Consider the following 70,420-nt stretch of genomic DNA (forward strand, 5'->3'; position numbering starts at 1 on the left):
AGGAACTGGCCCAGGATTGCCCGGCAAGGAGAGTAGCAGAGTCAAGATTTGGGCCTGTGTCTCTCGATTTCTCAAATCTGTGTTCATAGCTATGATCATTTAAAAACAGGGTAACCCCCTCCCTGACTCTTCCCATCAAAAACTGGAATCTATGCCCCTTCCCCAAAAGCCTGGGCAGGTTTATGGCAGCTTTAACCACTTAAATTTGACACAAGTGGCCCTATGTGACTTCTGAGGCTGAATCATAAAAGGTGATACAGCTCCTGCCCTGGTCACTGAAATCCAGTTGTTTGGAGCCCTAAGTTGTCACATTACAAGTTCAAATGCCCTGTGGCTGCCATGCTATGAGGAAGCCCAGGCCGCATGGAGAGGCGATGGCAGGTGCTTCTACACAGGTGTACTACCTCAGTCCTCTCAGCCCAAGGGCCAGACGCGTGAGTGAAGACGTCTTCATGTGATTCCAGCCCCAACCATCACACCACCCCCAGGCTTTGATTCCCAGCTGACCCAGCACACGTCCCGGGCAGCACCGCACCCTCCCTGCTGTGCCCATCCTGAATCCAGAACTAGGGAATCTGTGCGCCTAATAGTTGTTTTAAGATACCAAGCTGTGGGGTACTTTGGCCCGCTGTTACTAACTGTAACTGTAGCTCACGACAATGCCCCCCGAAATATTATCTTCACACATGAATATACCAAAGCCCTGAAAGTGGTGTTTCATAAGTTCAGAGCTAGCCATCCTGATTGATATTTGGAGAAAGTGAAATATAGAGTGTCCCAAGAGGCCTCACTTATTTCTGAACTGTAGGCGTTGATGCCTGTCTCGTCAGGTTGTGGGTGGAAGGGATACGACAACACCATCTATTATTTATTGGCACCTACGCGCTAACCACGTTACCTACTTGATCTCATTTAATCCTCACCACAATCCTACGAGATAGAACCTATTATTAAGCCTATTTTACAGATGAGCAAACTGAAGTCCAGCAAGGTCAAAAGGCTTTGCCCAAGATCTTACAGCCTAGAACCGGCAAAGCTAAATCCCAAACTCATTTCTGTCTGCACCCCACATCCATGCTCTTTCCCGCCTTCCTCTCCCATGAGCCCACGTGGAGGACCCTTCCATGATGTCTGGCAGGTGAAGATCCTAAACCAGGACCTGCCGAGGAGCGGGAAGCTGAGCCCCAGGAGGGTGAGGACGAGGGTGGGAGCTGCTGGAAAGGCAGGGCAGGCAGCCCGAAGGATCTCTACTCAGACCTCCTGGTCCCGTCCACAGAGGGTTAAAGCAGCCCAGCCTCCTTCCAGTGAGCGGAAATCAGATTTTGAGAGCTGAGTGGGGCTCCAGAGGGATGTTTTTCTTCTCCATTTGTCTGCCTGTGACTGGCCCATAAAATCCCCCGGAACTCCATGCTGGACAGAAAAATTCCTGCTGAACAGGGACATGGAGGACGCGGGGCGGGGTGGGGGAGTGATGATGAAGGTGGGGGAGTGATGATGAAGGTGGGGGGGCATGGCGTGGCTCCTTAGAGCAGAGACCATCCCATCTGCAAGGCCCCATCTCTGGGGGGGGGGGCATCCCTCCGGATGCCTCGCAGATCCCTTGGGTAGAGGCGGGGTCAGAGCAAACACAAGGAAGAGGTGGACCCCCCCCCCACCTTTTCCAGCATGAACTTGGGGAGAGAGGAGTGAGCAGAGATATGGAGGGGCCAGGCCACGGCAGGTGATGGGGGTGGGATTCACGTCCTCCCTTCTCTGCTGTGTGACACTGGGCAAGTCCCCGCCTATTTCCTCATCTGTGCAAGAAGGTGGTCTGACAGATGAGTAAAACATATGGATTAAAAATAAATAAATAATAAGGGGAACAAATGTTAAAATTAAAATATATATGTATATTGGATAGATGGAAATACTAGTGGTCAATGAGAGGGAGGGATAAGGGGTATGACATGTATGAGTTTTTTCTTTTTTCTTTCTATTTCTTTTTCTGGAGTATTGCAAATGTTCTAAAAAATGATCATGGTGATGAATCTACAACTATGCGATGGTATTGTGAGCCATTGATTGTATAGCATGTATGGCATGTTTGTATGTTAAGAATGCATGTGCTTGTATGTTGCTGTATCAAAAATTAACAACAACAACAAAAAAAGAATGTAGTCTGAGTGAGTGACCATCTCAAAGAGACTGAAGCTGTTTGTAGCTAGCAGGCATCTTGCAAGCATTTCTTACCTTTAAGGCAGTGCAATTATTATCATCTCTATTTTACAGATGAATAAACTGAGGCTCAGAGAGGAGGTGGCTGCCCAAGGCCACCCTGATGACCCAGGGCTGCTCCCTGGAAGCCCAGGCCACATGGAGAGCCAGGTGTGCACTCCTGCTGGTAGTCCCGCTCTTGAATCATCCCGTCCACGTGCCTCCAGATGCCTCCAGCCCCCAGTTACTGCGTCACCTCCAGTCTTCAAGTCTTCCCAGCTGACATCCAAGGCATTATGGAACAGAGACAAGCCATTCCCCTGAGTCTGGTCCAAATTCATGAGCATACTAAAATGATTGTTGATTTAAGCCACTGTTTTGGGGGTGGTTTGTTATGCTGCAATAGTATCTGGGACAGTGCTAAACTGAACATTTCTTGCCAGGATTATTGCAACAGTCTTCTCTCAGGGCTCCCTTGTTCCTCCCTTTCCCCAAGACACGGCAGCCAGAGAAGTCCTACTTAGGCAGAAATCAGACCATGTCCCTCCTCTGCTCAAAACCCTCCCGTGGCTCTTAGCTCACTCAGAGCAAAAGCCAGATCCTTACAATGGCCCACAGGCCCCGTGGGGTCTGCCTGTCCCCCGCCACTTACCTCTCCATCCTGTCTACTCCCCTCTCCTCTCCAGGCACACCTGCCTCCTCGCTGCTCCTCAAACATCAGACACACTCCACTGTGGAGCCCTAGCACTTGCTGTTCCCTTGCCTGGAAAGCTCTTCCTGCAGGTATGGTTTGGTTCACAACCTCTTCTTGTTCAAGCCTTTGCTCAAATGTTACCTTCTCAGTGAGGTCTTCTCTGTCTATTTAACAGCAACCACGCCTGAACCACTTGCCCTGCTCTGTTTTTTATTTTGCCATTGCCCTTATAACCATCTCACATGCTATACTATTATGTTTAGTAATTATTGTTTCTTCCCCCCTAAAGTGTCAGCACCACTGGGCAGGGATCTTCGTTTATTCTCTAATGTCTCCCAGTGCCTAAAACTGTGCTTGGCACTCAAGAGTCTCTTACTGAATAAAGGAATGAATGAACAAATGAACAAATAAGCTGTGGGAGCCCAAATGAGGTTAGCTGTCTTGCAGGGGGCTGTGCGAGTGGAGAAGCAGATGGGGGTCTGAAAAGTGCAGGAATGGAGAGGCTGATTTGAGCCAGTGTGGCCAGGGCTACAGAGCATTCCACGGAAGTGACAACTCGCTGCCCCTCTGGGGAGCCCCGAGGATGGGAAGGAGGGAGGGTAAGGCTTTGAAGATGCAGGAACAAGGGGCACCCCCTTGGGCCTCCCTCCTTCCTGGTCTTGCGAGCCTCCGGCCCTGCCAGTAAACAGGATTTCTGGGCAACTGCCTGAGAACCTTGCCAGCAGCCCAGAGGCCTTGACTTGCTCCTTCCTGCACTATAACTCAAGTCCCTTCCAGCTGTGACATCCTGAACACGCTTCTGGGGGTGGGGGAACAGATTAGTTGGAAAGAGCTGTGTGTGGCCTCGAGCAGATCACTGGACCTCAATTTCCTTGTCAGCAAAATGGGAATGAAAGGAGTATTGAATTCAAGGTGCGGCTGTGGAAGAATGAAAGAGCGTCCTTTCTAAGTGAAGAGCGGGGAGAGAGGCACAAGGAACAAATCCTGACTCTGCCACTGAGCTCTACCTCCTGGTCTGTAAAATGGGGCTATTGTGAGTTCTGGCCTTCCTATTGTTGTTGGAAAATTCAAAACGCAGAGAAACTCTTAGCACCCAGTAAATGTGCAACAGATACATGCTGGTTTGAAACTGTTATGTTCCCCAGAAAAGCCATGTTCTCTTAATCCTAATCCAATATTGTGGGGCAGGCGTGTTCTTTTAATACTGATCCAATTTTGAAGGGTGGAAACCTCTCGATTAGGTTGTTTCCATTGGGTGGGACCATTTGATTAGATGGAGATGTGACTCTTCCCATTCAAGGTGGGTCTTGAGTAGTTTACTGGAGTCCTTTAAAAGGGAAAACATTTTGGCGAAAGCTTAGATGCAGACATTTGAAAGTGCTAAGCAAGCCAGAACCCACAGTTTTGCCCCAGAGAAGCTAAGTAACTAAGTGACGCTTACAGAGGAAGCCTCTAGAATCAGAAGTGCAAAACAATGAAATGGGAGGAAAGACTTCAGACACCAGCCACGTGCCTTCCCACCTAACAGAGAAATCCTGGATGCCATTTGGCCTTTCTTTGGAATCAAGTTATCTTTCTCTGGATGCCTTAGTTTGGACATTTTTTAAGGCCTTAGAATTGTAAACTTGTAACTTAATAAATCCCCTTCATAAAAAAAGCATTCCATTTCTGGAATTCATATTGCATTCCAGCAGCATTAGCAAACTAAAACAAAATGTTAGCTATATTATTGGTAACCATTATAGTGGTGGGTGGAGAATCGGATGCTATTGAGAAGCCATTTGGGAGACTCAGCACACACCAGTGGGGGCTGGGGGCTCCGCACATCACAACCCTGGCCCCATGCCTTTTGAGTATATTTCATTTTGGTCTTAGAGACAATCTCCCACACATGAGGCCATCTGCTCCCCCATCCACAGCAAGGTCATATTGTGTGTGCATCACTTCCCTAACATGTGCCACAGGGGTATCTGGCCTTGAAGCCAACTGGGAAGGAGAGGGGAAAAGTTCAAATGCTGGCCCCACCACTATCCAGCTGTGGGAACTTAGACACATTACTTAGTTGCTCTGTGCCTCCGTTTTCTCACCTGCAAAAGGAGGTTGATAATAGTACCCATTTGTAACAACCGCCATTAGGACTGGGTGCCCAGAGACTGGCACTGTGTTGGGTGCTTAGCAAGCAGCAAGCATTTCAAGCAGGGTAGGGTGATTATCTTCATCTCACCAATGGGTAAACTGAGGCTCAGCCTGGAAAAAAGGTTTGGTTCAGGCTATCATTTGTGGAGATTTTTGGCCTTAAGTTAGTGGTAGTTTGGCCTTAAGTTAATGGTAGTTTCACTACCCATTAGATGTCCCAACTGGAGAACTCATAGTTTGTGAGATATCCAGTTTTACCTAGTAGTGAATTTTTAGTCAAATGGGAGCCTATAAGCCAATTACCTAAAAAAGATGGGTAGGGAAAAATTTTAACACTGAGGAAATGTCATCGAAGAACTTCTTCCCAGATAGTTGGGGAAGCACTGGGTCCTGGGGTTAAAAGCCTTTGGGTTCCAGTCTGAGATGCACCAAGGAAGTGATAGGCAGTCCTTGAAGGTTCCTGAGCAGGGAAAGCATGTAATTAAAGACTACAAATGGTCCGAATCTGGCAGTGTGTTTGGGTCAGTTCAAATTACTGAGACTCATACATTGCCAATGGAGTTACAAGTTGGCGCCGTCTCTATGGAGGGTGATTGAATCTCACAAACATTTTGGATATGTTTATAGCACCTCTATGAAGAGCCAGGTGCTGAGGATTTGCAGCAAACAAATTCGATCAAGTCTTCAATGAATGCACAATTGGATATTACCCTACTTGGTGGGGCAGAAGTGTCAGGAAGAAACCAGAGCAGGGTAAGGGTAGAGCATGAGCAGGAAGAGGAGGTCCAGGACGGCCGCGCCAAGAGAGTGATGTTTGATTGGAGGCATGAGTGAAGTCAGGAGTGAGCCCTGGAAGCGTGCAGGGAGAGAGTTGTCCACGTAGGAGTGTTAAGCGTGAAGGCCCTGAGATGGGGGCGTATCTGCCATGTGCAAACCTCTTCCGGGAGTCCTGGGTCGGGGCTGAGTCAGTGAAGGGGAGGGCAGAAGGAACAAGGTGCAAGACGTCCCGGGCCAGGCCTCCTAGGGCTTCACAGCCATCGTAGGAGCGTTGGCTTTTACTCTGGGAGATCCTCAGAGGCTTCTGAACAGAGAAGGGACAGGACCTTGGATTTTTTTTTAATCTTTATTAATAAAACCAATCAACATACAATATGGGCATTCTTTTTTTCTTTCATCACATAATTGTATATTCATTTCTTAGAACATTTGCATCAATTCAGGAAAAGAAATAAAAAGAAAATAGAAAAAAATTCATACATACCATACCCCTTACCCCTCCCTTTCATTGATCCCTAGCATTTCGATCTACTAAATTTATTTTAACATTTGTTCCCCCTATTATTATTATTATTTTCTTTTTTTCACATGGGCAGGCACCGGGAAGCGAACCCGGGTCTCTGACATGGCAGACAAGAATTCTGCCATTGAGCCACCGTCACACTGCCCTTATTTATTTATTTTTAATACCTATGTTTTACTCATCTGTCGATAAGGAGATAAAAGAAGCATCAGACACAAGGTTTTCACAACCACACAGTCACGTTGCGAAAGATATATCGTTATACAATCATCTTCAAGAAACATGGCTATTGGAACACAGCTCTACATTTTTAGGCAGTTTCCTCCAGCCTCTCTGTTACACCTTAACTAAAAAGGTGATATCTCTTTAACGCGTAAAAATAACCTCCAGGATAACCTCTCGACTCTGTTTGGAATCTCAGCTATTGACACTTTATTTTGTCTCATTTCTCTCTTCCCCCTTTTGGTTGAGAAGGTTTTCTCAATCCCTTGGTGCTGAGTCTCAGCTCATTCTAGAATTTCTGTCCCAGGTTGACAGGAAGGTCCACACCCCTGGGAGTCATGTCCCATGTGGAGAGGGGGAGGGCAGTGAGTTTTCTTGTCATGTTGGCTGAGAGAGACAGGCCACATCTGAGCAACAAAAGAGGTTCTCTTGGGGGTGATTCTTAGGCCTAATTTTAAGTAGGCTTAGTCTATCCTTTGTGGGGGTGAGTTTCATATGAACAAACCCCAAGATTGGGGGGTTCAGCCTATTGCTTTGGTTGTCCACACTGCTTGTGAGAATACCAAGAATTCTCCACTTGGGGAAGTTGAATTTTCCCCCATTCTCACCATTCCCCCAAGGGGACTTGGATCTTGGGTTTTTAAGGGGATCCATCTAGATGCTTGTGGAGAACAGACTGTAGGGGGCTGAAGCCAAGCACCCACCCAGGGAAGAGGGTGGCTTGGACCAGGGCAGTATAGGTCCAACTGTATACAGGGGAGAGGGGATGAGATTCTTGATTTATTGCAAAGAGATAGAACCAGGATTCATGGAAGAGCTGGAAACCTCAGTCAAAATTGCAAAGAAATTGCCCTAGAAATTCTGCTTCTGAGAATTTGTCCTGAATTTTTACTGGTGCATGTGTGAAATGACACATATACAAGAACGTTTACTGAGCAGGCTGGAGAGTCAAGTGTGGGTGGACGGGAGCTCCATCTGGAGAGCAATCTGGTCAAGTTAAATATGTATATTGGAGCGTATAAAAGATGGCCACTACCGCAGTGTTCTCGATTCGTAATGGATGGAGGTGGCCTAAGGGTAGAACGACTTAGGAATGAAGGGGGAGCTGTGGTGTATACATTTCAACAGACTACTGAGTAGCTGCAAGAAGGAATGAAGCTGTGAGGCATGCAAATAGATGAATGAACCTTGAGGACACTATGTTGAGTGAAATGTCAGGAAAAAAAAGACAAATATCATGCCTCATTCATATGGACTAACTATAATATACAAACTCAGAGAATTGAAGTTGAGAGCATGGGTTATCAGGATGGGGCCTATTGTAAAGGATCCTAGATTGTAAGCTCTTACAGCAGTCACAGATATTCAGGAGTTTTAACTGTTATTTCTAAAAGCTGAGATACTGAGTTATTTGTGAATACCCTGGTCTTTCCCTGAAATGTCAACTATTAATGTGACACCTGACACTCAGAGTTAGAGCTCTGAAGCTATGAAAGTCAGCGTTACCCCATTCAGCAACTGTTTAAAAAGTTGAAAAAGTGATCAGACTTCAACGAGAGATATGAATGAAGCTGACCTGGATAGGATAAGGTAGATCTGAATACAGGATAAAGGATGATATGTCCCATATTTTAAAACTTCAACTTCTGTATTGGAGACCAAAGGAAGAGATGTTTATTTGGTGCAAAATTTACATTTTGGGTAGTGCATTATCTAATTTAACCTGTATGGTCAGTTTATTCGAACACTATAATTACGTGCAATCTTGAATAGGGCAGATCTTATTGGTTTGTACATGTGATGCCCTGATGTATCCCACAGTAATTTAGGCAGAGAATAAAAAAGTATTTGGGCAGACGTCTTTGCAGAGAGTTGCCGTGGTTTCCTGCTTCAGTAGTGCTTGCGCGGCACCCGGAGCTCGCCCCCGTCGGTTGCCACCCAGAGCAGCCCTCGGCCCCTGCTCCGGCACCCTGCAGGCGCTGCCTCCTGCCCTCAGCCACCCACCACGATGACCACATCCCCCTCACAGGTGCGCCAGAACCAAAACCAGGACTCAGAGGCCGCCATTCACTGCCAGACCAACCTGGAGCTCCACGTCTCACGTGTCCACCTGTCAACATCTTACTGCTTTGATCGTGGTGATGCAGCTTTGAAGAACTTTCCCTATATTTTCTTCACCAATCTCATGAGGAGAAGAAATGTGCTGAGAAACTTATGAAGCTGCACAGCCAACGAGGTGGCCGAATCTTCCTTCAGGATATCAGGAAACCAGAACGAGAGGACTGGGGGAGTGGGCTGAGTGCGATGGAGTGTGCATTACACTTGGAACAAAAAGGAGGAATCAGTCACTGCTGGGACTGCAGAATCTGGCCACGGACAAAAACGACCTCCATTTGTGAGACTTCATTGAGATACGTTACCTGAACGAGCAGGTAAAATCCTTCAGAGTTGGGTGACAATGTAACCGGCTTACCCAAGATGGGGGTCCCGGATTGTGGCTTGGCAGAGTATCTCTTTGACATGCATACTCTGGGAAACAGTGATGATGACGAGAGCGAAGCCTTATGCCGTCATCCCCAGAGTCACAGGGTGACTTCTGCGGTCACCACAGCAGTGCATGCATGTTGGGTTTAACTTGACCTTTTCTATAAGTTGTATCAGCACCCACCGAGTCCTTTCATGTGTACTATTCCTTCAAGTAAAGTAATGTGGTGCCCACCCTCCCACCTACCCCCCAAAAAAAGTATTTGCAAAGTTCCCTTGGGGGACTGGTGATAAAGAAATAAATATCCAGATAGTGCTAATTGCCAAGGTTTTCTAAACCTCAACCAACATCATTCCTGTTAACTGTTAGAACACCTAGAATTCGGCCTTCAACCTTGGAGTTTGCCCCTAAGAAGCTTATTCCTGAAAAGGATAGGCTAAGCCTACTGATAATTATGCCTAAGAGTCACCCCCAGAGAGCTTCTTTTGTTAGCAAATGTGGCCTCTCCCTCTAAGCCAACTTGTCAGATGAATTCACTGCCCTCCCCACTATGTGGGACATGATTCCCAGGGGTGTAAATCTCCCTGGCAATGTGGAACCTGACTCCTAAGGATGAGCTGGGACTCAGCATCATGGAAATGAGAAAGCATTCTTGACCAAAAGGAGGAAAAGAGAAATGAGACAAAATTAAGTCTCGGTGACTGAGAGATTTAAACCAGAGTTAGGAGGTCGTCTTAGAGTTATTCTTATTTTATATAGATATCCCTTTTTTAGTTTATGCTGTATTGAAGTGGCTAGAGGGAAGTACCTGAAACCATTGAACTTTGTTCCAGCAGCCTTGATTCTTGAAGAAGGCTGTCTAACTATATAGCTTTTACAATGTGACTCTGTGACTGTGAAAGCCTTGTGTCTGATGCTCCTTTTTTCTAGGGTATGAACAGATGAGTTAAATAAGGATCAAAACATAAATAAATAATAGGGGGGATAAAGCATAAAAATTGGGTAGACTGAAATACTGTGGGTTGGTGGGAGGGAGGGGTAAGGAGTATGGAATGTAGGAGGGATATTTTTTTTCTTTTTATTTCTTTTTCTGGAGTGATGCAAATGTTCCGAAAATGATTATGGTGAAGAACACAAAACTATGTGATTACAGTGTGAGCCATTGATTGTGTAATATGGTTGGGCTGTATGTATATGGATATTTCTCAATAAAAATATTTTGAAAAAAAGAAGAACACCTCGGGCTTGAACTGAGACTCTGTATTTTATGCAGTAAGTTTGCTTTCCTGGACCCTATAATTTCCAGAGGGTTCCAAGGCCGGATATATCCTGAAAACCAGAGGTACCAGTCTTTCCAAGATTACCAACTAATTACATCAGCCTGTCCTTTAGTGCTGACACTCCTTCTCAACATGCAAAAGTCAGAATGGGTATTGCCTAACGATCCCTATGTATTGGGAAAAGTATCAAAGGAGAAGGAGGAGTTATAACAGAGAAAAATAGGATCTAACAGATGAGTATGACTGCTGAATCACTATACTGATATTTTTTTGGGTCTCCAGTGTTCTGGAGGAGCTAGAAGAAAAAATCTTAAATAGTGGAACGGTAACCCACAGCAAACTCTGAAATCTGTTCTTTAACTACTTATTGAAATGTGCTTTGAAAATTAATGTTTTTTCTTTTATTTCACAATTAAAAAATTTTTTTTAATCCAAAAAAAAAAAAAGAAAGAAAGAAATATCCAACTCCTCCATCTGGAGTATTTCTGATATTCTCGCAAGCAATGGTGACAATCTTGGGGTTTGCTCCTATGAAACTTATTCCTGCAAAGGAGAAGCTAAGCTATATAATTATGCCTAAGTGTCACCCACAGAGACTCTCGTTTGTTGCTCAGATGTGGCCTCTCTCTCTCTAAGCCGACTTGGCAGGTAAATCCACCCTACATGGTACATGACTCTTGGGGGTGTAAGTCTCCCTGGCAACATGGGACGGACTCCTGGGAATGAGCCGGGACCTGGCGTCATGGGATTGAGAAAGCCTTCTCGATCAAAAGGGGGAAGAGAGAAATGAGTCAAAATAAAGTTTCATTTGGCTGAGAGATTTCAAACAGAGTCAAGAGGTTATCCTGGAGGTTATTCTTGTGCAATATATAGATGTCCCTTTTTAGTTTAGGGTGTATTGGAATGGCTGGAGGGAAGTACTTGAAACTGTAGAGCTGTGTTCCAGTAGCCTTGATTCTTGAAGACGGCTGTATCACTATTTAGCTTTTATAATGTGATCATGTGATTGTGAAAACCTTGGATCTGATGATCCCTCTATCCAGGGATTTTTATATCCTCCTTATTTGAAGGATGTGTAGGAGTTCCTGAGATGTGAATGAGGGAAAGAACATTCTTGGTGGAGGAAACAGCAAAAGCAAAGGCTCCAAGGTAGAAATTAGTGAGTTCTGGGGATACGGTGTGGCCTGGGCTGTTAGAGGATGATGGGAAGGGCTAAGAAATGAAATTGGAGAAACAGCTAGGCACAGCAAGTTTCAGAACTTAGATGTTGGGGGGGTCTTCATGGTTGTTCCCAGAGAGTCCAACTAAAGATTTCTTCTTCTTCCCCTCTCGTCCTCCTCCTCCTTCACCTCTTCCTCCTCCTCCTCCTCCTCCTCCTCCTCCTCCCTCTGGATATTTCATATAAATGGAATCTTATAATATGTGACCTTTGTGACTGGATTCTTCCCCATTCTTTTTAATGGCTTCATAGTACTCCACTGTGTGGATATGCTATAATTTATTTAACCAATCCCCTTTTTATAACTTCAGATGTAAAGACTGAGTGAAAAACAATTCTCAGTTCATGATAAATTGCACCACTGACCCCTGTACAACCCTCCTTTGTCCCCTTTACTTCTCTTATTTGTACTATTTTATCCCCATTTTGTCTCCCCATTCTCTGCGGCACCAGAGGCCCATTCTGGTGGGTCAACATGTGTTCTTTGATGGGAGTGTCTTCTTGAGACCCTACTGCCCTTGTATGCGTATCACTGCTCCCTGCGTGTGCATTTTTTTTGTTTGTTTATTTACACAGCTTTCCTCCAAGCTCATTCTCTGTTTAACATAAATCCATGTGGCTCAACCTGGGGCTTCTAATTGCTGACTTGGACTTCTTGACTTACATCTGCCACATTTTCCTCTCTACCACCCCAGCACCAGGCACCCGCTGGCCTCCGACTCCCAGCCACTACAATACCACTGCCATGTCCCATTAGGGGCTGGTATGAGAATTCTGTCAGGAGTGGCATTGACTGGCCATAGGGTATATGTGTTCTGGCGATCTTTTGCATCACAATAAACCCTCAGATTTAGAGGCTTAAAACAACCACTCTGTTTTGTCCGTGTTTCTGTTTCTTTTTTTGGGGTGGTGGGGTGGGGCATGGGCTGGGAATTGAACCTGGTCTCCTGCATGGCAGACAAGCATTCTACCATTGAACCACCCATACACCTCCTTTTCCATGCCTTTGTGAGTCAGGAATTCAGGAAGGGTTCAGCTGGGTGGTTCATCTCTGCACCATGTGGTGTCAGCTAAGCCAGTGGGCTTGAGGGCTCCACTTCCAAGATGACTTCTTCTCTGCTGCTGGCCTCTCTCTCCCTACGGCGTGTTATCCCCTAGCTAGCTGGACTTCCTCAGAACATGGCAGACTCAGGGTGGTTGCATTTCTTCCATGGCAGCTGACTTCCCTCAGTGATTGTTCCAAGAAAGAAGTGGAAGCTGCCAATCTTTTAAGCCCGAGCCTGGATGCTGACACACCACAACTTCTGCCATAGTCATTGCCCGAAGCAGTCACAGGCCAGCCCAGATTCAGGGAAAGGTACGCAGACCTCCTCTCTCAAAGTTAGCAATGTCAAAGAACTCATGGCCCTCTTTTTATTTTTTCATCACATAATTGTGTATTCATAACCATGATAACTTTTAGAACATGTGCAACACTCCTGAAAAATAAATAAAAAGAAAAAAGAAAAAATTAATGCATCCCATACCCCAACCCCTCCCTCTCATTGACCACTAGTATTTCAATCTACCCAATTTTTTGAGCTCTTATCCACACCCCCATTACTCTCTTCTCTGTGAAACATTTTCCAGCCTTCTCCTTTGGGCTCCGATGCGCTTTGCTGTTGGATGGCTGATGAGCTCCTAGAGGGTAGGGACTAGGTCAGACTCATCTCTTCAGTCCCCATGCTGAACCCAGAGCTTACCTTTATAGCTCTAGTGACTGACAGTGAGTGGGTGCTCAATACATGTGGTTGGAAAGATGAATAATGAATGAATGTTTGATGAAAGGGTGAACAGTGACATCAAGGCTACTTTTCCAGTAGCAGCACGATTACAGTGCTGAGAAAATATCCCACAGCCTCCATCCATATCATAGAATTCCTAGACCCTTCATTTCTTGGCTATAGAATGTTGAAGAAGAATCCCTGGGCATTGCCTTTTCTAGCTGTGTGACCTTGGGCAAGTTACTTAACCACTCTGTGTCTCACTATCCTCATCTGCAAAAAAGGGGGAAATAGTTGCACTTTCCTCGTGGGCATGAAATTCGATCATGTGTGCTAAGCATTTAGCATAGCACCTGGATCCAGGTGTGCCTACTAAATGTTGGTTATGTCGGTGATCTATATGGATACTTTACTTTTTATTCTGAAGTCTTTTCAGATTTATAGAAAAGTTGCAAAAATAGTACAAAATATTCCTGTAAACCTTCCCCCAGATTCCTCAAATATTAGCATTTTATAATCCTTGCTTTATCATTCTCTCTCTCTGCACACATTTTTGTCTGAACTTTTGGGAGTAAGTGGCAATCTTGATGTCCCAAACCCCTCAATTCTTTCGTGTATATTTCTAAAAACAAGGACATTCTCTTACAAAACCATAGCACAGATATAAAAATCAGACATTCATACCAAGACAACATTATTGTCTAACTATGGACCCATTCAAATTTTGCCAATTGTTCTATGAATGTCCTTCAGAACAAACAAACAAAGCAAACTCCAAAATTTGTTTGTTTGTATTTCCTGGTCAAGTATCCAATTCAGGATACATATAGCCATTTTTATGTTTCTGTAATATCCTTTTTTTTTTTTCTGGAAGAGTGCCTCAGTTTTTCTTTGATTTTGATGGCCTTGGCATTTTTTGAAGAGTTAATGCCAGTTGCCTTGGAGACCGTCCCTCTATTTGGATTTTCTGATACCCTCTTATGAGTCGATCCAGGTCGGGCACTTTCGGCGAGGGCTCCACGGAAGTGATGCGGTACCTTTTGGCCTGCATCCCGTCAGGAGGCACATGATGCCGATTTGCCTGATTCCTGGCAATGTTCACTTTCATCACTTGGGTAAGTTTTCTAAGTTATTCTTTTTCTATTTATATTCATGAATATCTCGTGGTGAGATGTGTTGAGCATCTGTAAGCATCCTGTTTCTCTTCATACTTCCTCCCCACTAGTTTTAGCAGGATGATGTGCTACTTTTTTGGGGGGGTGGTGGTGGTGCATGCCAGGAATCAAACCCAGGTCTCCCGCATGGAAGGCGAGCATTCTACCACTGAACCACCCATGCACCCGAGGATGATGTACTTTTAAATCAGACGAAATTGTTGTCTGACTAAGGAGCACACAAACACGGAACAACATTCCAGCAGGACAGGCGGAATGTCATCCCAGCCACCCAGTTCTCTCCCCCAAACCATCCCCATTCGCACTGTCTTGTGTCCTCTGCACAGGCAAGCCAGTACACTCACATCTCCTTGTTTAGAGTCATATGCACAGAGAAGGTAGCAAGATATACATATTGTTCTGCATCTTGCTTTTTTTCACTTTAATATTTTTAGAGACCATTTTATACCTACACAGAGGAGAGAGCTCTTGCTAGAGAACCTAATGTCCACCCAAGATAGAATTCCAGGGTGCTGAGATCCCTTCATGTTCACAAATAAGGAAATTGAGGCCCAGAGTGGGGACCTCAAGGTAGCACAGACCCCAACACAGTGTAGCCTGTTGGAAGACAAAGCAGGGCTGGGACCAGGCTGGGACCTCACCCAGGTCAGGCCTCGGAACAGCTCCTACCTCTCAGGAGCCAGAACTCCCAGGCGGCTGCCCCAACGAATGCTGGACCCGGGCCCAAGGCCTGTTCCCAGCTTGGCTTCTCCCCATGGCTCCCCACGCCCTCAGGGCCCCTCTTTGCTCTTGTTAGGGACCCCCCCCTCCAGCTCCCTGCTGGGCTGGGCCTTGGGAGCCCCATTGATCCTCTGACAGCCCAAGACAGATCGGCAGGGAGTGTGTATTCAGGTGCAGCCGGGAGCACATGGAGACCAGATGAGAACGGAGTGGGGGGTAGCAGGGGCCCACGGGCAGGGGGTGGATAGCGGACTGAGGAGAGTGAGGACAGAGGACCCCACAGACACCTGCCTCCTCTCTCCCTCCCCCAGCAACTCCACCCCTCCCTGGGGCTTCTGCTCTCCCTGCCTCCGCTCACTAGGCCCTGGGCTGTCCAGAGTGATGGTGGGGCTGGGCTCACCCCAAAACCCTTCCTTCCTCTCTTCCACAGCCTGGAGGCCTCCGGGTGTAATAGTGAGGACTTGGGCTATGGATTGAACCTTGCTTGGTTTGAATTCCAGCTCAGACAGATGACAGCCCTTCTCCAAACTCAGTTTCCTCAGGGCAAGGAAGAGGCAACCCGGGTCACATAGTGTCCAGCAGGCATTGAAACATGGCCAGAAACTGCTTTCCCATATTTATTTCTTTTCCTTTCCCCCATCCCTTCATTGGCCTCTTAAAACACTGCTCGGTTCCTGTCTGATTGTGGAACCACCCTGCCATCTTCCCCAACTCAGCCCTTCCCTACCCCCATTTCTCTAAGAAAGAGGGACCGTGGCAGCTGGGGTCAGGGCTGTTGACCCAACAGGGCTCCTGGAAATAAGGTGCCTAGGGATATTGAGTCTTGGGGCTGGGAGGGAGCCCGGGTGCCCAGCATTATGGGTGCTCGCTCCCTCTTTAGGTGGCTCCTCAGCTCTGCCTGGAAATCCCTCTTCCCCTTAGCTGTAATCTGCCCCTCCACCCCCAGCCTGTGGCTTCCCCAGGGTGGTGTGGACCCCAGAATGGACGGGTCCGCATGGATGCCTGAGACAGCCACCCTGGAAAGGCTCTCAGATGGCACAGGCATCTCAAGTAGGCACCCGAGCACCCGGAGGCCCGGAAGGGGATTGGGGCAGGTGGGATGGGCTCAGTGAGGAAGAGGGGCTCCAAGGAGGAGATGTGAGCACAGAGGGAACCACGGATTTGGTGAAAGAGACGGGGACTTGATGAGGTGACAGAAGCTCAGAGAGAGGGCTGGGGTGGGGAGACGGAGCCGGTGGAGGGAGGATGGGGGCTCAGAGAGGGAAGTGGGACTCAGGGAGGATGGAAACTTAGATAAGGGGATGAAGGGGAAATGGGGGGACAGAATGCAAGTAGAGGAACAGAGGGGGTTCAAAATGGGGAGAGGTAGGCGCACACAGTCCTCTACAGCTTGGAGTGGGGAGAGCTGTGCCTGGGGTGGGGGAGCACCAGAACTAAGCCCTGGGGAGCAGCCTGGACCCACAGCTCCTTCCCAGCTGATAGACACTGAGCTAATTACCATTAAGGACCAGCTGGGCCCAATTTCCTGGCATTTGCATTCGCTGTGATAATCAGCACCGCTGGGGATGGCAGCATTGTCAGCCTTCCAGGAGTTGGCAATTCAGGAAACTGAGGAAAGATGGCAGGAGGGGCTTCCTTGGCCTATGGCGGGACAGGGGAAGGTGTAGTTTTGCCTTTCCCATAGATTAAGGAAACTCTTCTAAGGAGTTTGTTTGAGGACAACCTTGGCTGGAGGCAGGGGGCTGCTGTAATTTATTCATCCTAGGCAGGGCCAAAGGTGAGGGTCCTGGAAGGCGACAGGGACTGTGTTCCAGAGAAATCCTAGGATATTAAGCTTGGAGAGCCCTTAGATTGTGTGGCAATTCACCTGTTGAGGAGTTGGGGGGATAGGCTGGAGAACAGCGGGTTCCCAAAGAATGCACAGCACTCACTGAGCACGTTTGTGCCAGGAACTGTTCAAAGCACTTTACTGAATCTTCAGTACGGACCCCAGGAGGTGGGTACCATTATTAGTCCCATTTTACAGATGATGAAATTGAGGCACAGAGAGGTTAAGTGACTGGTCCAAGGTCAGCAGTGTGGGATTTGAACCCAGTCCACTCTGACTGGTCCCTGCTGGGGCAGTAGGGCTGAGGCACTCTCAGGCCTGGATTTCCCCTGCTGATGGGGGCTGACAATTCCTCTCTCCCCCTCATTCCCCTCTCTGCAGGGATGCCGGTATGTTTGGTGCCCCCGGCAGGGTTGGGAGGTGAGACTTAAGTATAAATAAATAAACAGGGAGCAGATGGTGTGTGGGGTATGGGACAGGGAGGGGCAGATCCGGGGCCTCCCACTTCTCCCTGGGAAAACATTACTAGGCCGGAGCAAATGGATTCCAGACTCAAGGCCTGAGCGCATCCTTCCTAGGTCTGTGTTCCTGCCTGCTTGTCTGGGACTGGGCCCAACCCTTATGGGAAATGGCAGGCTGGGGCTCTGAGTCTTGGGCCCTGCTTCCCTTCCCTCACCCTTTCCTCTTCCTGTGTGGCTTTGAGAAAGTCACTTTACCTTTCTGTGCCTCCCTTTTCCCAGCTGTCAAATGACTAGAAGGAGAACGAACGCTGAAATGTCTACTCAAGGGCTGCCTCCTCTGAGAAGCCTTCCATGATTGCTCCAGGCAGACTGTGATAGAGCAACAACCTAGAGTATCGTGGAGGATATGGGCATGTGTGTCCTTCATTCCATAATAACCTATTCAATAGATATTTGCTCAGGCTCTATTATGTGCTGGGCAGTATGCCAGCCTCTAGGCTGATATGGTGCCTGGCACATAGTTTTCCTCTGTATACTAGGTAGTTGGCCTAGAGTTGGTGTCATATGAATGAATAAATGAGTTAATGAATGAATGAGTGGATAAAAGAGAAGATGAGGAACTGCCATGGTTTGCAAATGTGGAACCCACATCACTGGGGTGGGGATGGGGAGTGGACAAGAGATGATGTGGGATAAACAGCAACATGGTATTAAATAACAGTAAATCCAGTGAAAAAGTCATTCTTTTGGCAGTATCTTCCAGTTCTTCTCATAGGCCAAGGGGAAAGTCTCTAAGGATGTCAGTAATACTTTCTAAAACCAGCAGATCTCTTTTTTTTTAACCTGAAGAGAATTGGTCTCAAGCTCAAGAGCTTCAGCAGGCAACAATATCCAGCTAGAATCTGAGAATATTATTTTGTTTCCATTTTATTCATTTTGGTCAGTTACCTCTTATTTGTGGTAAGGGATTCGGATATTTCATTTGTTTGGCTATTGCTGGTGGGAATACAAACTGTAAGTGTTTGGCCCTTTCTGATAAAGTGCTGGCTTGGGACCACGGTGGCAATAGGGGCTTGACCGCAAAGGGACATGTGGACACATTTGGGGGAGATGGAATTGTTTCATATCTTGATTATGATGGTTGTATGCAGGTGTACATATTTGTCAAAATGCATTGCATTATGTACTTAAAATGGGTGCATTTTACTGTACGTAAATTATACCTCAATAAAGTTGATTTAAAAATGCATACAGTATTCTAAGAAATGATGAATATGCAACTATGTGGCGATACTGTGAATTATTGATTATATATGTAGAATGGAATGATCGTATGTTTATGTTTTAGTTCGTGTGTTGTGAAATTTTTTTTTAATTAATAAATAAAAAAAAAATGCATGCATTTGGGCGGGCCACGGTGGCTCAGCAGGCAGAGTTCTCGCCGGCCATGCCAGAGACCCGGGTTCCATTCCCGGTGCCTGCCCATGCCAAAAAAATACATATATACACATGCATTTATGGTAAAAGAATGAAATGTGACCCCCGCCATAAAATACATGAACTTTAATTTAAATTTGTTAGCCTTTCATTGAGAATATTAAGTAAATAATAGTGCAGATGCCAGGTGGGTGCGGCCAAAGTCACGAAGGTTGTCCACCACCCAGTGAAGTTTGGGAAACATGGAGCCAATAAATAAATGAATAGATGGGAGGGAGAATGAATGAACAGGTAAACGAACAAGTGAATGAATACCTGTGCCATCTATGGCATGAATTCATTCTGTTCAGCCCCAATATATCCCGCAGTCCTGATCACTGATTGTCCTGTCTCAACTTGCATAGCTCCTGTGGTGGAGGGCTCATTACCTAGTGAGGAAGCCCTTTCCATTATCTGAACACTAGGGCTGTATGAAAGGACCTTTCCTCATAATAAGTTGGTCTTCCTGAAGATCCCCTGACCCACAGACAATTCTGCTCCCCTACCTGGGTTCAGTCCAAATGGCCTCCCCAGTCTGTTCTTCTCCAGGCCTTTCAAGCCAGATGCTTAGCTGTTCTGCCCTCCAAGCCTTGCTTACACAGAGCTTTCATCCTGGTAAGGCAGTGGGATAAAGAACACATGCTTGGACAAGTAAACAAAATCAATGAGGGAGAGAACAACTTGAGAATATTGGAGAGACCATTTGGGGAGATGGGGAATCGGGGCAAACTTCTCTGAGGAGGTGACATTTGAGCTGGAAACTGAAAGATGAGAAGGGGCTGGAAGAATCAGGGAAATGGCATTCCAGACAAGGAAACAGCAAGTGCAAAGGTTCTGTGGTCAGAAAGTGATAGCCAAGTGTGAGGTGGCTGCATTGGGATGGGCTGAGGGACAGCAGGTCATTTAGGGTATTAATGTGAGCAGCTGGGAATTGTTTCCTAAATTCAATCCTCAAACACTTTTAAGCAAGGAGTGACATGATATGACTTACACTTTAGTAGGCACTCAATAAACACGTACTGAATTAAAATTAATGGAAGGCTCTTCTAGTTCTGATAGCTTGGCAGTCGAGTGAGTGGCCTCTTGAGAGGACCTGCCTGGGTTTGAGTCCTGACTCTGCCTCATCCTTGCTGTGTGACTGTAGACAAAGGGACTTCACCTGTCCAGGCCTCAGTTTCCTCATCTGCAAAGTGGAAATGATGATAGCATTCATGGGGTTGTTACAACAATTAAGTGACCTTATATTTGGGAAGCACTTAAAGCAGGACCTGGTACATCATAAGTGCTTTCCATTTGTTAAATAAAATGAAAAAGAATGAGGACCCAAAGCAAGACAATTATTCCTTTTCCAATTTCTTCCAGTCCTGATTCCTGCAAGGAGAGAGTCCCCAGATTGATGGGATCCGTCTCTCTAACACTTGTTAGCAGAGAGAGAGAACAGCCTCAGCCAGACCTGGAGTAATTTAGTAACCCTGTTGTGTTTACATGATTTATATGTTTACAGCTACATTTAGTTTACATAGCATGATACCCATTTTCCATTTAGCTTGGCTATCTCGTTTCTTTTAAAATTCTTTTATTTCAGTAAAACAAAAGCAAATAGATTTAAAGATTCAAAAGAATTGGTCCCTGAAGGTGCTGCCAAGCCCTCCTGTCCCAAGTGACCCAAATCATGAAAGTGGCACTTGATGGAAATTTAAGAAACACTTTTCTAACCTCACCTCCTCATTGTGCTCTCGGGGAACTGGAGGCCCTACTGTGTGTCCTACACTCAGCTGAGTCCCCCCGGGTGCAGTGGGATTCATCTTGGGGACACGAGGACTCTGTTCACATGCTGGCCAGCAGCAAAGGTTCCGGAAAGGGCTGATGGAAAAGGCTGGGGGTCATCGAGGTCTTCTCGCTCACTCACATTCCCCAATCCAGTCCCATCCACCAGCAAATCCTGGGGATCCATCTTCAGATCACATCTGGATTCTGGTTACTTCTATCCTGGTTCAATCCTCTATCATTTGGGGCCTCAAGGGCAGCGGCAGCTCCTTCTTGTCCCTGCTCCACTCAGCAGCCAGAGCCAGACCATGCCCCTCCTCTGTGCAAAGCCTTGCAGGGCTCCCAGCTCACTCAGAGGAAAAGGCAGTCTTCACCTCCTATGAGGCCCCTCTCTCCCACGCAGGCCCTGCTCACCTCTTCACGTCTCCAGTCCCTGTCCCATCTGGGCTGGCCCAACTACACTGGCCTCCTTACTGTTCCTTGAACTCTCCAAGAAGGCTCTCACCTCTGGGTTTTGCATTGCCTGTTCCCTCTGCCTGGAACACTCTTCCCTGTGACATCTACTGGGCTTCCTCCCTCTCTGCACCCAGGCCTATGCTCCCTCCTTAAAGAAGCCTGACTACTTTAGCCAAACTAGTATTTTCCTGTTTCATTCTTTCTTCTTCCTCTACTTTTTTCTCATAGCATTTATCACTACCAGATTTGCACCTTATATTTGATACACGTTTTATAGTGTCTTCACTGCTTGTTTCTTGGAGTGAACTTCAAGAAGACAGGGGACTCTATCTGTTTGTACTCTGCACTCTGACAGCCCTGGGGCCTGGTATACAGTAGGTGCTCAGTCCACACGAGCCACCCAGGGAGGTGTGTGAGGGGCAGGAGTCACTCTCAGCTCCGCCCAGCCCCCTCATGGGCCCTAGATCCCTCTCTGGGCATGGCTTCACTCCAGTGCTGGCTCCTCCAACCCTGTCCTGGCGCAGGACAGACCCTTCTCCTGCTCCTCCCTCTCCTTCTGCAGAGGGAAGCTGTGGCCAAATAAGTTGCACCACCTATGGGGAGTCCTCAAAAGGCAGCGCTTCCTGGGGGCAGCCGTGCTGGAGGCTGGGTGTCCCTGGGCAAGCCAGGGACCTGCTCCTAGCCTCAGTTTCCTCATCTGGAAAGAGGCAAGAATGGAGTGAATGGCTCTTGGGGAGTTAGTCTGCTTGTCCCCATTTTAGAGACAAAAAAACTGAGGCTCAGAGAAGTGAACACGCTGTCCAGGCCACATGGCTGAGACCTCAGGGTCCTTCTCTGCCCAATAAGGCATAACACTTCCCCACTGCCAGGCTGTTGTGAGATTAAGTAAAGGAGCCAAAGTCTGCAAACACTTAGCAGTGCCTGGTACATAGTGAGTGCTCAGGAAATATTAGCTAGTATTTACTGTTGCTCTGATAGGTGAACGTACTTACCAAGGTCTCACCCTGCAAAGCCAAGATGCAAACCCAGATCTGTCTGAATCTAAAATGACTCCCCCTCACGGCCATAAAATAATAATTGTAACAGCAATAACAACAATAATAGTGACAACATAATACTAGTATTCTCCACGGCCAATGGTGGCCTGACGTGCTATCAGGTGCCAGCACCTGCCGGGCACCGCAGCCTGGGCCAGCAGCGCGATTTCTCCTATCCTTTCGCTCCCTCCGCTGGACAGGCTGGCGGCCAGCAGAGCCTTCCGCTGGGGGGCTCCCCAATCCTGCCGCAGCCTGGGGGACCAAGCGGGGGCCCTGGGAGGCCTGGGGAGCCCCGCAGAGGGAAGCGAGTGTGGCTCTGTAAGGAGCCACGCGGCCTGGAAGACATTACACGGCTGTCGGACGGGGGGCGTCGCTCCGAGTTCCGGAGGGGATCCTGGCGGCGGACGCGCCGGGCGAGGGGACGGCCCCCGCCACAAAGCGCGCTTTGTTCTGTGCTGCCCCCGGGAGCTGGAACCAATGGATTGGCGGCAGCTGAGGTCATCTGTCAGGCAGAGCCCGGGGTCAGGCGGGGGGAAGGGGCCGCCGGGGAGGGCAGGAGGATGGGCCGGCCGGGTAGTGCGCGTGGGCGGATTAATCCGCCTTCGCTCACTGCGGGCTCTGCGGACAGTCTCTGCACCGCTTCCAGCCTCAGTTTACCCGTCGGTCCAAAGGCCAAGATAACGTCAGCCCTGTCTGCTCCTCCGTGCTACTGTGAGTACGAAGTGTGGAAGTGATGATAGCTTTTCCATAACAGCACTCTCTTTCGCCCCAGTCTGAGGAAGTGCTGGAGCAGGGAATTCGAACCCTGGAAGGCTGGATCTGAACGTGGAAGCAAATGCGGTTTGTAACATCCGGTGCCTGAGCCCAGGAGTCAAGAGATACAGGCCCCCAACCGCAGCTCCACGTCTCCCTATACCGAGTTTTGCCTTCAACTGCAGTTCCTTTCCCAGAGGAGACTGGGTCCAGCCAATTTCTCCAACTTCTGCTTCCTTCTCTGGGACCGTGCCCAAATCACTGCTCTTTGAACCTCAACTTTCTCGTCTGGAAAATAGGGAGAGTAACTGTCAACAGTTCATAGTGTGGTTGTGGGGATTAAATGATAGGATTTACATCAATTGGGGCCACAGTGCCTGGGTCATAGTAGGTGCTCAGTACACTTTGAGACTCTTCTGGCCTGATCTGCAAAGGCCTCCCCAGGGGATACCAAGTGTCCCACAATGTCCATTACTCTCTTGTACCTGCAAAGGACACCCTTGTTCCTTCAAGCAGGCAGTGGACTGATTGTCACTGGGAAGGTATTTCATAGATGGATTTGCATCTACAGTCAGTTGATTGCATCTATGGCTGATTACATCTACAATCAACAAAGGAGATTGTCCTCAATGATGAGGAGAGTCTCTTCATCCATTCAGTTGGCAGTCTTAAAAGCCAGAACTGAGCATTTCAGAAGTCAGAAAGAAGAATTTCTGCCCTATCGCAGGCAGTCAAGTGTCTCCTGGGGAATTCAGGAGAAATTCATTTTCATTGGAGTTTCCAACTTGCAGCCCACCCTACAGAATTCGGACATGCCAGTCCCTTAGCGGAGACCCACATGATTCCTGAGATCACAGAGCTTCCAGCTGGAGCTGGGGAAGACCAAAGGCGAATGAGAAATGAAAATTGAGCAGCACACGTGTGCCACATGGCAGGCGGCTAAAAGAACAAGAAACTTATCTGGAGATGGGAAACTGAAAATTAGTGAGGTGAAGGGCAAGGCATGCTGAATAAAGGCTGATAGCTGTGTCTTATCCTAGAACCTATGAATGCTACTTTATAGGACAAAAAGGGACTTAGGCAGGCCTGATTAAGTTACGAATTTTGAGATGGGGAGATTATCCTGGGTTATTTGCGTGGGCCCCAAATGCATTCACATGTATCATAAGCAGGAGGCCGAGGGGAGATCTGACCCAGGAGAGGACTAGGTGATGTGGTCAGAGGCAGAGCTTGGAGTGACATGGTTCAGCTCAAGATATGCCAGCAGCCACCAGAAACTGGAAAAGGTAAAGTACTGACTCTCCTTTAGAGTCTCCAGAGGAAGCATGGCCCTACCGACACCTTGAGTTTGGACTTTGAGCCAAATAAATTTGTTGTTTGATGCCACCAAATGTGGTAACTTGTTATAGTAGCCCTAAGAAACCAATAGCAGGGGCTTGGCCACAGTGGGCAAGTGGCCAAGCTCAGGCGTGAGTTCTCTGTCACTGGATTTGTGCAAGCACAGAAAGCTCGGGATTTTAGATAAACCCAAAGGAGAACTTGGTGGGGCTTTAAGGTCTTCTCCATCCCCATGGCCCCTGCTGCAGCTGCATCACCTCCCACCTGGGGGCTCCTACCTCTCCCCCAACCTCCCGGTGAGGACTCCAGGTCAGCACTAAACTCCCTCCTAGTGTCTGGCACACAGCAAGTGTTCAGTGAGTGTGTGTGTCCCCGGAAGGGATGCTCTAGAGGTGGGAGGCTCTGACCAGACTACCAACTGCTGGGAGCTGACAGCAGCTGTTTTCTTGGTACCTGGTCGTGTGTCTGTGTATGGGGGAAAGGATGGATAACTTGCAGCCCCAATGTAAGAAAGTAAATGCATCCCCTTTGTTCCTGGCATCAGCCCTTAATGCCAGACTTGGCCTGCCTTTTGCCAGGGTGGGCATGTGGAGCTGCCCAGACCTGGGTTCAGGGGCCATCCAGAGCTCACTCCTGGTGCCCCTGGTCCAAGGCAGGGTAGGGCTGGATGGGCCCTGGCAGGTATTTTTCTGGCTGCGGGCAGACCTTTGTGATAAAGTCTGAACACTCTCCTCTACCCCCACAAAACTAGTGGCCACCCATCCATTCACTCACACTCCCCCAGCCTTCCCTACAAACAATGGGACAATCAGACTTCGAAACAGGGGATACAGGGTCCCCTGGGGGATGAGGCCAGCAAATCCAGGGAGCCCCAGAAATCACCCCAAACAGTTGTGTTTTTCTAGGGAAAGGGCTCACGGATTTCTTCAAATTCTCAACCATGTTTATGAACAAAAAAAGGTTAAGAACAAATGGTTGGGGTGCGGGGAAGGAAAATGTGTCCCCAAACTCTGGTGGAGGGGACAGCACTTGTACAGCCACTTAGTAGAGCAATTTTCCATTATCTTAAAGATTGAAATGAACACAGGCAGTGCCGGGTAGCTCCACTCCTAAGTGTGCAGCTGAGAGAACCCAGACGAGGGCTTAGGGCACACCCAGCAGCAAACAGTCACAAAGCCCCGAATGTTCATTAACAGGACTTAAAAGTCACCACATTCGTAATCATAGAACACCATGTGGCAATGAAAATGAATAAGCTAGACTGGCTTGGAATTCATTCATTCAACAAATATTGTTGAGCCACCTCTATGTACCAGGCACTGCTCCTGGCACCGGGCCTACAGACCAATTTCCTGCCTCAGGAACTTACATTCTAGTGGCAAGATGCTCACACACACACTGACGATGATTTCAGAGAACCTAGGAGACACAATGGAGAAACCAGAACTAGGGAAGGGGATAGTCTGTTGGCAGGGGGCCGTTTTAAACAATGTGTCATGGAAGGTGACATTTGAGCAGATACAAGAACTGGAGAGAAGAGTGTAGATGCTTAATGGGAGTAGAAGGCTAGGGTGCATTGCCAAAGGAGGAAAGCAATCTGCAAAATCATGTAAAAAAGATTAACAGTCTTACACACACACACACAACAATAAAGAGAGAAAAAGGTGTGGAAGGCTCTATGCCAAATTTGGGACGGCAGCTGCCCAGGGAACAGGGAAGACAAAGGGGAGAGACAGGACTGGGACTTAAGGTGGGCTGCAGCTTGCCTCTGATATTTAATTTTAAAATATTTAACTATTTAGTATTTTAATATTTTAATGTTTTAAGAGGATTATATAGTCAGACTTAACTTGTAAAGAAAAAAAATTTTTTTTTAAATCTACCGTGGTGAAGGGGGGAGGCTCCAGGGCATCAAGGGGCCCACATGGTCCCCACCGCCTTTCACTGGACCCATGTGCTTCCTGGGGACCACGGTTTGTGTGAGGAGCAGACATGCAGGGGATCACGGGGGCCCAGATGTGGTTGTAAGCCAGCCTGGAGGACCTGGAAGCTTCTTGGAGGAATTTCCCCCATTGCTCAGCCCTAAGACTCTCTGGCCCGGCAGCCCCCCAGTGTGGACAGGGAGTCAGGTCTGGAGAAGCCACGATGTATGCAAGGTCACAGAGCGACAGCCAAGAGACAAGGCTTGGGGAACTTGAAACTCCCAACCAAGTCCCCCTCTCCCCTACACCTTAACCCACACCTTCTCTGGGCAGCCATTGGATCTCCTTCGGCCAGGACACCTCCAACCTCCCCCCCTGCCCACTGCAGTCACTCAGCTGGCTAGAGGCCCAGTCCTGCTCCCGCTGTGGGAAACTAGTGCCATCTGCTGGTGTTGTACGGAAATGCAGTTTCTGACACACCACTGAGAGCAAGCAGGCAACACCCTTCAAACCTGGCTCCTTTTCCTTAAGATAAACCAATCCCTTCCACTCCAAGTCTGTTCTGCACCTCCTCCCGGTGCCCAGCATAACGACAGCGCCCCCCCCCCCCCCAAACAATGCTTGCTTGGGTCTTTTCTGCAAGCAGGGAAAGGGGAAGTCCTCACAGGAAGGCATCCCAGCCTCAGTGGATGTAGGAGGGGATTACTCACAGGAGACAGTGGGACCCTGTGATGGCCCAGTTTGCAAAGCATGTATCAATGTTCTTGACCCTTGCCACAAACCTTAGGGGTAGACGATCCATTTGACAGCTTGGAAAAATGAGGCCAGGGAGGGGAGGGGCTTGCCCAGTCACACAGTGAGTGATGGGGTGGATGCTGGTCTCAGGTACCTCTTCTGAGATGCAGCCCAAGAGTTTTTCCATTTCTTTCTGGGTGGGGGCTCCCACACTAGAAAATAACTGAAATAATCTCAACTCGTGGTTCTCAGCTTGTGGTTCAGACTAGCGGCAGGAGGAGCAGCACCTGGGAACCTGTTAAAGATGCAAAATTTTGGCCCCCACCCTAGGCCTGCTGAATCAGACCCTCTGGGGATGGAGGGTTTAGCAAGCCCTCCAGCTACTAAAGTTTGAGAAGAACTAACTGGTCTAAAGCAATTGCACACTTCCCTCCTTTTATTAAACTTCTTAGTTTAGAAAAGATTTAGGTTTTGTAACAAAGAAGTTGCAAAGGTAATGCAGAGTTCCTCTATACTCTTCACTCAGTCTTTCCAAATGCCAACATCTTACAGAACTGTGGTCCATTTGTCCAAACCAAGAGACTGACACTGGTACATTGCTATTAACTAAAATCTAGACCTTATTCAGATTTCCAATTTTCTCCCTGATGTCCTGAGATCCAACCCAGGATACCGCATTGCATTTAGGACTGCATCTCTTTCAAATTCTATTGGTCACCTTAGTCATCTTCCCTTGGGATGAGGAATGGGTGGGAAAGGTGTTGCCCCTACTGAGGTGGGGAAACTGGGGGTTCCTGAGCTGGGGAAACTGGACCCTTCCTCTAGCTCCCACCACTCAGGAATCCTGGTTTTCAGAAGCCTCTCTGGAATATCTCACTACCGCAGTTGGACAATGAAAGATGCCCCTACTGCCCCTACTCTCTAAATGCCCTTAGAGAAAACTAGCCCCATGCGCCATCACTTCTTCCCCCAGACCCTGAGGGCCAGGACACTGTTTTACTGCTTCAAATGGGCAGGGTCAGGCCCTGTGTAAGAGAAAGGGAGAGAGGGAGGGAGGAATGGAGGGAGGGGAGGGGGCACACTATTATTTACCTTTCCCAAATTATTTATGATAGATTAAAAATGGCCACAAACTCTTTGCCACTCCTCCCATCAAGAGGTGTAGTCTCTTTCACTACCTCGTGAATCTAGGCCAGTCTTATGATTTGCTCTGAACAAAAGAACTTAGCAGAAGTGATGTTGTAGCAGTTCTGGGCCTAGGACTCATGCAGCCTTGTAGCTTCTACTTTCTTGGAACCGTGAGGCTATCACACGAACGAGTCCAAATTAGCTTGCTTTAGAGGAGAACCCAGTTACTCCAGCTAATAGCCTGTCAATTGCAACACAAGCGAGTAAGGCTTTCCTAGACCATCCAGCTCTAGCTGAGCTGAGAGCTGATTGCAGCCCCTGAGTGACCCAAGAGGTTACCCAGATAACCAGTCAAAATTGTCAACCCACAAAATTGTGGGCAAATAGTTGCTAGATTTTGGGATGTTTTGTTACACATCAATGGCTAGTTGATACATGAATCCTTATTTCTGCCTTGCCAACAGGATTCTAACTTATTTCAAAAGGCAGCATGCAGCAGTCCCAGGAGATGGAATATAACTTGATTAGTCTACTCAATCATGACAATTTTGTTACTTGCTGTCTTGAGCTTTCTTTACAGCTAGGGGTAGCAATGGTATTTGTTTGGGCCAAGAAGACCTAAATGAAAATATGCACAGGGGGAGAGGAAGAAACCTGCTTTCTGGGAAAGGTTTTACTTTCTGATAGAAGTGGACAGGACCAGATGGCTTGGCCCTTCCTCCTCCCCCACTCCTTCCTTCCTTGAATGCAGGCATGATTCCTGGAACTGCAGCAGCCATCTTGTGACCATGAAGTAACCCACAATGAGGGAAAGGTCAAAAGGATTAGAAACATGAGCTTTGACTTAACTGAGCTCTGAACTAATGTCAATAGCTATCTACTTCCACGTTTCATGTTATATGAAAAAACAAACCTCTCTGTACAAACAAAACCCTAACCTAGGATTTTCTTTACTTGAAGCTGAATATATTCCACAAAGTTGAGTACACAAAGATGAAAATGAGGAAGAATCCTTGTCCTGGGGAATTTGGAGCCAGCAGCATGTGGCTCTCCAAACCCCATCTCCTTTCTCATTTAATTTTCCTAATCCTTGAGCACAAGGCAATGACCCCCATTTTCAGAGATGAGAACTGGGCTTCCCTGTTCAGAAGTGAGTCCAAGGACTTGCAGCTAGTGAAGACTCAGACCTCCCCCAGATGCAAAAAGAATGCACCCCTGCCACACCTGCTGAAGGTCCAGCTGGGTGGAGGCCAGGTGAGTCTTCTGGGCTCTTGGGATTTGTGGCAGGTACCAAAAAGGCTGTTACTGTAAGTCAGGGGTGGATGCGCCCAGGTACACCCTCAGGTCCGACAAGGTGGACTGCACGAGCTTGGCAGGGATGGTCTCTCGCTGGAGCTGCTGGTAGGCTGCATAGCGGTGGCAGCCCCCGAAGGAGTAGAAATAGTCTCCCCCTTGGGCCCCTTTGATCCAGAGGACATCGATAGGAGGCACACTGTCGGGGTCGTCCTAGGGAGAAGGGGACAAGGGGTGGGTGAGTACAGCACATGCAAAGCAGATGTCAACATGTGCCAAGCTTCTACCATGGGGTGCTGGAGCCGGTTCACACTGCCTGATAAGGGCCAACTGTTAGATTTTCAGGACTTTTGTGAGCTGGGTGACTTGAAAAATCTGCCATAGTGAGAGCATTTACACCAAAGAAGCCGGCAGATGTTACACACCAAGTCTATTTTTTAACCCTTGGAGACCAGGTTGTTAAACATTTGGCAGCAAATCACACACATACTATATACCTGGCACTGTTTTAGACTGTGGATTCTAGAATATGGTACAGCCAGAACAAGGCAGGCACAGCCCCTGCCGCCATGCGGTGTACAGTCTAGTGGGGCAGAAGGGATGGAGAAGTGAATGTTAAGAGAATGATAAATGCTTTGAAGACAGTAACACATGGCAGGGATGAGGTGTCTGTGGAGCAGAGCTCTTAATGATGAGAAGTCCTCTTGGGAGGACAGGAAGGTGCAATAGCTTAGGGTAAAAGGCCGACGCCTGGGTTCACATCTCGGTTCTGCTTTGTGTCCTCGGGCAATTAGCCTCCTACAGTTGCACCAACTATAGCACGGACATGAATGTAATAGACCCACCTCACAGAGGGGCTGGGTTAAACGAGAAGCATAGAGAACAGTGCTTGGCACATGGGATGCGCTCGATAACAGATGCTGTGTATTATCTGAGGGTGGTGCATTCCAGGCAGGGGAAATAGCAATGCAAAGGGCCTGAGGTCAGAACAAGTTCACTGCCTGGGAGGCACAGCCAGGAGACGGGACTGGACTCACAGGGTTGAGAGGATGGTGAAGAGGTCAGAAAGGTCAGCAGGAACCAGACTGTGCATGTCTGTGACCACCATAAGAAACGTAGATTTTGCTTCTAAGAGTAGCAGGTAGGCCCTGGAGGGTTTTAGGCAGGGGAGAGTGAAAGGACATGATGGAAACTGTAAAAAACTGTCATGGGAGAAAACAGATTTGTGGAGTGGACAAGAGCAGAAGCTTGGAGGACAGTGATGAAGCTTCTACAGGCACTGAGCAGAAGCTGCTGGCCTGGATGAGGGCATGGTGGGGACGGAAAGGTAGACATGTTTCAGACATGTTTAGGGGCAGATCCAGTGGGGCTTGAAGGGATTGGTGTGGGGGTGAGAGAAAGAGGAGACTCTGAGTTGACTTCCCGTTAGAAGCCTGAGCACCAATGGATAGGGGTAGGGGGTGGAGAGTCCTCCTCTGACCAGGGGAAGTCTGGGGTGGGATGGATGGGTGCAAAGTGGAGTTCATTAGGGAGGCCGCATTAAGTGTGAGGGGCCTGAAAGGCCTCCAGCCTCTGGCCCACCCATTGTCTCTTATACCATTTTGATAGACTCATTTATTCCAGTCGTGCTTATTAAGCAGGAAGGCACAGCAGTTATAAGCCAGGGTGCTGGAACCTGGAAAATTGAATTTAATCTCAGCAACTCCATGAGTGGCGGGGGGACCTTGAGGAAGTGACTTTTCTTCTCTGAGCATCATTTGCTCTCATTTGTAAAATGGGAATAAGTATGCCAGAGGGCTGCTGGAGGCTCACTGAGCACATGTGCAGTCTGAGCAGTGTCTAGCCCGGGTGTCTGGCCCCTTCACACTGCCACAGGCCCTGGGCTGGGTGCTGGGGGTACAACAGTGGTAGTGGGCAGGATAAAGGGCCCTCAAAGATGTCCACGTCCTAATCCCTGGAACCTGTGAATATGTTACCTTCCAGGATCAAGGACTTTGCAGATATGGCTTTTTAAGGATTTTAAGATGGGGAGATCATCCTGTTTTATCCGAATGGGCCCAATGTAATCACAAGGGCCCTTAAAAGTGGAAGAAGAGGGTGTGTGAGTGATTCAGTGGTGGAATGCTTACCTTTCATGAGGGAAGCCCAGGTTTGATTCCCGGGCCATGCCCCCCCCCCCAAAAAAAAAAGTGGAAAAGGGAGGCTGAGGAGGAGGTGGGAGTGATGTGGTGTGACAAGGCCTCACCTTGCTGTTGCTGACTTGGAAGATGGAGGGAGAGGCCCATGAGCCAAGGAATACTCGTGGCCTCTAGAAGTCAAGCAGGTCAAGGAAAAGAGCTTCCAGAAAGGAATGCAAGGAAACCAATACCTTGGTTTCAGCTGAGCGAGATCCATTTTGGACTTCTGACTTCCAGAACTTTAATAAATGTGTGTTGTTTAAAGTCACTATGCTTGTGGTAATCTGTTACACTGGTATAGAAAATAAAGATGGTGAGCAAAGGAGCTGGGGTCCTGCCCTCACATGGCAGACAAGGTCTGGTGTGGAGGCCAGGTGTCTTAGGCTTTCAAATCCCAGAGGGTTCAGAGCTATGCTGGTGAGCATGCAGGTAGCTGGGGGGCTGCAGGAGGCCCCCAACCCAGTATGGGGGGGTCAGGGAAGACACTGACACTAAGACAGGAAGAATGAGGAAGAATCAGAAACAATAAAGAAGAGAGAGAAGTGTTTTCCTGGCAGGAAGAAAGCCTGTGCAAAGACCCTGTGGTGGGAGACAGCATGCTTGGCATATTCCTCTCCCCTCTCCTTCCTCCTTCCCTCCCTCTTTCTCAAAATAGCCAGGCACTTGCTAGGTGTTGAGGAAAACAATGACAAGATACGACAAAGTCCCTGCCCTTGAGGAGTTCACATATAGTGAGGCATATGGACAAGTAAAACACAAACAAATAAAGGTATACTATCATCTCAAGCTCACTAAAGTGATATAAGGAAAAATACCTCGGACGAAGGGGAGAACAGTAAGGCCAGTGTTCCCTAAAAAGGGTGGTCAGGAAGATAGAGGCCAGAATGAAGCAAGGGCCCTTGCAAATTCTAGGATGGAAAGACATTCAAGCTGCCTGTAGAGGGGTCTGGTGGGGTTTGGGGTCTCAGTCACCTTCCAAGACTCTGGGGGAAGGGAGGCCCGATGTCATGCAGGTCTAACCTGTCCCACAGGCACAGCCTCCCCCTCCCCCGAGGCCCCCAAGGTTCCTCCCAGGATCACCCAGGTTTTCCTAAACGCTCTCCAGTTCCGGTTTAGGCAAGGCCCTCCCGGCAGAAATGACACGCCCAGTCCTACTGCCGCTGACCGTCACAGCCAGAAATGACTCCACAAAGGCGGTGGCCAGGCTACCTGGGTGTGAATTCTTGCTCTGCCACTTTCTAAGGGTCTGATCTCGGACAAAACGCTAAATCCTCCTGTGCCTCAATTTCCGCTTCTGTAACACGGGGACAGTGGTATCTACGTCACAGGGTGGGCGTGAGGAAGCTAAAGCACTTCAGACACCCCCCGGGCTATATGACACGCGTTATCTTTGCAAGAGTTAGCAATCATTATTTCAATGATCTCGTCCAATCCTCCCTTACTCAGGTGAGGAACAGGCCCAGAGAGGCTCGACCACGTACGCAGTCCAGCGCGACCGGTCCAGCGCGACCTTCCCCCACCGGAGCCCTCCCTCCCGGCCTCCCCCGGGCCTCACCCGGATCGTGTCCACGAGGCTCTGCACCTTGGCTGGATCCAGCACCGACGGCAGCGGCCGGATGAGCACGCGCAGCGGCACATTGTGCACCGCGGCGATGCAGCCCGAGTGGATGCTGCCACCCTGCGCGCCGCCGCTCCTCTCAGGCCCCTCGGGCGCCCCCCGACCCCGGCCGGCCCTGGCCAGCGCTCCTCCCGCGCGCAGCCCCATCGCGCCGCGGCCGCCGCGAGACGCGCGGCTTCCCTCGCGGGCTTTAACTCCGGCCGGCCCGTACCATTCCGCGCGGCAGGCGGGGGCGCCGGGGCCCGTTTCCTTCCGGACCCCGCAGTGGTCCGGTCCTCATCCCCGCCGCCCCCCCCACCCGGCACGCCCTCGGCTCCCCGGGCCTTGCTGGGCCGGGCGCGGGGTTCCCGCCGTCCGCCTGGGGGCGCCTCGCCGCCTCCCCTCCTCCCCTCCCGGGAGTGGCAGCGCCGGGGCGGGCTGACTCAGGGTGAGTTTGCAGGTCGTGGGCGGAAGGAGTGAGGGTGACGCGCCGCCGGGGATGACTCAGGTCCGCGGCGGGAGGGGGGAGGGGGGCGGCGGAGCGACCTGCTGACCGAGGATGAGTCGGCAAAACCCGCAGTGCGCGGCCGTCCCGGCCGTCGGAGCCACGGAGGTGTTAACCAGGACGTGACAATACGACTCTGGTGCTGGCGGCCCCAGGCACTGTTGTAAGCACTTGGCAAATAACTTGTTAAAAACTCCCAACAACCCCGCAAGGTGGTTATGATTATTGCTCCCTTTTTACAGACGAGAAAACTGAGACGCAGAGGTTAAGTGAGGGAGCTCGTGAATGACCAGGGTACAAATCCAGACAGCCTGACTCGAGCGGGCGCCACCCACCACGGCCGGCAGCTGTCGCCTGTGCCCTATGGAGGCGTGGCTGACAGTATTGGGCACAGCCCTGAAACTCCGCACCGAGGGTCCATCGGGTCCTCACTGCAGCGTCAGGAAGTAGGCCTGAGGTAGGGGGTCGCTGAAAGGAAAGTCAGGTCACCAGAGTCCAGAGCTCAGGGCCACTTAACCACCCACCCCAGCTTACAGATGTGACCATCGAGGCCTTGGACGATAGTCATGGCGACTTATTTGCAGAGACCCCCACTGCAACTTCTGCTCAAAGTCCTACCTCCTTGGCCCCAGGTTCAGCACCCAGTATTCCCTGGGATCATGGGGCCGGATATAGGCAGAAACTTCTGGTTTAAATTTCAGGTGTCTGATTAGCATCTGTGACAGCATCTCTGACCACATCTGCTGACTCCCTTGTTTTGTGCCTTGGGCTAGTTGCTTAGCCTCTCTGAGCATCAGCCGTCTGTTCTGTAAAATGGGTATGTGGAGATTGTGGAGAAACTTAGAGGTAATGACATATGAAGGTGGCTGGAGTAGGGGTTAAATAGGTGCTTACATGTGGTAACCAAGCAAAATGACTGAATTTACAATGAGATTCCAGAGTGCCGAAGGAAAGGCATGTATAAGGAAAGGGTCCCTGGAGGAGGGGCATTCAAACCGGAAAATGGCTTGCTTGGTTCTGGAGAGGGAAAGGTTAGAATGGGATTGAAGTTTTAGAGTGTAAGCTCTGGAATCACCTGGATGGCATGGATTTGAAACCTGGCTCCACTACTTACCAGCTGTGTGACCTGGGAGGATTAGTCAGCTTTTCTGTGGCTCAGTTTCTTCTATGTAAAATGGGAACAATAAAAAATACCTACCTCATAGGGTTTGTAGGAAGAGTAAATGAAAATTAACACAAAAGTACCTGGCACATAAAAGATGGATATAAAGGACACTCCAGCTGCAGGAGCAGCTCAAGCAAAAACAGGGAAGTGGGATAGTGGGGCCCTGCTGAAGACAGACACATCTGATTTGGGCCAGCTACCATGGTTGCATGTGTAGGGGGGAAATGCATATTCTCCCTGTCAGCTAGAGAAAACCCAGAGATGGGGTCCACCAGGTGAGTAAGTGAGTGACCTAAGGGGCTCCACACAGCCTTTAGTTAGTTACCGTGACACCTTCTGAACCCCAGTTCTCCCATCTGTAAAATGGGTTAATGCTGCCCATCACTCCATGTTGTTGTGAGTGTGAATTGGGAGGATGCACACAAGAGCTCTGTGAATGTGAGATCCCTTCCTAATACAGAAACATAAGATGCCTACCATTTTTGCTGTTGAAAATCATCCACATTAAGTTCTTAGACTCTAGCAAAGCCTTAGAATACTAAAGCCATTTTGAATTTGGCTTTAACCTTTCCCTTTCTGCAGTTCTAGAATATTATCCTTGTTAGCAGTGAAATCATAATTTGTTTCAAGAAGTAGAACTGATAACCACACCTCAGCCCCAGAATTATTGGTGCAGGCTCTTAGAGAATTTCAAGAGAGAACCGTCCCTTCTAAAACCAATTCAGAATTATAGGAAGTAAGAAGGGGCAGGGAAACAGTTTCTGGAGTGGAAGAATGTAGATTTGACCCGAGTCTCTTATCATTACTAATGGTCCAGTGAGACCCCCCCATTTCTGGTATGAAATTTTGTATGTTAAGGTGCCTTTGCCCAACTCAGACTGGCTCAAACATTAAGATTTGTTTTCTCAAATAAGATGTTTGGAGGTGGATGCATCTAAAGTTGGTAGGGAGATAGTTCAACAATGTAATCAAAGATTCAGATTCTTTGCAGTTTCTTGTACCACCATCCTCCATGTTCTGGCTTTTGTCCTTAGGTTTGCCCTTCATGATCCCAAGATGGCTACTGGAGCTCCAGGCATCACATCACTACACAACAACATTCAAAGCTGGAACTTAGAACATCCTTTTGTGCCTCTTTTAAGGAGTGCCTCTTCCTAACCCTCTCCCCCACCCCCAGGAGCCTTCTCCTCACATCTTTTAGGCAAGAATTCTATCACATGTCCATGCCTAAAAAATTCCTATCAAAGGGGGTATAATTACCCAATGGCTTAATTTGGTTGGCATTCACCTCTGGGCTCAGTAGGGTTTACCCTCCTGTGAAGTGCATGGCCCCTGGTGCCTGAAGAACACGCCAGACCTGGAAGCGGCAACCCAGATTTCTTGCAAGGATCTTCTCTTCCCCCCTCTCAGGACTGTGTGGTCAGTGGGGCAGATGCTGTCTGCATAAGACGGTACCTGAACCCTGACCAGGTCTGGTCAATTAGCACAGTATTTATCCCCAAACCAGTGAACCCCAGGCTTAAGCATCTTTCTGGGGTTATTAAGATAAAGTGCCTTCTACTGGAACTAATGTAATAATAGAAGCTGTTAACTGGAGAAATTCTGGGATCTACCCCAAATCCTTTTGTTTTAGTTTGGCTTCCTCCAAAAGTAGACCCTGAGACAAGGACTGGTGTGCAGGTAGTTTATTTGGGAGATGTTCTAGTTATATTGCTGCAAAACAAACCATTTCAATAGTTATTGGAAAAATACAGCCATTTTATTATCTCACAGATATTATGTGTGTCAAGAATTCAGACAGGGTACACGGAGGACTGTTTGTCTCTTCTCTACAATATCTGGGCAATCAGCTAGAGGGTTGACTCAACACCTGGGGTGACTTGACTGCCAGAGCCAGAATCATCTAGAAGTGTGTTCATTAACATGTCTGGTGGATGATAATGCCTATTTAACCAGGGCATGTGGCCAGAACACTTACATGTGGCCTTTCCACGTGGACTGGGCGTCCTCATAGCATGGCAGCTGGGTTCCAGGAGCAAGGTGTCCCCAGAAAATCTGGCAGAAGCTTCATGACCTTTTCTAGTCTAGTGTTGAAAGTCAGAGAATATCATTTCTGCCATGTCACAAGCTCTCCCAGGTTCAAGGGAAGGGGATGTAGACTCCATCTCTTGATGGGAAGTGTTTTAGTTTCCTTGACTGCTCAAGCAAATACCATGCAATGAGTTGGTGTAAACAATGGGAATTTATTAGCTCATAGTTTTGTGGCTGGAAAATAATCCAAGTCAAGGTGCCATCAGGTGGTGCTTTCTTTGCAAAGCTGGTGTTCTGGGGCTGGCTGCTTGCGATCCTTGCTCCTGGACTCCTTTGTCACATGGCAGTGCACATGGGGCCTCTCCCATCTCTTCCAGGTTCCATTGTCCTTTAGCTTCTTGCTTCCTGTGGCTTTCTCTCTGAATTTCATTCTGCTTATATAAGACCCTTTCTGACTGAGTTGGGCCACACCTTAACTGAAGTAACCTTATCAAAAAGATCCCATTTACAATAGGTTCATACTCAAAGAAATGGATTAAGTTTAAGAATGTGTTTAACTCATGCACATAGCTCCAAATCACCATAGGAGGAGTAGAAAAGCTCTGAAAGAGCTTATGGGATACTGTTGTGACCGTCTTTGGAAAACACCATCTACTCTAGGAGATGATCCTAAAAAGCACTGGAGATGAGAGAAATGCCAAGAGGCACTTAATGAGCAGGTTAACTTGATGGGCAACTGGGAAGACCCAGGTGCATCATCATGCATCAGGACTGTCCCTCTGAATAACGGGGGAGCTGGGTTATTTATTCCTTCACTTCTGTCCCTTACTGGTTGAGGGTTGCCCAGGGACATTTCATCTGTGGCATTTCTGGGCTGCCCTGGGCTCAAACTGAGCAAGTGTCTGTGGCCTTAGAGGCATGAAGCTATCTACTTATGGTGACCTCAGAGGTGAGCCAAGGAGATAAGTGACAGGACATCAGTAAATTCTTTTACTGTCCAAACCAGCTAAAGTCCATGTTTTTTGTTTGCAATCAAACAAATTGCTATTCCCACCCTGCTCCTGGGCTCCCTGCTCCTACCTTGGCCTGGATGTGGTCCTTATCCCTTCTCTTTCATTTTTACCAAAAGAATCACTCCCATCAGGCATTCGCATATGCAGAAGACTTTCCTGAGAATTTGGGAAAATAAAGGGATTTCTATATTACTAAGGTAACATTAAATCTTTTTTTCCTTCATCTTTTTCTAAGTTGAGATACAGTTCATAAAATCCATCTTATACAGTGTATAATTCAGTGATTAAAAAAAAAATTGCGTTAGGCTAAGAGTCACCCCCAAGAGAGCCTCATTTGTTGCTCAGATGTGGCCTCTCTCTCCAGCCAATATGATGAGCAGTCTCATCACCCTACCCCTCTCTGCGTGGGACATGACTCCCGGGGTGTGGACCTTCCTGGCAACGTGGGACAAAGATCCTGGAATGAGCTGAGACTCAGCATCAAAGGACTGAGAAAAACCCTAGAATGAGCTGAGAATTAATATCAAGAGACTGAGAGAACCTTCTCGACCAAAAGGGGGAAGAGTAAAATGAGGCAAAGTGTCAATGGCTGAGAGATTCCAAACAGAGTTGAGAGGTTATCCTGGAGGTTATTCTTACGCATAAAGTAGATATCACCTTGTTGTTCAAGATGTAGTGGAGAGGCTGGAGGGAAATGCCTGAAAATGTAGAGCTGTGTTCCAGTAGCCATGTTTCTTGATGATGATTGAACAATGATACAGCTTTCACAATGAGACTCTGTGAATGTGAAAACCTTATGTCTGATGCTCCTTTTAGCTACTATATCAACAGAAGAGTAGAACATATGGAATAAAAATAAATAAAAGGGGGAACAAATGTTAAAATAAATTCAGTTTGAAACAGTGGTAAATGAAAGCGAGGCGTAAGGGGTATGGTACGTATAGTTTTTTTTTTTCTCTATTATCATTTTATTTCTTTTTCCGTTGTCTTTTTATTTCTTTTTCTAAATCGATGCAAATGTACTAAGAAATGATGAATATGCAACTATGTGATGATGTTAAGAATTACTGATTATATATGTAGAATGGAATGATTTCTAAATGTTTTGTTCGTTAATTTTTTTAATTAATAAAAAAACATGAAAAAAAATAATTGCGGTAGCATATACACAACACAAAATCTCCCATTTTAACCACTTAGAAGCATACAGTTCCGTGATGTCAGTTGCATTCACGGTATTCTGCCCGTCACCACCATCCACTGACATGTTTTTTTCATCATCTCACACAGAAACATTCTGCCTGTTGAGTAATAACTCCCCATTGTCTCTGCCTCCCCGCCCCCACCACAGCTCCTGGTAGTTTGTAATCCACCTTCTATCTCTATGAATTTGCTTATTCTAGGTATTTCATATAAGTAAAATCATACGATAGTTTTGTGCCTGGCTTTACTTCCTTCACCCTGTTGTCTTCAAGGCTCATCCATGCAGCACAACTTCATCTTCTTTACAGCTGAATGGTAGTCCATTATATGAATATAGGACATTTTGTTTATCCATTCATCCGTTGATGGAAACTTGGGTTGTTTCTACCTTTTGACTGTTGTGAACAGTGCTGCCATGAATATGGGTGTACACACATCTGTCTGAGTCCCTGTGTTCAGTTCTTCCGGACATGTGTCTAGGAGTGGAATTGCCAGATCATATGGTAATTCTCGGTTCAACCTTATGAGGACTCCCTAAACCGCTTTCCCTAGTGACCGCACAGTTATACATTCCCACCCGCAATGTATAAGAGTTCTTATTTCTCTGCATCTTTGCCTTCTTATTTTCAGGTTTTCAAAATTCTTATAGTAGCCATCCTAGTGGATGTGAAGTGGTACCTTATTGTGGTTTAGCTTTGCATTTCCCTAGTAACTAATGATGTTGAACATCGTTTAATGTACTTGGACATTTGTTTATCATCTCTGGAGAAATATCTGGTCAAGACCTTTGCCCATTTTTAATTGGGCTGTTTGTCTTTTTGTTGTCAAGTTCTAGGAATTCTTTATATATTCTGGAAATTAAATCTTTGTCTGATGTATGATTTCCAGATACCTTCTCCCATTCTGCAGGTTGTCTTTTCACTTTTTGCTAATGTCCTTTGATGCACAAAAGTTTTAAATTTGTCTTCTCAGAGACCGACAGTACCAACCCTCATTGCTACAGCAGCAACCTCACTGACACCCCACCCCCACCCCACATTCTTACTGCCTTTTCACTTCTGCTTCCTGGGATCACCTCCCAAATAAACTACCTGCACTTAAGTCTCAGACTTTGCTATCAGGGAACCAAATAAAGACAGAACTCTACAGTTCTCTGTCTTGCTTAGGTTAAAATTTTAGCACTACCACTTATTAAATTTGTAACTTTGGGCCAGTCAGCCTTTATACCTCAGTTTCTGAACCTGCCAAGTTGGCAAAATAATGGCACCTAATTTGTAGGGCTGTTGGATGATTGAAAATAGATGAGGACTGGTGGGCCCTGGTGGCTTGGCAGGCAGAATTCTCACCTGCCATGCCAGAGACCCGGGTTTGTTTCCTGGTGCCTGCCCATGCAAAAAAAAAAAAAAAAAAAAAATAGATGAGGACTTTACCTAGAACAGGACTTTACCTACCTCATCTATTAGCAAAACATTGTAAGTGCTCGATATATATATTAGCAGTCTGATTACATTTTAAATTAATAGTCAAATGTGAAGGCCCTTCTGTGTCTGAGCTTCCAGACAAGTCTCATTGTATAAATCAAGACTGTTGTTTGCAAGTGACAGAAAACCAATGTGAATTAGTTTAGTAAAAACTTCAATGAAAAGTGGGTTTAGAGATTTTTTTCTCTCTCTTTCATAGCAGAAGGATTACCTTTACATGACAGGACCTTGGCTGTCAACAGGGACTGTGTTTGGCTTCTAGTAACAGAAAGTTGAAGGACAGACACGAGAGGATTAAAAACCCAAATGTGTTTCCTCTCATGAAAAAAGAGTCTGGAATTAAGAAGGCCAGGGCTTCCTAGGGTGGCTGCTCCATGGTCATTAGGGGCACAGGCCCTTTTAACTTTCTATCATTTAGAGCAGGGTTTTCATTCTCAAGGTCACCTCCTGGTTCATGATTGCTGCTGAAGGACCAGCTATCTCATCCAAGTTCCAGCTGGGAAAGAGGTGGAGAAATGAAAGAGTAAAAGGGCATGAGCCCCTCCTTCTTAGGGTGCTTTCTTAGAAGTTCCACATAACACTTCCCTTGCTTGTCATGGTCAGAAATTGGTCACATGCACACCCCTGGCTGCAAGGACAACCAGAATATTATTTTTGTTTATGGTGGCAATGTGCTCTGCCGAAATTGGAGTTCTCTTATTAAGGAAGAAGGGGAGAGTGGCTATTGATAAGTAGCAAGCCATCTGAGCCACAGCTCTCAAGTTACAGGTCTATTAGCTGAGGAGAAGGAGAGAGAGAGAGAGGGAGGGAGGGAGGGAGGGAAAGAGAGAGAGAGAGAGAGAAAAAGAGAGAGAGAGAGATCTAGAAAAATGCAGAACAGGGTAATGACTGACCTGGTTTTGGTCAGGTTCCTACCTCTGGGCCCAGCAGCAGTGGCCATGGGAAACATAGCCTCTAAATTTTTTTTTTTTTTTAACATTAGCCACCATTATTGATTATGACCTAAATGCCTAAATGTATGTCATTTATTAAAAAATAATTGGCTGGGCACTGGTGCTGGCCCAGGTGATTTAATGATGGTCAAAATGACGCTCAGTCCCTGTCTCATGATGCTTACAGTCTAGTGGGGGAGGCAGATAATGACCTAATAAATTATACCAATTAATGGGAAAGTACATTGATGAGAGCTGTGTGGTCCCCAATGAAGTGACCACCCAGCTGAGAGATGAAGGATGAAAAAGCACCAACGGTTAGAAGGGTGGCATTGATGGCGATGCAGACAGAGTGTGTTCTGGTGTACAGAACAGCTTATGCATGCAAATACTCTGTGGCAGGAAGGAGCAAAGTTGCTGAAAAGGTGGCTGGAACTCAAAGAGCAGAAGGGCGCATGGTTGAAGGTTCAGTTGAAGAGATGGGAGGGAAGGACCAGAACAGGTAAGTCTTCCTAAGTTACCCTAAGGGGGTACTGTTTTACCCCACACCCTGGGAAGCCCTTGAAGTGTTTTCAGCAGAAAGAGGGGGTGGGAATGATGTTATCAGATAGGCAATTTTGGAAAGATCCCTGTGGCTTCTATGGAGAGAGGAAGGAGAGTTGGGGAGGCAGAATGGATCCAGGGAGACCCATGAGAAGACAGGTCCCTTTGTTTAGGTAGGAGAGATGATGGCTGTGGACCAGGGTGGAGGCTCACAAAACAAAGGAAAAATCAACAGGACCTGGTGATGGATTGGAGGATGGGATGAGGGAAACAGACGTGGGAAGGATGACTTCTGGGTTTTGTGACTACATGACTGGATGGATGCTGATGCCATTTCTGGAGGTGGGAAACCCTGGAGGAGAACCAAATCATGGCTCCAGCCTTGGGTGTGCTGCGTCGGTGGTACCTTTGGGACATCCAGGTGGAGGCGGCCTGCCTGCAGATAGGGATTCGCAGCTCAGAGGAGAGGTCGGAATTGGAAATCTAAATTTGAGAATCATCTGCTGGTGGGTGGAAACTGAAGCTATGGGTATAATGAGATTGCATGATGAGAGTATGAAGTAAGAAGAGGAGAGAGCATTGAGGAATGCAAACTGTAAGGTGAATCTGCAAAGTTGCCTGGGAGGTAGGAGGAGAACCAGAGAATTGGATTGTGGAAGCCAAGGGGAATCAGTAATTTGGGAGAAAACAAGGTCGAGTGGGTTTAATATTGGAAAGGACTTTGAAATGGTCTTTGGATATGGACATGGAGTCCTTGGGAATTTCATAGAGAACTTAGCATCTTGTCTGCAGAATGTGGTTTGAGGTGGGTTGGGGAGTTAGTGGGGATGAAGGAAATGGACACTGCAAGTGTGGCTGAAGGGATATCTGGGGTCAAGAGTGGTATTATATATATATATCTAATGGAAATGATGAGATTCTAAAGCACAGCCCAGGGCCAGGTCCCTGGCTACCCCAATTGCTAATACCCTGCATTAAATCCCTTTCTGCCTTGGGTAAGAGAAAGGGAGAGAGAGCAGGATCGGAGGGGTGCAGGGTGGGTGGATATGTAGGTTGGCATTTGGGTGTGGTAATGGGAAGATGGACTTGTTCTCCATCTAATGGTTTCTCTTTTCTTTGTGAAGCTGCTTTTGAGGTCACCTGCTGAAAGTAGGAGGGAGGTCGAGGGTTTGGAATTGGTGGAAAATGGAGGAGGTTTGAAATTGTCATTGTGAAGAGTGGAAGAAAGAGATGACTAGAGAAATGTCAGAGAATTACCCCTGGTCTTGACCTATTGAGATAATTGTGAAAAGCAGGCTGGACTGATATCAGTTGAGGTGCTCTGGGCTGCAAGTGACAGAAAATCTGAGTCAACTGATTTAAATAATAAAGACCCACCCATGCCACACACCAGGAAGTCTGGAGGGAGCACTTTGAATGAGTTTCAGGGTGTTTGGTTCTTGGCTTCCTGATGTCTCAAGAACACAGGCTTCCATCTTTCTCTTCTGCCATCTATGATGTAGGCTTCAGGCTGGTTCCTTCACAGTCACAAAATGACATGCTTCCTTATTCTCATCCAGGGGGAAAAGAGTCTTGATTTCCTTTCTGTTAAAAGAGGAAGCCGCAAATTTTCCCAGAAATTTTCAGCAAACCTCGTCTTGATCATTGGCTGGAAATGGGCCCTATGTCCATTTCTGAATCCATGAGGGCTGTGACCTTTAGACCACTCAAGACCACTTCTTAAGCTAACTCTCCAAATTGCATGGCTGCCATCAAGGAAGCAGGGACTGAATGTTCATTCAACCCCTACAACTGGGGTGGATATGGCTGATAAGTACTCATCATCATTCCCACCTCACGTTGTACCTTCCATATTGCATGGCTGGAGATTTTAAAACTACACTTTCCAGACTTCCCTATAGCAAAGGTACTAACAGTTAATTAGATCTTGCTAGTTAGATGCACTTCTGTGGAATTAGTATGGAAATGGGGCCAGGGCCATCTTCCTACTGCTTTGACTCTTGCTACTATCAAAACAGTCATGGAAGCACTACGTTCTTCTTTAACAGTGTTTCGGTGTGGAGCCACCAGCTTAGTGGGAGACTAGAGGCAGTTATAGTGGCAGTGACAGTGGCAGGAACCTCCTGATCCCTGGGTTGCAGCTGGAGTGCTGTGGTCTTAGACTCTCAGCAATTCCAGGGCAGCCTCCTGATTCCCCCACTGCCTGCTTGTGGAAGAGGCAGCAGCTCCCCAGTGGGTCAATTCTGTGATGATGTTTTGGGGGTCCTGCCCAGGGCTCACTCCTTCAGCCCTTCCCAATTTTGTCAGCTTTAATTCCCTGCATTAAATCCTTTTCTGCTTCAAAGGGATTTAATACAGTGCATTACATATTTATAAAATCCCAAACCCTGACCTGCACTGGTTTCTCTTTCCTGGACCTGAAACAAACGTAACTAATGCAGCAGCCAGTCAGAAGGTGCATGTAGCCACAAGGGCTAAGAGTGCAGAAGGCTAAGGAATGCTACAGGTGCCTGGGCCTCCTCATTGGAGACTTTGTATGCTGTTGCTAGAGGCACTTAGCACACCACCCAGGATGCAGCCACCTGTCTAGAGGTGTGTAATGGGAAAGGCAGACAGGCACCAGGATGAGGGGCCAAAAATCGAGTGCACTGCCTATGAAAGGAAGAAAGTTGCCGGGTGACTTGGGGCGAGATGGGGTTCCAGCCTGCAGACCCTGCCCCCCAACATGGCATCCAGCCCTCAAAGGATGCAGGCCCCCCCTTCCAGTGAGTTTGTGTTGGAGGTTGTGGCATGGTGTCTGGTGGTCCCCAGAGAAGTTTTTGGTAAGGCAAGGGCAGGTTTGTATTTTGAAAGATTGCCAAGGCAGCTGGCAAGGAAGTTGTCCAATATCTTTCGGAACACTTTTGGTGAAAGAGAGCCCACTAGCTCTCCAGGCAGCAACCTTGCCTCACACCCCCTCCAGCCTCACTCTCCACCCTCACCCCCATCACAAGGTCTAGAGACACTCTAAGTGGCCAAAGTCCCTTTAATATCCCTGAATTGCGTTACAAGTAATACTGCTGGAGTTGGGGAAGGGATAAGGATCCAGGGAAGGAGTTGGGGTGTGAGAGGAGAGGGGGAGCGCCAAGCGCTCATACAAAATATGGCCAAAAGGCTTAGCATGCATGGAAAATTATTGCTGTCGAAGTACCTATTTACAGGGTTAACACCCTCCGTAATTGCTTCTGCGACCCCTCTCCCTCCCCACGTCCCTGTAGCCTCCCTTCCCCCATGGCCCTGAGGCTGAGCACAGGACCACCCTCTTGGGAAGGCCTTGAGAAGTGCCCCGGCTCCAGGGGCCCCTCCAATCTCCACTCTCCTTGGGGGGTGGGGAGTTCGGAGAGTCCAGGACTCCTGCCCCCCACAAGCCAGGAGTGGAGCCCCGGGGTAGAGGCGTGTGCTTAAAGCAGAGGGCGTCTGAGTCCGTGAGCGTGGAGGTGTGTGCTTCGGCCCTCGCCCAGGCATGCAAAAGCGCGGCGGGGGGAGGTAGTGGCCAGCGGGCGGCGGCTGGCAGCCCCGGCCCCTCTGCCCGGGAGAGTTGCATAGACTTGGCCTGGAGAGAGCGCTCCACCCAGGAGCTGGCCGGAGGCCCCAGCGGGGTCCGGGGCTCAGTCGGTCCCTGGAACCTGGGGTCCCTCAAGAAGAGGAATAAATAGCAAACAAATCTGGGAGGCTCCTCTCTCCGGGGTCCCTGGGGTGAGGGTGGAAGGTTCAGGAGGGCGGGGTCCTGCCCCAAGAGTGGACCTCCTGATGCCTCCCCCGCACTAGCTGAGGGTCAGCAGGGGCTTTCTCCCACTCTCAGGCTCCCTTCCCCAGCGGGTTGAGGCTCTGATGGGGTGGGGCTTCTTCCTCACTTCCGGTGACCAGGCAGAGGCAGAGATAGCCCTCTATGGCCTTTGCTGGCCCTGTCCACGCCTGGCTCACTGTCCTCCCAGTCCAGCTGGGGAAGCCAGAGCGTCCCTGGGTGAGGCCAAGAGATAAACTGAGCAATAAATAAATAAATAGATAAATAAATAAATAAATAAAAGTTCACAAATAAATAACTGGAGGGATCTAGTCGTCAGACGGAGAGGGCAATTGTAAGATGCCCCAGACCTCCCCCTAAGAAATAAGAAGGGGTACCAGTAGTCCTGGGTGTGGGGGAAAGTGCTCAGAGAATGGGCAGCTAGAGAGTGGGAGCCCAGGGAGGAGGGGTCCTGGACAGTCCCTCAAGTCTGTCCCAGGTCAGGTAAACTCATTGGATTAAGGACTGCTAGAGGGATGAGAGGGTCTGGGGGAAATGCGGTAGGGGGTGATAGTGGGAGTGGCTGAGTAAGCGTGATAATTGTGGGAGGGGGTGAATGGCTGGACCTAACGTTCGGGTACAGAGGGGGATCGGGGACAGACTGGGGACTCCAAGAGGGATAAGATTAGATGAACACAGTCAGGGAGGCTCAGCTGAGAGGCAGAGGAATGGCCCTGGGTGGGATTGTGGGAGCTGCAGGCCTGGGCGAGGTGCATCTGGTGAAACCGAGTCAGGGGTGAGAATCAAGGGTCGTTTGGGGTCTTAGGTAGTGGGTTCCAAAAGAGGAAAGGCCAGAGAGACTGAGCTGAGAAGTGAAAGGGTAGGTGAAAAAATTGAAGGGGAGAGGTGCAGAGTCTGGGCCAGAGAAAATTTCGGGTCTGTGTTCCCGGAGAGGCCCAGACCTAGTGCCTGAGTTGGGAGACGTGAGGGCGCGGACAGGGGGTCAAGGTCCGAGTCTTGGTGGATGGAAAGGACGAAGTGGGTAGGGGTGTTGCTGGGGGCAACTGCCAGAAGTGAGTTGTGGTTTTGGGGGAAGAGAGAGAAAAGTTCCGGGTTGGGATGGGTCCCCACGAGGGGCGTGGGCAGGGAAACACAGCTGGGGATTGGAGAGGGCTCTGCCGGCGCGGGTGGGGAGCCCGGGGACACGTGCAGAGCGAGTTCCGGGCATGGAGTGCGGCAGAAGGCTCAGCTGGCGTTGCTGGCAGGGGGCGGCGGGGGTGGCTCGGCCCCTTTGACGCAGGCGGCCTCGCAATGCTTGTGGAGGTAGGACTTGAGCGCGAAGCTCTTGTCACACTGGCGACAGCGGTAGTGCTTGAAGGCCGAGTGCGTCTGCATGTGCGCACGCAGGTTGGAGCGGTCGGCGAAGGCCTTGCCGCAGTGCGCGCAGCCGAATGGCTTCTCGCCCGTGTGCGAGCGCATGTGGCCCTGCAGCAGCCAGGGCCGCGAGAAGGCCTTGCCGCACACGCCGCACTTGTGGCGTAGATTGTGCGTGAGCACGTGCATGGCCAACGCGGGCATGGACACGTACGCCTTCCCGCACGTCGGGCACTTGCGCGCCAGCTGGCTGTCCAGGCTGCGGTGCGTCTGCTTGTGGCGGCTCAGGTTCGACGACGTGGCGTACGTCTTGCCGCACTCGGCGCACGCGTGCCGATGCCCACCGCCCGCCGGCGCCCCCGCGCGCCCCGCGCGCCCCGCGGCACTCCCGGCGTCCCCCGCGCCCCCGGCGTCCCCCGTGCCCCCGCCCCGTCGTCGTCGCGAACGCCCGTCCGAGATGAAGAAGGCGTCCATGGAGTAGCTGTCGGTCACAGCCGCCTCCCCGCGGAAGTAACGCGCCGAAAGGCTTGACTGCGGGCTCTCGGGGTCGCTGTACTCCTCCGGCGCCGCCGGCGGGTACGCGGGCTCGGCGGGCGCCAGCTCCAGGCCTGGTTTCTGGTCCGCATCGTAGCTGCTCGGCGGCAGGCAGTGCTGGGGATAACCTGTGGGCGCGAGAAGCACGGTGGGAGGTGGTGAGGGGCCCGTCAAGACTCCCCTTTTAGGGCAAGTCACTCCCACCGTTCCCCAACTCTATCCCTTTGGCCATTCTTGGAAAATAATAGTTGCAGGTGCGACACTGAGTACTGACGTGCAGCTTTGCACTTGGTGTCAGGCTGCCTGAATTCAAATTCTTTCTCTGCGGATAACAATAAAAATAACCCCCGCCATACCCTATGGACCGCTTGTGCAGTGCCCGGCACGGTTCTGCTGGCTTTTCGTTAGATGTCTTAAGAGATAATGAAAAGGATATTATTATCATTGCCGCTTTACAGATAAGGAAGCAAAAGCATAGAGCAGTCAGTTTAAGCTCCCACAACTAGTAAGTGGTGGAACCAGGCTCAAATCTCACCTGGCATTGCACATAGCCTGCCTTGAACTATAGTCTATGTGGCCTGTCCCCCAACCCTGAAGGAGGGGGTCTGCCCTTATTTTTTCCTTGGTAGTTTGAAGCCAAAGCCAGTTCTGTTTGCCCCAAACCTATAACTTCTCTGAACTTCGGTTTCCTCGTTTACAAAATGGAGCTTGTAATTGGACTCCCGCCTCCCTCCAGAATCGTTGGGAAAATTGGGTAAGGTGATGTATTGAGCACTTTCTGTGTGCCAGGCCCTGCCTCAGTGCTTTACACGAGTTAACTGATTTACTCGTCACAGCTGCCCTATGAAGTAGGTACTGTTATCCCCATTTTACATGTAAGGAAATTGAGAAAGAGAGAGGGAGCACACAGTAATTGCTATATAAATGTTAGCTATGGTAATTATGTTTTTTACTTGCTTGAAAAAGTGACTTTACTGAAGATTAGTTAATTGTCTGCCTCCCCCACTAGACTGTGAGCTCCAGGGGGCTGAATCTTTGTGCCCAGCACATGCCTGGCTTAATGTGGGTGCACAATAAATAGATGTTTTATAAAGGAATTCCAGTCCAATAAGATGCCTTCCAGGTTTGCTGGAGGATTTAAAAGGGATCAAGTGTGTGGCACTTAGTAGGTGCCCAAGAAACAGAAATTCTTGTACTTGTCCCCAAACCTGCTTTGCTTTTCAGTCCTCTAGAATCCTGCTTCAGACCCCAGTGAGAATCTGCCTCTCTCTCCTCTTTCTTTCCTCATTACTGAGGTTCTGTGGGAAACCTGGTTCATCAGGGGCTTCTTAAGGACATATACCACCTCCAGGTCCTTGCACCCTCCTGACACCCCTAAAGCTGGACTGCAGACCTGGCAGAAACTCATCAACTTGACACTTAAGCACCAAGTGTTTCCATTATCCTTTGACTGCAGAGAACAATGGCCTTAGGCCCCTTTCTGAGGTTTCACAGCAGGGGAGTGGCAAAAGCTGAGGATTCAACCCTCTCCTGACTCTTGAGACATACACCCTCCACACCCCTGCTGCCTGCCCTGTTGAAGTGAGCCATAGGCAGGCAGAAGAGGGCTTTGCAAGCAGGGAATAGGATTCCTTCAGACTTATGTCCAGGTGCTCTGATCTGCTTTGGTTCCCTCAGACAGTCTGCCAGGGCCAGCCTCCAGGCCTTTGCCTCTCATCTGTCATTTGGGATGGCCTGCCTTGTACTATAGTCTATTTGGACTGTCCCCCAACCCTGAAAGAGAGAGTCTGCCCTTATTTTTAACTCCTGTATCTTCAGCTGCCCACACAGGGCTCTCCGCACACAGAAGTGATTGGGTATTGTGGGAGTGGGGAATCTGTAGGAAGGGGCTGTGTGTACAGATCCAGTGGGGGCATTGTTAGTGGGAGTTTTATAATTTGGGGAAGGGGTGCCCAGCTACTCAGCACCCCATTCCTCCCCTCCCATCCCTCTCTGTCTAGAGGTTCCCAAACCTCTAGAACCCCAGGGACCAGGCCTGGTACTTAGGCCTCCACATATTCAGAAGTGGTGTTTCAGATTAAGTTAAATGTCTGTTGGGCATTCCCAGACCCCCTCCTCCTTCTGTACTTCTTCACATTGTAATTACTCATTATAATAATTGCTAATGTTTGTTGAACACTGACTATGTGCTAGGCACTATGCTCAGTGCTTCCCATCACAGCTTCATTAAATCATCACAAAAATATTCATATTAACTCCATTTTACAGACAAGAAAACTGAAGCACAGAGAGGGGAAGGGACTTGCTCAAGGGGTGGAGCCAGGATTGGCGCATACTGCACTCCTTCCCTCATTCCCTACACTCAGTGACGTTGCAGCGTACTATGGATGGGTTGTTCACCTCCTACCCCCATAGTAAGCACTCAGTAAGTATCTGTGGAATAGCTGAGTGATTAGCCAAGCCAGTCTCACTCTCTAGCCCAGAGAGTCTGCCTGTCCACTTGGTCTGGTGACATGTCTGTACCTCATATGGCTCAGGATGTGGAATGGGGGAGGGGATGACGATTCACTAACTCAGATTCTAGCTGGGTGGCCTTTCTCAAGGAGTGTATCCATTTGTAAGGGGCCGCTGAGCGTGTGACCGGTGCTTTGCATGTTCTGTTGTTGGTTGAAAGCATGACTTTGGTGCTAGAGTACCTGGGTTGAGTTCTGGCTTTACCATTCCCAGTTGTGTGACCTTGGGTAAATTACCTGACCTCTCTGTGCCTCAGTTTCCCGGGCTATAAGGTGGGAGATAATAAAAGCATCTAACTCACACAGTTGCAGTAAGAAGTTCATGAGTAAACAAAAATATGTAAACAAATAATCAACATGCCTCGAGCCACTTATATGCTGGGCACTGTTTGAACACACCCTCTACTGTCTAAGTTTGGTAACATTTTATAGATAAGGAAACTGAGGAACAAAGAAGTTAAGTGACATGTCCTAGGTTACACAGCTAGTAAATCAGAGCCAGGATTCCAACCCAGTGCCTGGTACATTGTAAATCCACCATACATATTGGCTATTATTATTAATGATAATAAGCTCCCTGGATGGGTTTCTGCGCTACAGTTTTCCTTACCATTCTCTGGCCCTCTGTTTCCTTAACCCAGGTTGTGTAATTTCTACATCTTATTTTCGTGAGAAAGCTGCTGTAGTAGGAGCTCAGTGAGTCAGGAAGCCCTTGCCCCAAATGGGGCACTCTGCTTGCAGCACCCTCTAGTGGCGGCCTGCAGCACCAGGCTCCAGTTGCAGGGAGTTCTTTGTACAGAAATAGGGGTATCTCAAACAAAAGCTGTTAATCTGGCTGAGGCAAATGTGGAATTTTCCTCAGGACAGGAATAGTGGGACTAGAACTCATGAGCAGTGGTTATAGAGTTTGACATGGGTTGGGGAGAAGGCTCAAAATAAGAGTCGGTGCTGTCATTTTAGGAGGAGATGGTTCTAATTTGCTATGTGACCTTGGACAGGTTGCTTAAAGTCCTTTTCTGTATCTCTCCATGATACCCTTTGTTCTTTCCTTATCACCCCCTCCATCCCTCATTCTACCACATTCTCTCCAGATCTGCAGACCTTTCCTTAGCTAGTGGCTTTTGGCAAGCAACTTAACTTCTTTGTACAACATCTGTATAAGGGAACTCAGACTGGATTGAGTAAGTTAATACGTAAAGGGCTTAGTACAATTCCTGGCACACATAACCTCTCAAGCTGTTATTGTCATTGTTACTTTCCTGCATTCCCTGGAAATATCCTTCTCATCTGCAGGAGAGTTGGAGATACACAAGGGTATCTCAGGCTGCTGTGTGACCTTGGGCAAGTTACCTTGCCTCTCTGGGCCTCAATCCTGAAGAATCCTTTAGGGCAGTGTAACTTGTGTTCTAACTCTGTGTATGGGCACCTTCCTCTGCCCCTCAGGTGACTATAGAAGGATAAGCTGCCTGTCTCTCCAGCTGACAGCGTGAGATGGGCCTTTCTTGTTTTGGTCCTGATAGAGACAGAGAAGGGCAGGGACCCAGAGACAGGAGAGCTGACTTTCTAGTGGCACTGTCCTCCCACCTTAGTTAGATGACTTTGAGCAAATCTTGCAGCCTCTCTGGGCTCAAATCCCCCCATCTGAAGGTTGGAGACCAGAGCCACCCCTGCTACAAGGGGTTGTGAAGACAGTCCAGAAAACTTTGGAAAAATGGAGATGTTGTGCACATGTCACCTGAGAATGACTTTTTATTTTCTCTGCCAAAAAGTCTTGATGTGTTAGATGGAAGGTCCTCCAGAGACACCTTCTCATCCAGTTGTCTGATTCCCCTGGGATGAGGGGGTGGGGAAATCGCTGAGAGGTGATTATGATAATAATGCTCCCAACTCACTGAGACCTTGCTGGGTACCAGGTACTACGCTAAACCCAGATGCCCAGAGAAGGGAGGGAATTTGCCCAAGGTCACTTGAAGAGAAGTCAAACTCGAAACCTTTCAAATCCATGCTCTTTCCAAGGCACCAGAAGGGAATGGAGACCTGCTGGAGGAGTGAAGATTTTTAATTAGGAAGAAGAGGGGCGAGGTGTGATTTTTCAAACAATACCTTGCAGTTGGCCTCTGTCTTGTAGGATGGTGGGGAGTTGGGAATGAGAGAAACTTCTGGAAAATGATCTGGCCCCTTATATATTTTTGTAAATAATAATAATAGCAACAGCTAACATTTATTAAAGTAGTAAGTGCTTTATATGTATGAGCTTGTTTTGAGGGAGCACCATGGTCATTTCCTCCATTGCCCTCATTTTGCAGAAGCTGGGGCCCAGAGCAAGTTTGTGCCAGAGCTAGGCCAGCCTCCTGCCTTCTGCCTCCCAGTCCTTCAGGGTTTCTTTTCCCAGTCTCTCCCAGACTCTTCCGGGAATTTCCAGCCACAGTCCCATTTCCCTGTCCTGAGACGGAAAGAGGAGCCTGGTGGAGGGCCAGCTTCCCAGGCGGCCCTGTTTCCTGAGGAGGGCCCAGCCCTGTTGGGTGGTGGGGGCTGGAGGGGCTGCTGCATGGGTATATTTAGAGCTGCTTCTTGCTGTGCCAGGGCCTCGGGCCGCGAGAATCAGCTTCAGCCAGCTGAGCAGAAAGCCAGGTCTGTCAGCAGCAAAGCAGGATAAAAATAGTTTCTCCTGTCTGCTCACAGAGCTGGGCAAAGGGGCTGGGTACCTCCCCCTCCCCTTATTATAGCATCATTGTTAGCAATTCTCTGGGCTCTGCACCACAAATGACACCCACCTCCTCCGAGGGCCTGGCAGCTGGCACACCTGCCTGCTGGGGAGGGAGTCCCTGAATTCAGATAAGCAGGGGGCAGAATGAGGTCTTGCTCAACATAACCAGGGCTATAGGGTTTGGGGTTGGCTGATGCTCACTGACTCAGGCCCAGGGAGCTTCTAGAGGATTCCAGGGCCCCTCCCCACCACTCCACCTCCTAGAATTCCCTGTATTCTGGTATTTCCTGAATCTGACCCAATTCCCGTGGTCCACAGGGAGGCCCATGGCTCTGCAGAAATCGATAGGAATGGTTTTTCAAGGGGGTTGTGGCGATGTGAGTGGGTAGGCTGAGGGTCTTGTTGGCCCAGCCCTGCTTGGTGGGACAGCCTCCCCTACCCTCAGGGCTTTTTCTGGTCCTGCTTCTGGAGAGAGGGTATGTTGTGTAGTGCTCTGCCTCCTCTCCAGATCTTCCTGCTTTCTGCTCTACCCTTTCTCTGACTCAGAGGGGTGCAGGCAGAGGACACATTCTAATCCCCCTCCCTACCCAGGGGCTTGTAGTGGGCACTTTTCTCCTGGGAAGACAGCAGCTGGGAAGGAGGCTAAAAGACCTGGGTTTCATCTTTCTTACCTCCCAAAGGGCCTCTAGGCTGCAGGGATCCCTAAAATATGTAGATAAGCAGTTAACACCCTTTGTGATCTTGGGCAAATCCCAGGCCCTCCCTGGCCTCCGTTTTGTCACTGTAGATTGGAACTAATCCTCCCCTGCTGCCTCTGACCTTTGCCCACGAGGAAAGGGCAGGGATGGGAGGTAGGATCCTGAGAGCCTTTGGGATGTATAAATTGCTACACTGGGACATAAGGGACATGTCCTTATGTCCCAGTGTAGCATGTCTCCTGCTGTCTCTTAGGAATCACAAACTGAGACAGTCCAAAGCATGGAAGCTCAGCTCAGGCCCCTGGTGTATCCCTTGTGACCTCAGGTCTCAGGGAGGACCATGGGCCTCCAGATTCTATATCTCTCATTGGCCCCATTATTCCATACTCCCACTGAGTCCCCTTAATTCTTAGTAAAATCATATTTCTGGGTCCTCAGAAGGTCAGAGCAGAAAGAGAGCAAGTTCAACTGCTCAGTTCATGAGAGGGAAATTGAGGCTGGGCCAGGGAAGATTAGTCCAAGGCCAATCATCAAGATAATGGTAAAGCTGAGACTTGAATCATTTGGGAATGAAGTTGGACGTGACCTTGAACTGCAAATTGGATCTGGGTGCCGATCCTGAACCTAGAACATTGACAGGACCTTGTCCCTAGATGTAGACCCTGGACCTTGAAACTTAAATAGACATGGATTTGTCCTGGAGCTGTAACCTCAGACATTCACTCAGACCTGACATTGGCGATTGATGTTGGACCTGGATTTAAACCTGGAGCTAGACTTTGAACCTGGACGTCTAACATGACTTGGACTAAAACCAAGATGCTAAAGATGGTGGTGGTTATAGAAGACTCAGATGAGCCTACTGTGTGTCCTTGGGTATCTTTCTAGCCTTCTCTGGGACCCCTCTTCTAAGGGACTGGGGCAGCCCTTTACTTCTCTCCTCCTCAGATGGATGCTCTAAGGTGTGGGGTGGACATACAGCCAATGGGACATTGGACCATGCTCCAAGACTGGCCTGGAGCGACTGCCTGGCGCCATCAGAGAGAATGAGAGGAGGCAGGTGCTGGTGTAATGTGGTCAACTAGATAAGCCATGGACAGAAGTCAGAGAGCTTCCTAAGCCTGTTGGGGAGGCTTAATGTAGCCACAGAGGACAGACAACTGTGTTATTGGATTGGCATTGATCCCTCATCTGCCTGGGTCGGATGTACTCTGAGAGAGTTTGAGGGCAGGACCGGTGTGGGGGCACAGGAAAAGGGACCTGGCTCCTAGCTGGAGTTCAGAGTTAGGATGGGAGGGAAAGTGGACATTCCAGGTTCAATAACGATGTCCTCAGTGGGGGCCCATGGAGACCACTGACATGCCCATGAATGAGCAGCAGTCTTCCCTAGGATGGCCAAGAGGCCTCAGCAATGCCCAGGATGGAAGCCTGGGTCTGTGAGGGTGGGCTTGGTGGAAATGGAGGGTGAGGGTCTAAGAGAGTCTCAGAGGACATGAGTTGGCATCTCTGAGAGAGACTGAATTTGATCTGTGCAAAGTTATCACCCAGGGGAGCAAAGAAGAAGAGAGGGCTCCATGGAGGCAGAAAACAGAGGAGCAAGAGGAGCAGGAGGGAGAGAAATGAGGCATTTTCTTGGGGGGAATCGTGAGATAAGATCTGCTTGTTGTTCTTGGAGCTCTGCAGAGACCAGGAGCTTTCCCCACTGGGGGGCTTGTGTGGGTTTGGGAGAAGCCTAGACACACCTGCTGCACTCTTTGTCTGTCCCTGTGGAGGCTGAAAGGGAAGGGAGTAGGGGGGCAAAAAAGAGCTTTGCTTGTGTGTGTGTGTGTGTGTGTGTGTGTGTAGGTATGTGTGTGCATGTATAGTATGTGAAGTGTGTGTGTGTGTGTATAGTATGTGAAGTGTGTGTGTGTGTGTGTATAGTATGTGAAGTGTGTGTGTGTGTGTGTGTAGGTATGTGTGTGTGTGTATAGTATGTGAAGTGTGTGTGTGTGTGTGTGTGTGTGTGTAGGTATGTGTGTGTATAGTATGTGAAGTGTGTGTGTGTGTGTGTGTGTGTGTGTATGTATAGTATGTGAAGTGTGTGTGTGTGTGTGTATAGTATGTGAAGTGTGTGTGTGTGTGTGTGTAGGTATGTGTGTGTGTGTATAGTATGTGAAGTGTGTGTGTGTGTGTGTGTGTGTGTGTAGGTATGTGTGTGTGTATAGTATGTGAAGTGTGTGTGTGTGTGTGTATAGTATGTAGGAGGAGTCCTCTAGGAATTCTCCAGCACTCTCAGGCATTCTTTGAGCTGGGGTGGGTTGGGGGGTACACCTTTTTAATTTGGAGTCCTGCATCTGCATGAAATAGGAGGCTATGGTTCCTGTGACCCCCATATTCATAGGCCCTCCTTGAACTCTTCCCTAGATTCCCTTTTCACCAGCCTCATCTTGACCCTGCAGCCAGATATACAGAAATGGCTTGTAAGAGGATCTTTCTAATAACTGGAACTATCTCCAGCCCCAGGTCCTCCCCCTTCCTCCCTCCTCCTGCCTCCCTCCCTGCCTCCTCCTTCCTCCCTCCTTCCCTCCCTCCCTCTCCTCACCTCCCCCCCTCCTCTCTTTCTCCTTGTTTACCCAGCACACTTACACATGCTGAGAGAGAAAAACGTCGGCTCAGCAATTTTTCACACTTCCCTCAAAGGCTCAGCAAGGTTATTTCCGGCAGAGTGGAGACAACGGGCCACCAGGAGCTAGCATGCTCTCTGAGGACCCCCAGGACCCCCATTCATCCATGGAGTTGGGGAGCCATCAATGCCCAGTCCGTCTACACCCCGGGATTAGGAGAGGCCCCAGAAAGCAGGACAGGGCAAGCCCTGTGTTCCCCAGCCATACCTAGGCTTGAAGGGTCACCCCCTGGTCTCCTGTACTGATGCTGTCCACTGCAGATACTGCCAATGCTGCCAGGCCAGGGTACCTGTCCTTGTTGTGGGACAGCTGGTAGAGACTAAAACCAAGAAAAATGCCTGGCCCTGGGAACTCTGCCGCCCTCAACCAGGTGCTGGATGTTAAATGTAGCCCCACAGAAACCCTGACAGTGGCCTCCGGCATTCTGTTAGATTCTAGTCTGGGCATCTCCAGTGCCTCCCACCCAAGCTTGACCTTCACAGAAGCTGAGCTAGTCAAAGTTAGAAGTATGGTTTGGTTCATACCATCCAAAAATCCTTTCATGGCTGGGGAGGCTAGGGACAGAAAAGGGAAGGAACTTGCCCAAGGTCACATAGCAAGTCAAAGATTTAGAGCCCAGGCCTCCCAAGTTCCAGACCAGACACCTGCCAATCAGAACAACCTCAGGATTTCCTGGAGCTCAGGGAGTTGGTCTGGACCCCTTTGGGGGAAAGGGCCAAAGATGGCAGTGGTTTTTGGGGGTCAAACCTGGTGGAATCTCCACAGGGACACTCCTGCTGAGGATTTTGCCTGACCTTCCTTCTCACCATTTGCACAATGCTTTTTTGGGCTGAATTCAAGACAAGACCGTCTCCTACAGAGGGATAACCTGCAGTTTTGGCTGTGCATGGGGAATTCTCTGGGCTTCTCTGGGTTTTCTCAGCTGGTGTTGGCACAGGACCAAAGGGGCTTCAGAAGGTTGGGAGCCCACAGCTTTATGTCCATCTCACAAGGGAACCACATCTCAGTCTTGCAGACATTTCAGTTTCTACCCAGCTCTCAGCACACACTCCCCAACCCTGGCATGAGCCCCAGGTTCACCCTCTGTCCTGCCAGCTTTCAGCCCAGCCCAGCCATATCTTTAGGTTTCTGTCCTCAACCCCAGGAGTCCCTGGGCCAAGAAAAGAGGACGGTAGAATGGAAGATGTATGGGAAGAGGAAAATGGGGTTCTGTTGGGTATCAGGGGGAGGCCAGGGCCTGAGGGGCTGTAGCTTTGTGCTGATCACTCCCTAACTTCTTTGACCTTGATGAGGTCACAGAGCCCTCTGTCTTAGCACTCTCTTGCTACCTGGTTTGGCAGAGTGATGGCATGTGGGTGAAGTATTTGGAAATCCCCCAGGCGGAAGCCCCTACCCTCCCAGGCTCCTGTCTTTGCTATCACAGCTCCCCCTTAATCCTCAGCCCTTTCTTCTCTCATTTTTCTCCTCTCTCTCTCTCTCTCTCTCTGTGTCACATACTCTTTCCCTCTCTCTCTCTCTTTCACACACACACACACACACACACACACACACACACACACACACACACCCAAAGCGGGTACCACATCTGATGCCAGATCTCTCCCTGCCAAAGGGATGCCTCCTTCTCAGATGTCTGCCCTGGTGGGGGCCATTAGAGGAGAAACCTTTTGTGATCTTCTTATGGGGGAGGGAGCCCACCAGAAGAGTCTCTACTTGTTACTCCCAGCCTCCAGAGATCACCCCTTTCTGGGCCTTGAATGACCTCCCTTGTTCCCCAAACCCTTGCCCCTGAAGGAACTTGTTTTGAGAAGAGATGGAGTGTGTGGATGTGTGGGGTGGGTAGAGGTGGGGATTTAGAAGAAGCAGCAGGGCTGGCTTTGTGGGGGGGGGGGGAGGAACTGCAGGTTCCTCCAGAGTGCATCCCAATGGACCAGGAGCCACTTTGGGTTATCCCCTTCCAGAAATCCCTCTTCTCTCAGTTTCCAGGACAGGCCCAGCTTTGGCAGGCATGTGGCTGAGCATAACAAAAGAGTTGCTGGGAAAAGACCCTGAGAGCACTTGTTTGGCATCGCCAGAAGGAGCCGGTTTGAAGAGAGGGAGAGAGCCCCCAGCGCACCCCTCGGGAACAACCCCATCTCTCCAGGGACCTGTAATCAGGCCGGCTTCCTGCCCCACCTGGGGGTACATTCAGTTAGCCTCCCTCCCTGAACCAGAGAGAGAGGACTGTCAGACTGCCTTGTGCATTAATACATCCCCCCCTGCACTAGCCTTTAATGTGTTAATGTGCCATTAATACCCCCCCCCTCTCTATTCTTTCTTCAACAGCCCACCTCTACCCCTTTCTAGGGCCACAACTTTGAAAGTCCTGGCTGGCTCCTGGCTGCAGGATGCCGACCCTGCGACTTACCCTTTGTAGGACCTAGCCCCTGCCCCGCCCGCCCGGCCCTAGGGAAGCTCGGGAGGCGCACAGGGCCAAGGAAATCTCCCGGGGTTCCCTGCTGCGCGCGCCCCTCCTCGTGGCCCAAGTTGGGGAGGGCCTGAGCTCCCCTCCCCTCTCCCCACGCCCGGCCCTACTCACCGTTGTCCCCCGGCGGCCCCCGGGCGCCTGGCAGCACGTAGGCGGTCTCCAAGGGGTGGTAGGTGGGGGCCGGCACCCCGCTGCACTGGAAGCCGTCCCCTTTGATCTTCTTTACCAGGAAGGAGCGCGGCATGGTGCGGCTGGCAGAGGGCTCTGTGGGGGCACTTGCGTGGGGCCCCGGGAGGGAGGCGGCCAGCCGGGCGCGATTGGCTGGCCGCGCGGGGTTTCAGCACTGGACAGCTCCCAGCGGGCGAACCGGCTGGTGACCGTGCAGAGCCGGCACCGGTGCCGGCGGCCCCGGCTCGGGCTCGGGCTCGGGCTCCTGCTCGAGCTTGGCGGCGGCGGCGCACAGATAGGCGATCGCTGGAGCTGTGCTCAGCACTCCGGCTGCCGGCTTTATATGGGACGCAGGCTGGAGGAGATCAGGTGGTCCCCTAGCAATGGAACTGTTCAGCGCTCTAATCCATCAAATGTCCCCCAGGACAATCGCTCCGCACACGTTCCCCTGAACCGGCGGCGGTGGGGGCAGGCGAGGCGCAGGGAGCGGCTGGCGGGCAGGAGGGGAGAAAGTGAGAGCGAGAAAGGCGCAGAGATATAGAGAGATGGACGGGGGGGGGGGGGGGCGCAGAGAGAGAGAGAAGACGGTGAGAGGAGATACGGAGAAAGAAAGAGACATACAGAGAAAGAAAGAGACATTCAGAGAAAGAGATACACACTGAAAGATGTAGAAATAGAAGCTGAAAGAAAGGACAAAAAGACACAGGAAGAGAGAATCAGAGTAGAAAGATAGAGGTGGGGAGAAGTAGCAACACATTCATTCACCCACAGGAGGAAAAGAGAGATCCAGAGACACAAAAAGGAAGCCCCCTAGGGATGCAAAGAAAGGGAAAGAAGAGTACAAGAGAGAGGAAGAAGCCGAGGAGAGAAGTGGGGGAGCAGTCCTGAGCAGATGGAGTTCAGGCACATGGGTACACAGGGAAAGGTGTGCAAAAACGAGTATGAGACCATCAGCAGTGGCCCTCTTGCCTTCAGTCTTCTCTCTGTCCCTCAAATCTGAAGTGGCTAGTGTGGCCTGAGTGCAGCTTTAACTAGAGGAAGTTTTCCCCACCCCCACCCTCTGCTTGGGCTCCTATTGGAGCCCTCTATTGGGTTTGGGGTTCAACTTTCTTCTCCCAGAACTGGTGGGGGAACAAGTCCCCCATGCCGATGCCCAGCCCAGCTCAGCTGGTCCTATTCTGGTGCCTAGCTCAGGCTGGCGCTGCAAGAGGAAGTGAAAATCGTCCAGTAATTAATTTCCCTGCTGCCGGGGGGGTGGTGGTTTTGACACATCCGAGGCTGTGTCTTTCCCTGAAGCGGGGAGCAGACAATAGAGACACGTGGACTGGGAAGGGAGAGGGGAGAAGGGAGGGGGAGCAGGGCTCCCGCTGGAACTCTTTGCAGGTCAGCTCCTTTGTCTCTAGGAGGATCTGAGCAGCAATACCCCCCCCCCCATCCGGCCAAAACCCTGGGGAGTCCCCCTTATCTTGGCAGGACAAGAAATAGGAGAACTCAGCTTCCTGCCAGAGGCTGCTTGGCAAAGCCCCATGGTGGTGGGCCGGTTCTGGCAAGTGTAGAATGGCCAGAGCACAAGAGTCAGCCACAAGATTCCCAGAATCAGACTCTAGGAATGCTGAGTTCTCACTGGTCAGTGGCATTTTGTTTATGGGATGCAAGGCTGATTGAGTGGGGATGTCCCTTTGGGATTGGGTCATCCAATAGCAGTGTGGAGACTAAGGCCTGGAGATGGCCTAGTGAAACCTGAGGTTATGCAGTGAGCCAGCGATTTCCTTCCAGGCACCACTGGGTCAGGGGCTAACATAGTCTTTGGGGTGTGGCTTAGAAACTTCAGAATCAAGTTTGGGTTCCTTATCCTGTCAAGATCTGGCATGATCTGGGGGTTCCTGCCCATCTTGACAGCCTTATTGCCTGATATCTTATCCCCTGGGACTTTTATTTAACAGTCAGTGATGACGGAGGTCTCCACACCCCTCGACTCATGGCACCCCCTATATTCTCAACTCCAGGCGCATGAACCTACTTCTAGTTCTTCAGGCTTGCTGTTCTCTTGCTTGCCTCTTGACCTCCACTGTCTAGTGTGTCATTTCCTCCACTTCACCCTAGCAAGCCTCTACTCATCCTCAAGGCTTAGCCAGGACATCACTTTCTCTAGGAAGTAGCCCCTGACATCCCTGAAATCCTAGATTGTGGCCTGGGTCAGCTTGTCCATTAGCCCCAGAGCTTAATGAGGATGGGGATCTGTCCCGTGCATGGCACATTCTTAATGGTATGAACTAGGGAATTTCAGCTCCCCTGTGTACTAGCCATAGGGCCTTGGGCTTAAGGTCGTATACCTTATGCAAATGCTCCGTGCCTCAATTTCCCCATTTATTAAGTGACAGTAAGAATTGTCACTACCTCAGGGGTTTTCTTGGGAGCATTACAAGAGTTGCTACATCTAAAGGGCTTGTAGTGGTACCTGGCGTGTAGTAGGTGTTCAATACAAGCAGGCTGTGTACTTGCAGTTGTGCTGGTAGTGCCCAGCATCCATTCTGCACATGTTCGTAGGATTCTGTGGTGTCAATGTGAACCAGACAGCCTTGGTCCCTGCTCTCTTGGAGCTGACACTCAAGGGAGAGTGGATAGTCAAGAGCAAGGAGACACATAGATAAACCGTATCCTTTCAAATAGTCATTCAGTGCTGTGAGGAACATAAAACAGGAGATGATGGATAATTGTAGTGTCTTTAGATGGAGTAACCAGTAACGGTCTCTTGAAGGAGGTGACAGCTGAGCTGAAGCTTGCGTGATGAGAAGGAGGCAAACATGTGAGGAGCCAAGGAAAGTGATCTCCAGGCAGAGGCTTCCACAAGTTTGAAAGCTCTGAGGCAGGGATGAGCTTGGCCCAGTTAAGGAATAGCAAGGGATAGAAGAAGATGAGGTCAAATAAATGGGTAGTCAGATAGTCAAATAACTATTGAATGAATGCATGGATGAGTGAATGGTTGTGGTGATAAAATTCCACTTTAAAAGGTGAACCTACTGGTTGGAGTATAACTTCACTGTTGCCAAGGAGTTGTTGATTTGTTCAGTTGTTATTATTCGTGGTGTAGTCTTATTTTTTACTTTGTGCTGGGCATTAGGATCTCTGACTCCTAGATGCTCCTAGTTCAGTGGAGTAATTAAGACATCACCATGTCTGCCTGATGGCTTCACTATCCCATCTGCCTGTGTGAGATGGCAAAACTGAGCCTAGAGAGCTTAAGAAGGCACAAGGGTCTGCAGTGCCTTAGGGTCAGAGCTGGCACTGGAGTTCTTCCCCTTCAGAATCTAGAGATAATCCACTCCTTAAATGACAGAAGAATCTTATAGAAGGGAAATGGCATACCCAAGGACCCACAGCTCAAGGTGTCAGGATGAGGATAAGAACCAGGTCTCTGACTTCAGGTTCTAAGATGAGGTGGGTACATTTAGCAGATAGGAAAAAAACTTCAGCTTAGAAGCTTAGGCTCCAAAATGCTTGCAGGGGAAAGAGGTTGCAAGAGTGGATGAAATACAACATGGCCCGCATGGTTTTGTCACTGAACACCGAGAAGGGCCTTCTATGCCCCAAATCTCCCCCCAAACTGGTTTACTGGCTTCAGAAAGTCTATTGTTAGAAATTCTCGTCTCCAAATCACATCAAGTAAGGAAAGAACTTTCTTCTCAAGGATGTTTGTTGCAGCAATGGACACCGGAATAAAAATTCCAAGCTGGGGAAAGTGGGGAGGGGGTTGTGAAGAATTATCCAATGGATGGAATATTTTGCAGCCATTAAAATTATCATATGGGGAAAACACTCATGGAATTATGTTAAGTGAGAGATGCAGAATCCGGAAATCTCTCATGGAGCGTTCACAACTATGAACCAAAATAAAAATAAACATGCATAGAAAAGAGAAAGGAAGGCAGTAGAAGGGTCCCCTCCCCTATTTTGTGTGTTTTCCGAAAGGTCTATAAAAGGGTTCAGTTCAACAGATACTTACCTTGAGCGCCTGTGAGCTATCCCCTTACTTCTAAGTAGAGGAAATGATAAAATTTAGTAAAACATATCAGAGTATTCATTTCTCTGACTTTTGGGAAGATAGCATTGCCCATGGCAAGTGTCCCAGATGACAACAATAATTATTATTACATCAACAGTGACATTTACTAAGCGGCTTCTCATGCCTGACGTTGTCCTAAGCACTTACCCTTCACAGAAGATGGCCTTGCCTGGGGCTTTAGACCCATGCATTTGGAGTCAGCCTATTTTTCAGCTCTAATCCCTGCTTGGCCATTTCCCAGCTGGGTGACTCTGTCTCAGTTTCCTCATCTGTAAACTGGCATATTAATAGGGCCCATCTCACAGGACTGTACTGATGATTACATGACAGTGTACCCTGGAGTGCTCAGAGCAATGCCTGGCACACAGTAAGTGCTGATACATGTTGACTGTTTGGTTATTTATAGATCGTTATTTATCTGTGCATCGCCATGGCTTCATGGGAAAAGGCTGTTATTTGCCCCGTCCTACAGGATGCATGAAGTGCCTGCCCCCAAGCTACATGGTCACTGGATGGAAGAGCTGGAGAGGGGCCCCTGTCCATGTGGTCCACTGCCTGCCTGACTTCCCAGGGACTTCAGGCTTAGCATTGTGGGCCTAACTGGGGGGGGGTGGGGGTTGCATGTTCAACCCTCCTTGCCTTTCCCCAGTCTGCTCTGCTGTGTTCCAGATTTCAGCCATGCCCTGTCCAGCAGGAGGGAGGGCAAGCCACGGGTCTGGCTGTGAGTCTTAGTGCTGTGTATCCCCCAGGGCTCTCCACATCTGTAAAGACAGGGCAGGGTACTATATCCCCTGCAGGCTCCACGGTGCACTGGAAAATGCACTTCTGTGGGAGCCAGGAGCCGAATTCCAGCCTCGGCTCTGCTCCCTCTGTTCCCTGTCTGGACCCCAGGTTTCTAGATTGTCAAATAGAGATGGGATGGGAAGCTGCTGTCCAGAGTCAATAATGGAATTCTGTATGAATTCCAAGGAGGAGAGTGGCCACAAATCCATCAGCTCTTTACTGATGGGGCCTTCTCTCTCTCCCATAAGCTTCACTTACTCTGCCCTGTTTCCATTTTTCTCCAGTGGATTTTATCCAGGCTCTCCTCCTCTGAGCCAAAGGAAAAGAGGGTAGAAAAAGGATTTAACAGTTCACAGCTCTGACTACCAGAGGCTCACAGAGACGACTTGCCCAAGGGCATGCGGTGGGGTGGGTCCCCTGTAATTTGAAACTGTGTTCTCTTTTGTGTCACTTAGGATCTCTGGGGGTGGGGGTGAGGGGAAGAAGGTAGGAGCTCAAGAGATTTCTGAAGGGTAAAACCTGCAAAGAAAAGAGATTCTTCCAACCTGGGTGCAGGTCTGACAAATGTGTAACGAAAAGGTGGAAGGAAGGAAGATTGGGTGAAGGACTCAGGCAGGGGTGCAGCTCTCAGGAACACTCAGTCAACCCAGTGGTGAGCTCTAGGGCAAAGATCTCCTGTTGAGCCATCGTGTGTTGCACAAGCAGGACCAGGCCCTGGTTGCCCACCATGCTCGGTCATTTGCAGGGGCTGCCCTGGGTAAGCAGAGGACTCACCTCAGAAGTGGTGGATTGTGAAGATGCTGCCGCTGGAGGCTGTCGGTGACTACAGCCCTCAAGGCAGGTTCCCTCTTGAGGGGAGATCTTAGTGGGGCCTCCCTGCCTCCCTGTAGATACTGCATTTTGTTTTTTATTTTATTCCTTTATGTTTTATGCCAACTCACACATTTTACAAAAATTACCTTAGTTAATCCTCACCCTTGTCTTTCGAGGCAGACAGTATTATTATGTCCATTTTATGGGGGGGGGGGGGGTGGGAACTGAGCACAGAGACATTAAGTAACTTGTTCAAGTTTCATAGCCAGTTTATGGTGAACTAAGAGTTCAAACCAGGCAGTGTGCTCCAGAGGTTCTGCTTTGACCCTCCATCAGGTACCTCCTCTCCAGCCTTGAAAACTCTGGTAGTTATTTCTAGAAACCTTTCCATTTTCATTCCTCATTGCTCAGGAATTCAGAATGGGCCAACTGAGGCGGTTGGGGTGTTGCAGGGCCCAGCCATCCCTTCCCGCAATGCCTCTTCCCAGCTTCCTCTAAACTTCCCACCTCAGGACCTTTGCATATATTGTTCCCACTGCCCAGAGCACTCTCCTCTCCCTTCTTTGCGTAGTTAACCTTTGATCCCAGGATCTATCCCAGAACAGAGATGATATGTGGTAGGAAGGAGCATGTTGCAAAGCCCCAGGTGACAAAATCCTAGCTGACATCTGTTGAATGCTTACTATGTGCTGGGTGCCAAATTCAGTCCCTTTATGTGGATTACCTCATTTATCCACCATAAGGACCTATGAGGTGGAGCCTCCTGCTCTCCCCATTTTGCAGATGAGGAGACCAAGGCTCAGAGACAAGATGATTTGGCCAAGGAGGTCCAGCTAGGAACCAGCAGGGTCAGGGTTCAAACCAGGCTGCCCGGTTGCAAAGCCCTGATCTTAGGCCATAGGGTCTCTCTCTGAGAGGGTCCAATGGGCCAGTGCTGGGATAAGTGGGGAAGGGTCCTCCCAGGAGAGGCCCTCTGGGGCTTCTGTGTGGTTCCTGCCCCAGCCTCAGTGGTTACTCAGTTCCTGTCATCTCCCTTTTCCCCCCATCCCCAGGACTGAGAGCTCCTCCCAGGGGCCCATGTCTGCCTCATTCACTGCTATACCTCCAGCACCCACACAGTGCTGGGAAAATAGTAGGTGCTCAATAAACATAACATCTTGCATGAATAAACTAATGAGTAAAAATCATCCTGTGACTACCCCCTCTTCACCATGATGCCCTTTGGTCTGAGCCAAGATTAAATCATCAACTCACAAGAATCCCCTCTGCTTTGGAGAATAATTGAGTCCCTACCCTGACTGTCAAAGGCCTTGACATTCCTTCAGAGTTGGAGATGTCCTCAGCATGCTAACACTGCCCCTGAATGAGTCATTCCTTAAGCTGCTTCCCAAAACCTCCAGAAGGCTGGCTGGCAGGTATTCGGGACAGGCCCCTGAAAGGCCCCTACACAAGATCTCTACATTCAGAAAGTTAAATAAGTTCAGGATTTGTGTCTGGGATACCCTGAGGTAAGTTTTAGTACCATCCCTGCCTTGTCTGAAAGTTGTGTGACTTTGGGCAAGTCACTGCGCCTCTCTGTGCTTCTATTTCACCTCAGTAAACTGAGGCCAGTGATAGTACCTGCTAAATAGGGCTAAAGCCTGGGATAGAATCACCCCCCTTAGTAGGTGGGGACTCTGAGTAGAATTTGGGATTTCAGCATTATCCCCTCCCTTTCCACAGTTGGGGGAACTGAGGCACAGACACAGAAGTGCCTCCCTGGTTCTTTCAGGCTCCTACCCATCAGATGAAGGCTGATTCCCTTATCCCCACTCCCATCCCCCAGTGGCTTCTCCTGCCTTCTTCTCTTTCCCACCAGCCGAGCCCAGAACCATCCCTGGCAGATGCTGAGGCGGCTGTCAGAGCTGCAGAGTTGGCATTTCTGGGCTCCCAGAGCTCTTGATGCAGAGAAGTCAACTCTTCTCAGTACCCCCAGCTCTGCCTCCTGCTCTGTGCTTCTGCTCATACGCCAGCTGGGACCCATCAGCTTCTGGAGAAAACCAGGAGGTGGTCCAGGTGCGTGGAGGCAGGGAGCTGCCAATATTGACCCATGCCTGACCCCAGACTTGGTGGAGAGACAGACTCCTAAGAAGCCAGAGCACCCCTGTCTGCCCAAATGTTCCCCTTCTCCACTTCCCCACCATCTCACCCCAGTGGTAGGGGGCAGGGAAACTAGGGGTTAAAAACATAGTTGGCTTGGGTTCAAATCCTGCTTGGTCTGTAATAATACAGCATCCATGCTGGGCGGGTTACCTGTCCTCTTGTACCACAAGTGTCCTCGGATGTTAGTTGGGGATGGCACCTGTCCGTCAGTGACGGAGATGTTTCGAATGCCGATTGGCACCCAGTCAGCGCTCCAGAACGTCAGCCATTGTCAATTCCAAGTCTGTCCTCTTCAAGTTGACCTCTTGGGGCTTTCAACCCCCAGGAACCTCCTCTCTCTGACAGTCTGGGCCCTGCAGTGTAATTTGCATGGAACCAGATGTTAGTTCTCTGTTAACTCTTTAAGGACAGGCTCCAAGATGCTAATAAGGTCTGATAGAATCTTCATAACCACTTGGAGATAGATAGGTCATTATCTCCATTTTATAGAGGGGGGCACTGGGCAGAGAGAGACTAAGAAATTGCCCAAGGGCTCTCAGCCAGAAAGTCCAAGGATATTTCCTGAAAACCTATTGTGTGTCAGCCACTTGCAAAGGGCTGGAGATAGAGCAGTGAAAAAGACAAAGATGTGTTCTTATGCAGCTCCCACCCTGCTGGGTGACAGTTAATAAGTAGGTAGATCCTCCAGTGAATATCTTAATAAGCACTAGGAAGACAAGTGACACGGGGCAGATAGAGGGGGTGGGGTGGGGCTATTTTAGATGAGGTAGTCCAAGAAGACCTCTCTGTGGAGGTGACTTTGATGTAGAGCCCAGAATGCAGCAGATGCTCAGATGAGGTGCAGGGAATGCATGGTGTTCACTCTGGAATCCTGAAGATCGCAGAATGGCACCTGGGTGGTGCTTAAGACTCAGCTGATTTCATCAGCTTTAAAGTAGATAAATGATTCCTCCTGTCCACCTCCATGGAGCAGTAAAAGAACCGGGCAAATGACTTAAATACCCGAGGCTCACTTTCCTCATCTGTAAAATGGAAAATGATAAGCACAGCAGAGTTCCAGGAGAGCTGAGATGATTAGCAGAGACAACCCATGAAAAGTGCTGAGCCCAGAGCCCAGCACAACAGAAGCACTTGACTCATGGTGGGTGGAGCAGACAGTTGTCTTTCTTTTGGGTTGCTCAGAACCTTCGAACACCCTTGCCTTGTAGGTTCCCACCTCCTACTACTGGCCTTCCCAGCCTCTTCTGCAGCCAAGGGGCAGTCATGGCTAGCCCCATGCCATTCAGCCAGAGTGTGGTGCCTGCTATTTTGAGTGTCCAGAGGCAGCAGGAGCAAAGGTCATGGTGTCAGCATCCAGCCTTGGTGTCAGCAGTGTGAGTTCTGATGTGGGGGTCCCAAGCTGTTAGCAGCAAAGTCTCCCCCAGGCCAGGGCTTTGGCCTCAGATGAGGGTTTTAGACCCTCTTGCAGATTCTTCAAATTTTTCAAGCATGTTTGTGGCCAGGATCCTGGATGATTCAGCAGTCCACGACACTATCTGAGAACTCCAGTAGTAATATCATTTTCAGCTGGAATCTGTCCACAAACTCTATCCTTCTGCCCTAGGATGGTCCTTTGGGAATATGCAGATACCCAGTTCTTCCCACCATCCTCATGGGTTATTGCTTAAGGGCAGGGGCCCTGGGATTGTTCTTGTTTGTGCCCCCAGCTCCTAGCACGGTGTATCTCAGAGGAAAGCCTTGACATGTGCTCCCACTATGAACAAATAAGTGGTAGAGAATATGGTTTCCACATATCTGCCAATCCTGATTGTTTCCCTAAATCACATTCCAGTTTGCCTATGTTCTTCTGAAAGTGCAGGGCCCAAAACTAAACATAGAACTCCTAGAATATGAACAGAGCTGAGCAGAAAGGGACTGTCACCTCCCTCATTCAAGACCTTAGACTCCTAATAACACAACCTGACATTTCATAAACTGTGTTGGTGAGCTTTTCCCCTGATGACACACATCAACCTACCATTGACTGTGTTTTGTTTTTTATGCCCCTCCCTGACCGCAGATTGTTGCTAAGCCTAATTTTCTTCCCTTTCTCCCTGTATCTCATCCTCACAATGGCACTGACTTCTCAACCCTAGGAATGATCAGTTAATCAAGAGCCCACTCTGATTGGTTGGTAGCCATTTCCCGGAGCATGGTATTGAGATAAATTCTGGACCTGAGTGTGGGCTCAGTAAGAAAATTACTATAATTGATTAATGGTGTCTGCCAAGATGTAGAAAGGGAAGTAGTAATATGTTTGTGATGTACTTGTCATCCCCTATCATAGGAGCTCTGAGCCTGGGGATCATATAAAAAATCCAGAGGGTTCATCATTAATTGGATAGGAAAAATATTATGTTTTAATTATGCTGACCTTTATCTGGAGCTTATCATTCCTTCAATTATGAATGTAGGCAACATATTACAGTGATATTAACAGGTTCTGTAACTTTGTCACCAACAGAAATCACAGATATTTCCTTCACACAATACAGCTGCTCCAGATATCTTGAAATATCACTTATGCTTATCATGACTTGGAAATTACCACAGTTATTCAATAAATCTTGTGAAATAATTTGTAATAAAGAAACACATGTACTACTATAATGCAGTTTTTAATATTTTGAGAACTGTTTCAATATAATTGGTTCCTTTGTCATGTTATGGATTCTATTTTATTAATTTAAAAACATTAATCAAGAAGGGTTCATAGGCTTCACCAGATATCAAAGTATCCCATGACGCCTCCTCCCAGAAATGCTAACTCTGGCCTACCAAGTCTCAGGAGCTCCCTTCCTGGAACCTTTCCAAGTTTACTCTCTTCGTGGATCTTGGCGGGTAGGGGAGGCGAACAGCAAGTTGAGATGCAGTCCTCCAGACCATGAGAAGCCCTACCCCATACCCAGCTCCTATGCCAGCTGTCCCTAAGATGATGTGGGAGATGGTAGACCATCAGAAGCCTTTTAGTGGATGGAAAAGAAGTTGTGCAGGCTACTTCTGGGCCCAGATCAGACCATGTCACGACAGGAGTAAGAAGTCGGTGTTTCTCAAGGTGTTATGAGGGAAGGAACCTGCCCCTGGACTGCTAGTGGGTGGAAGGAAGTTTTGGCCCCAAAGGTTCCAGGTTATCCACTCTCTTGAATTCAGAGACTTAGGACTCTGGAGCCTACAGCCTGGGAGGGAGGAAGGCCCATGAAACAGATGGATGGAGAGGCCAAGCCCCTTTGTCTGGTACGTCTAGCTTACCAGCAGGTACACTTCCAACCCTCACCTTATTCACTCATTTATTCAATCACTTTTTCGCATTTACTTGGTGCTTAGAATGTGCCAGGATCTGGGCTGGGCACTGAGCTAAGGGAAGTGTGGAATATGCAGTCCTTCATAGAAGAGTCAAACAGACAGTGATAACATAAGATTTGACACTTTGATCGGGGAATGTACGTGAGGCCCCTAACCTGCCTGCAGCAATCAGGGGAGGCTTCCCAGAGGAGGTGATCAATCACCAGGTCACCTGACTTAACCAGGCCCCTGAGTGCTCAGGAAGCAGGAACGGCAAACGCAAAGGGGTTGGAGAGAAAGGGAGCACAAGGGACTCGTGAAGCTGTCAGTGCGAGTGGTGGAGGTAATGGTAGATGGCTGGAGAAGTCATATTTGGTCTA

At 49.0% G+C, this 70,420-nt stretch overlaps 2 protein-coding genes across 7 annotated transcripts; both read right to left on the reverse strand.

The window, feature by feature from the left end:
* Positions 1-19,022: 19,022 nt before the first annotated feature.
* On the reverse strand, positions 19,023-33,331 carry SRXN1 (sulfiredoxin 1). Of its 2 annotated transcripts, XR_013156258.1 has the most exons (3): positions 33,114-33,331; positions 29,313-29,594; positions 19,023-23,253 (listed from the first exon to the last, which is right to left on the reverse strand). XR_013156258.1 is itself a non-coding variant. In XM_077112065.1 (2 exons), exons 1-2 carry the CDS (start codon positions 33,321-33,323, stop codon positions 29,391-29,393), a joined length of 414 nt encoding a protein of 137 aa, XP_076968180.1. In that variant the 5' UTR covers positions 33,324-33,331; the 3' UTR covers positions 29,009-29,390. The 2 variants fall into 2 exon arrangements, 1 of the variants encoding a protein (XP_076968180.1); XM_077112065.1 differs by lacking the exon at positions 19,023-23,253 and having other exon boundaries at positions 29,009-29,594.
* A 13,705-nt stretch (positions 33,332-47,036) lies between these two features.
* On the reverse strand, positions 47,037-59,010 carry SCRT2 (scratch family transcriptional repressor 2). Of its 5 annotated transcripts, none has more exons than XM_077112072.1 (2): positions 58,862-59,010; positions 47,037-47,827 (listed from the first exon to the last, which is right to left on the reverse strand). In XM_077112072.1, exons 1-2 carry the CDS (start codon positions 58,992-58,994, stop codon positions 47,037-47,039), a joined length of 924 nt encoding a protein of 307 aa, XP_076968187.1. In that variant the 5' UTR covers positions 58,995-59,010. The 5 variants fall into 5 exon arrangements, 1 of the variants encoding a protein (XP_076968187.1); XR_013156269.1 differs by lacking the exon at positions 47,037-47,827 and adding an exon at positions 51,941-52,249 and having other exon boundaries at positions 58,862-58,973; XR_013156270.1 differs by lacking the exons at positions 47,037-47,827; positions 58,862-59,010 and adding exons at positions 51,941-52,249; positions 56,246-57,812.
* Between the last annotated feature and the right edge of the window lie 11,410 nt (positions 59,011-70,420).

This window comes from Tamandua tetradactyla, chromosome 1, assembly GCF_023851605.1.
Source record: "Tamandua tetradactyla isolate mTamTet1 chromosome 1, mTamTet1.pri, whole genome shotgun sequence".
In the NCBI taxonomy this organism is placed as follows: domain Eukaryota; kingdom Metazoa; phylum Chordata; class Mammalia; order Pilosa; family Myrmecophagidae; genus Tamandua; species Tamandua tetradactyla.

What these genes read in the sequence shown, in the direction of transcription:
- SRXN1 (XM_077112065.1), bottom strand. Translation starts at nt 33,323, where the DNA reads ATGGGGCTGCGCGCGGGAGGAGCGCTGGCCAGGGCCGGCCGGGGTCGG. An exon ending in GCCTCGTGGACACGATCCGG is followed by an intron (nt 29,595 to 33,113) that starts GTGAGGCCCGGG and finishes CCTTCTCCCTAG; the next exon opens with GACGACCCCGACAGTGTGCC.
- SCRT2 (XM_077112072.1), bottom strand. Translation starts at nt 58,994, where the DNA reads ATGCCGCGCTCCTTCCTGGTAAAGAAGATCAAAGGGGACGGCTTCCAG. An exon ending in GGGGCCGCCGGGGGACAACG is followed by an intron (nt 47,828 to 58,861) that starts GTGAGTAGGGCC and finishes TCGCGCCCACAG; the next exon opens with GTTATCCCCAGCACTGCCTG.